The sequence below is a fragment of the Salvelinus fontinalis genome, chromosome 6 (genome assembly GCF_029448725.1).
Source record: "Salvelinus fontinalis isolate EN_2023a chromosome 6, ASM2944872v1, whole genome shotgun sequence".
In the NCBI taxonomy this organism is placed as follows: domain Eukaryota; kingdom Metazoa; phylum Chordata; class Actinopteri; order Salmoniformes; family Salmonidae; genus Salvelinus; species Salvelinus fontinalis.
Window position 1 is genome coordinate 35330462 of NC_074670.1, and position 72089 is coordinate 35402550.

General features: G+C 44.8%; 1 protein-coding gene and 1 pseudogene across 2 annotated transcripts; one reads left to right on the forward strand and one right to left on the reverse strand.

The window, feature by feature from the left end:
• Positions 1 to 12450: 12450 nt before the first annotated feature.
• On the reverse strand, positions 12451 to 17947 carry LOC129857762 (prostaglandin reductase 3-like; annotated as a pseudogene).
• LOC129857761 (teashirt homolog 1-like) lies at positions 16335 to 51290 on the forward strand. Of its 2 annotated transcripts, none has more exons than XM_055926304.1 (3): positions 16335 to 16715; positions 18464 to 19035; positions 46509 to 51290. In XM_055926304.1, exons 2-3 carry the CDS (start codon positions 18996 to 18998, stop codon positions 49985 to 49987), a joined length of 3519 nt encoding a protein of 1172 aa, XP_055782279.1. In that variant the 5' UTR covers positions 16335 to 16715; positions 18464 to 18995; the 3' UTR covers positions 49988 to 51290. The 2 variants fall into 2 exon arrangements, with proteins under 2 accessions (XP_055782279.1, XP_055782278.1); XM_055926303.1 differs by lacking the exon at positions 16335 to 16715 and adding an exon at positions 18083 to 18306.
• The last annotated feature ends 20799 nt before the right edge of the window (positions 51291 to 72089 follow it).

A 72089-nucleotide genomic window follows, 5' to 3' on the forward strand; every position in this document is an offset into this window, starting at 1 on the left:
GTGTGCCGCCAAGTGTGTGTGGGCGTGCAGTTCTGCGTGGTTGTGTGCGTGTGTGTCCCGAGTGCTCCTGTTGTCAGTAGTGATTTCTGAAGGGTTGTCTGTGTTCCTCGGCCATGATGAGACCGTCTCTCTCTGACATGATCTGTTCTGTTAAGGTCAAGCCCCACAGAATGTCAGAGATGATGACACGCACTCACAGCCTTTATCTAATCCTTCCATTTTCCTTTTTCCTTCTCTGTCTCCCCTCTCTCCCTCCCCCCCTCAGTCACTCACATAAACCCCATGAACACACACATCCACCCTCCCCAAGTGTCATGGGTCTTGTGTCTGTGTGCCTGTGTATGTCTGTGTGTCTGTATTTCTGTCTTGTCTGTCGCTGTGTGTATAACCTATGTAGGGAATCATCCTCATTCAGGGTACCATTTTGTAAGGAAGTTTCCTATCTGTAAAAACATTTTTACAAATGAAATGTTTGATGATAATATGGCCTTAAAGAGATAGTTCACAAAAAAAAAAAAAAAAATTACATATCGTTTTACTTACCCCGTAAGCAGTCTATGGACAAGGTATGGCAGCAATCCAAGCATTGGTTAAGTTTCCCTGGCACTTTCCTAGCAGTTTTCAAATGCTAACATTTTAGGATTTATGGCACAAATCACATAAAAATCCTGGTTCCGATATTAGCATTTTAAGCACATCATGTTCAAATCATATATATGAATCTTTTGAGCTACACAATCAATTTGAGATACTTTTGGATTATTTGGACATTGATGCACGAAGAATGTTAGTATCGGTGCCAGGATTTGGGATTTGTGCCACAATTTTTTATATTTTTTATTTAACATTTATTTAACCAGGTAGGCAAGTTGAGAACAAGTTTACAACTGCGACCTGGCCAAGATAAAGCAAAGCAGTGCGACAAAAAACAACAACACAGAGTTACACATGGGATAAACAAACGTACAGTCAATAACACAATAGAAAAATCTGTATACATTATGTGCAAATGAATAAATAGGCAATAAATTATGGCAATAAATAGGCCATAGTGGCGAAGTAATTACAATTTAGCAATTAACACTGGAGTGATAGATGTGCAGATGAGGATGTGCAAGTAGAAATACTGGTGTGCAAAAGAGCAGAAAAAGCTGATGCTTAAAGTTAGTGAGGGAGAAATATGTCTCCAACTTCAGTGATTTTTGCAATTCGTTCCAGTCATTGGCAGCAGAGAATCGGAAGGTTCTTTGTAAATGACATTGCTAAAGTCAAGGATTGGTAGGATAGTCAGTTTTCCGGGGGTATGTTTGGCAGCATGAGTGAAGGAGGCTTTGTTTGCGGAATAGGAAGCCGATTCTAGATTTAATTTTGGATTGGAGATGCTTAATATGAGTTTGGAAGGAGAGTTTACAGTCTAGCCAGACACCTAGGTATTTATAGTGGTCCACATATTCTAAGTCAGAACCGTTCAGAGTAGTGATGCTAGTTGGGTGGGCGGGTGCGGGCAGCGATCGGTTGAAGAGCATGCTTTTCGTTTTACTAGCAATTAAGAGCAGTTGGAGGCCACAGGAGGAGTGTTGTATGGCATTGAAGCACATTTGGAGGTTTGTTAACACAGTGTCCAAAGAAGGGCCAGATGTATACAGAATGGTGTCGTCTGCGTAGAGGTGGATCAAAAAAAATCACCCTCAGCAAGAGCGACATCGTTGATGTATACAGAGAAAAGAGTCGGCCCGAGAATTGAACCCTGTGGCAACCCCCTAGAGCCTGCCAGAGGTCCGGACAACAGGGCCTCCGATTTGACACACTGCACTCTATCTGAGAAGTAGTTAGTGAACCAGGCGAGGCAGTCATTTGAGAGACCAAGGCTGTTGAGTCTGCCGATAAGAATACGGTGATTGACAGAGTCGAAAGCCTTGACCAGGTCGATGAAGACGCCTGCACAGTACTGTCTTTTATCGATGGCGGTTATGATATCGTTTAGGACCTTGAGCGTGGCTGTGGTGCACCCATGACCAGCTCGGAAACCGGATTGCGTAGCGGAGAAGGTACGGTGGGATTCGAAATGGTCGGTGATCTGTTTGTTCACTTGGCTTTCGAAAGACTTTAGAAAGGCAGGGCAGGATGGATATACGTAGGTCTGTAACAGTTTGGGTATAGAGTGTCTCCCCATTTGAAGAGGGGGATGACCACGGCCACTTTCCAATCTTTAGGAATCTCAGACGATACGAAAGTGAGGTTGAACAGACTAGTAATAGGGGTTGCAACAATGGCGGCGGATAATTATAGGAACAAAGGGTCCAGATTGTCTAGCCTATCTGATTTGGAGGGATCCAGATTTTTCAGGTCTATCAGAACATCAGCTGTCTGGATTTGGTTGAAGGGGAAGCGGGGAGGGGGGGGCTTGGGGCAGTTGCTGCGGGGGTGCAGAGCTGTTGGTCGGGGTTGGGGTAGCCAAGTGGAAAGCATGGCCAGCCGTAGAGAAATGCGTGTTGAAATTCTCGATTATCGTGGATTTATCGTTGGTGACAGTGTTTCCTAGCCTCAGTGCAGTGGGCACAAATGCTAAAATGTTAGCATTTGGAAACAGTGCCAAAGCATGGATTACTGTCATACCTTGTCCATAGACTGCTTACAGGTTAAAGAAACCAATGTGTAATTTGGGTAAACTATCCTTTTAAGATAGTGGGAGACACGTTTTGGAGGGAACTACTATAGGTGAAGTCATAGTCAATTTAATTTAGAGGAATTCAGATCATTGTGATCGCTATCTTTGTAAATTAATTAATTGACAAAGAAGCAGTGTATTTTTGTTTCCTTTTCACCTTTTCACAGACGGTATAGGGGATCTTTGAAAGTGAATGTACTTCTGTTATTTCTAAATGGAATCAAATTTATTCAATTAAGCTGCCATAAGAAATAATGTTATTTACACTTCATGAGATTACCTGGACTTAATTTCCAGTTTTTTTATTTTTATAATTGACAAACAGCATGTGCGTTGTTAACTAAGCCTTTTATTATGCGCACAGTTGAACATGTCATCAGCTAATCTTTGAGTTTTTTTCCCTCCTACGCTTCTCTTTTATTCTCACTGTCTCCGTAGTCAAGCCTTATTGAATTAGTACTTCTCTGCAGCTCAAACGACAAACCTTTTCAATCAAGCCTTCTGGATGATGGCGAAGTTTCGTCGACATTTGTTGATATCTTGTCCAACAACATATCCTACACACTTCATGAAAGAAATCCTCTGTTTGGAATATTTTACCTGTTTCTTTTGCTAATAAAGCTAAACGATGCTTGCCTTAAGATGCAAGAAGTCTTCCCTCGTATCTATTCGAGCTGCCATTTTCCTCTCACTTCTGACTTGGGCACAGTTTAGCGGGAAAATAACAAAGAAGATGGAGAGATAGTAAGGAACGGAGGAAAATATAAAGAAGAGCAACACTTGACGGTAACTGGTTGAGATTAGCGCCTTAGGGGTACAGCAGTGGCTGTGATTCGGATACGGCGCCCCCAGCTAAACGCTGAAGGCCGCCTTGCCTAGAGGAACCCACGTTCACCCACAGGCAGTCAAAGATTGTTTTCTTTCTTACCAGAGCTTCCCTCCTTCCTCTCTCCCCCTTTCCCTTCCTCTCTCTCCTCCCCACAGACACCTGTCATATCCAATGTCAAAACTCCAGAGAAAGGAAAAGACAACGCAAAGAATAAACAAAGGAAACATGCTTTTTAAGACAGCACCCTGCATACAGATCTGTGATGGATCGGCCTATATTTTATATCATCAGCTCTAACCCAATGCATACCCAATACAAACACACTGCTCAGGTGCATGTCCCAGCTTTCTCAATGTAGCTTTTATTAATGGGGCTCCAGAGTGGCACAGCGGTCTAAAGCACTCCATCTCAGTGCTAGAGGTGTCACTACAGACCCTGGTTTGATTCCAGGCTGTATCAAAACCGCCCGTGATTGGGAGTCCCATAGGGCGGAACACAATTGGCCCAGTGTCGTCCGGATTAGGGTTTGGCCGGGGTAGGCCGTCATTGTAAATAAGAATTTGATCTTGAACTGACTTGCCTAGTTAAATAAAGGTTAAAATGGAGACCAATAATGATGGTTTAAAATGATATCACCCTGGATTCTATGCACTTCTTTTCACTTTCTCTCTCTCTCTTTCTATCTCTCTCCATCCCTCTCTTTCTCTCTCTCTCTCTCTCTCTCTCTCTCTCTTTCAGTCTCTTATCTCTTTCTCTATTTCACTCACACTCTTTCTCTCTCTTTCTCTCTCTCTTTCTTTTTCTCTCTCTCTCTCTTGTCAGGCCATCGCTAACTGATACTGCAGTCGTACTTTGTCAGAACAATTGCAGGTACACAAACAAAAGGAATGATTCAAATGTATTCATGATTTTTTAATAGTGAATCTGTTCTCTAGTTGAAGTTGGACCACTGGTTTTGACGTGATTGGACGTTTGGACGACCCTTGTGTTAGCCCTGGAGGTGGTGTCGTAGCCAATGGGGGGCAGAGGACAGCACAGAGAGTAATGCCTGTTACATGCCATCAGGTTCAAAATAAACATTTCATCCTTTTCCCCCTTGTTTCACCTGTTATGTTTTTCTCCATTTTAATTCCTTTTATTTGTTTGTTTGTTTGTCGACCTTGCCATGTCAGGTGACCTTCCTGCATCCACAACCGACAAAAAAGAAAACCCTGACATTTCTGTTGGTCCTTGAGAGAAAAAAAAGCAGAACAAATGCCCTCAGATACATTTACTCAGAAATAAGTGTGCCTTGAACGCCCGTGCCTGTCCAGGTCCTCGGCCACCATTGCCAAAGAAGTGTCAGCAGTGTCGTGACAACTTCAGCGACTGCAGTGTGAGATGTGACCCCTGGCCGGAGAGGGGGGGGCTTTGTCCCCCCAACCACCCTGGATTCTGACAGATGTCATATACCTCCTCCGTGGGCGCCTTCTGTTTCCTGCTCACCTTTCTCCATCCTGCAGCGTTAGGTCTCCTGTCGTCGCCGCGTCAAAGCCTCTCCCAGCACTCGCGCGCACGCGCGCACACACACATACACACACGTCCCTGCTCAGGTGCTGCAGACACTTAGAGCTACACAAATTAGGGATGGGATGGAAAAACAATAATGACGAATTCATTTGCCTTGGGTTACAATGACGAGGAAGTCCTTAGGAAAGGGAGGAAAGGCGGGCCTTCGCTGCAGTTCTAGTTCAATTGTTTGCTGTAATAGAGTCCATATTTGTCTCTTTTGTCTCATGCTCTGTGTGAATCTCTCTAGAGGCAAGGCTGGCTCACCATGCTCGCTCAAGTCTGTTACTCAAAATCTCTGTCTAGGAGAGATGATTATGCTCTTATAGTATTTGTTAAAGGATTCCTTTCTGAGGGAGATTGCCTGGTATTTAAGCATACCTCTCGTACTACCAAGTGCTTGTTCTGATATTGTTCAATATCCTTGTATCCTTGACAGTGACGCCACTCCTTGACAGACTTGAAGGACTCCCACAGAAGGAGATTCTGTCGTGTTACATTGTGTTACACTATTGCCTGAGTACGTCAATGGCCTACCACACGAATAACAGACATAACAAACCATAACACCTCATGGAATTAGATCTCCATAAGCATTTTGCCTGGCTGCCCCGTAGGGGATTGTGTATCACTGAACCAAATAGACTCTTGGATGGAATATGTACTCTCAATCGGATCATAGGCGGAGATATCGTTCACTTCTCACTCCAGAACCACACACTTCTGTGAAAACAGAGGGATTCTGTGAGTAATCCATCGATCAAAGTGACGGCATGGTGGAGTGATGGATATTGTAATTTCCGCGTTATACACAGGTGCAGGGTCGATGGATGGATGACGACTAACGGACGAGACTGTTTCCACCGAACAGTAAGCTCACATCTTTGTCCACAGCTTGGCTCCGGTATGGCGAAGGAGACGAAGAAGACGAGGAGCAAACAAAAAATAAGAACAAGAACAGTAACAAGAAGAAGACAGCTGGTAGCCTATAGAGCGCTTTTTATTGGATGTCGCCGTGCTTTGCATGCTACCTTCTTCAATACCTCATGTAAGAAAGTTGAGACAATATGTGAGTCCTGAGGTGATGTAGATGTTGTTAACACAACGATGTCTTCTCTCTTCTGGGACCTACAACAAGTAGTCATTTCTCGACAACCCTCAGCATCACTGCCTCGCCTCATTTTCACACAATCTGTTTGTTTCTCACATTCTGTCATTGCTATCACCTCCATAATTATCCCTTTGTTTTTACTTCACTTCAAACTTCTTTCACCACGATTTACCACAAATCACCATCCACTTCAGGCAACACTTTAGGGCCCAGTTTCCTGGAGCTTGATTAAACAAAAACAATTTAAAACATCCAGATCATAATGACCGTGTGTTGTCTCAATTCTGCCCCCCCCCCCATTGGTTCCTCATTTGTTTTAAAAGGATCAGGGAGGGAATATCTAAAGAAATTCTGAGCTAGCGTTTGATGCTAGCAGCTTTTGCTCCTGCAGTAGCTATCATGACTGCTTGTCCCAGTTTTAAAAAATTAAAACCTGGTGGTTTTCTGTGCGTTCTTAAATCTGTGCGTTCTTTTCTTTGTCTGTGCGTTCTTAAACATCTCCCTCCGTCCTCTCACAGTGCCTTCACTCCCCCGACATACTGTAGCTCATGTTAAACGGTTTCACTGTACTAATTGGCTGATGTCAACGCTGACATGATGGTAAACAAACTGAAACAAACGCAAGCTCGCTAAACTGATGAGAGGAGAGAGAAAAAACAACGAAAAAGAAGAGATGAAAAGAAAAAGAAAATCTGTTTTGAACGTTCTGCTTTTCTAAATGTAGCTAGCCTACCTGATTCATTGAGTAGGGAGAGACATCATTTCTTCTATATGACTTCATCGTTGATGGAACCAAGAGAAGGGGTTCCATTGCATTTATGATACAGGCAACACAGTACTTCTCTTATGCTTCCAGTCCACCTATTCACCATTGACATTGACCATATAGTTATCATGTGGGGGTTGAATATTTGTTTTTCCATAACGTCAAACACTTTAGCATAAAACCTCTCTTCCTCCCTGTCCTTCTCACTTCATCTCTCGCTCTCTCGTTCTCCATCCCTCCCTCCCTGTCGGAGCTTGTCCCCCTGGCCATCTGTCATACCGTGTTTATGGTCCCTTTTGCTTTTGTGTCCTGATGACCACTGTCACCGGGAGGTTCCCATTACCGATGCGCCCTGATGAACGATGTCGCCCAGATGCCTCGCTGCTGACACCCCAGTGTCCTTGGCTTCAGTGGCGTTTGGCGGGTAAAGAATGGGGACAGGGGGGACCTGGTGTTTGAGCTAACTGAGGACCTGTCCGTCATTCATAGGGGTGGGATGGACTGGGTGTTTTCGATCTTTACGTCTGCAGTGGAGAGACACTGACCGATGAAATTGTGACGCTGTCATCCATCCACTGTATGAGTACTTACTGCCCTTGACTTTCACCTGTACGCATGACATCAGACACAGTGATCGTAGGCTAGCCTTTCCGGACGGTACAGGTTGCACTGTGTTGTTACCTGGCTCAGGTTTGCTACTTTGCATATTGCCACCAACATCAGATACATTTGGATATGTTTGTTTTCTCTACTACTCATATCATATGACCAATATGCATTTGACTGGTGTGTGGTATTGAAATGCAATCTGAACAGTACTTAATACATATATAGTACGTTTATAGGCACCTGGATGTTTTTCATTCACATTTGAGATAAAATGGGAGGAATAAAGACATTGATTTGGAACGGGAAATAACATGCGGGAGGAATCAATACATGCATTTATAGTATACCATCACAGGAACATTCGGCCTGTACAAAATGAAACCTCATTTAATCAGTCAGGCCTCCCTTTCCTTTTGGCACCCTCCCCTCCTCTCTCTCGCTCTCTTTTTCTCTCGAACTCTGTGGATGTCTTCACTGGGCAGTGGAGCCGCTGATGAATTCTTAAGCAGATCACACTGATAATTGTATTTCATGACCGTCAGCTGTGCGAAGGCTGTCCTGGAAGGAGGGTGACTGCCAGCGCACTGGGGATCTATTTGTGTCGTCGCCGTGTCTCCCTGTTACATCCCCCCCACTGTAAAACCCCAATCACCAGGGATGTGCTTACTGTCTTCAGCCTCGAATTACTCAATCAGGAGGACACATTTATTGATGACACCTTTATTACAATTAATCAGGGGAACTTGATTAAGAAAGTTATTCCTCCTCCTTAGTGAGACTTGAGTGGCGCGGCCGCATATTCTAATTTATGCCCTACTGAGTCCTTGTGACCCTGACAGACAGACAGACAGACAGACAGACAGACAGATTGCCAGCAGTACTGTCGCATGCACACACACAAACTGCTAGCCTACACTCTTCGAAAACAAGGTGCTATCTAGAACCTAAAAGGATTCTTTGGCTGTCCCAATAGGAGAGCCCTTTGAAGAACCCTATTGGGTTCCATGTAAAACCCTTTCCCAGAGGGTTCTTCATGGAACCCAAAATAGTTCTACCTGGAACCAAAAATGGTTCTCCTATGGGGACAGCCTAGGGAAACCGTTTATTTGTAAAAGTGAACCATAAAAAATTTGAGAAGTACAAAATAATGACATTAGTATGGAAAATGCTCGCAAGAGAAACCTTGAGAAATGTAATAATGTGTCCCTGAACAAAGGGGGGAGGGGGGGGGGGGTAAAATTACAAGTAACAGTTAGTATCTGGTGTGGCAACCAGCTGCATTAAGTACTGCAGTACTTAATGTACATCTCCTCCTCATGGACTTCACCAGATTTGCCAGTTCTTGCTGTGAGATGTTGCCCCACTCTTCCACCAAGGCACCTGCAAGTTCCCGGACATTTCTGGGGGGAATGGCCCTAGCCCTCACCCTCCGATCCAACAGGTCCCAGACGTGCTCAATGGGATTGAGATCCGGGCTTTTCGCTGGCCATGGCAGAACACTGACATTCCTGTCTTGCAGGAAATCACGCACAGAACAAGCAGTATGGCTGGTGGCATTGTCATGCTGGAGGGTCATGTCAGGATGAGCCTGCAGGAAGGGTATCACATGAGGGAGGAGGATCTTCCCCGTAACGCACAGCGTTGAGATTGCCTGCAATGACAACAAGCTCAGTACGATGATGCTGTGGCACACTGCCCCAGACCATGACGGACCCTCCTCCTCCAAATCGATCCTGCTCCAGAGTACAAGCCTCAGTGTAATGCTCATTCCGTCGACGATAAACGCAAATCCGACCATCACCCCTGGTGAGACAACCGCGACTCGTCAGTGAAGAGCACTTTTTGCCAGTCCTGTCTGGTCCAGCGACGATGGGTTTGTGTCCATAGGCGACGTGATGTCTGGTGAAGTGAGGATCTGCCTTCCAACAGGCCTACAAGCCCTCAGTCCAGCCTCTCTCAGCCTATTGCGGACAGTCAGCACTGATAGAGGGATTGTGCATTCCTGGTGTAACTCAGGCAGTTGTTGTTGCCATCCTGTACCTGTCCCGCAGGTGTAATGTTCAGATGTACCGATGCTGTGCAGGTGTTGTTACACGTGGTCTGCCACTGCGAGGATGATCAGCTGTCCGTCCTGTCTCCCTGTAGCGCTGTCTTAGGTGTCTCACTGTACAGCACAGGTGTCAAACTCATTCCACGGGGGGCCGAGTGTCTGCGGGTTTTCGCTCCTCCCTTGTACTTGATTGATGAATTAACATCACTAATTAGTTAGGAACTCCCCACACCTGGTTGTCTAGGGCTTTATTGAAAGGAAAAACCAAAAACCTGCAGACACTAGGCCCTCCGTGGAATGAGTTTGACACCCCTGCTGTACAGACATTGCAATTTATTGCCATGGCCACATCTGCAGTCCTCATGCCTCCTTGCAGCATGCCTAAGACACGTTCACACAGATGAGGAGGGACCCTGGACATCTTTCTTTTGGTGTTTTTCAGTCAGTAGAAAGGCCTCTTTAGTGTCCTAAGTTTTCATAACTGTGACCTTAATTGCCTACCGTCTGTAAGCTGTTAGTGTCTTAACGACCGTTCCACAGGTGCATGTTCATTAATTGTTAACGGTTCATTGAACAAGCATGGGAAACAGTGTTTAAAACCTTTACAATGAAGATCTGTGAAGTTATTTGGATTTTTACGAATTACTTTTGAAAGACAGGGTCCTGAAAAAGGGACGTTTCTTTTTTTGCTCAGTTTATTTCTATGCAATACAACATGAGTAAAAGTAACATATTATTATATATATTTTTTTTAAATATCGGAAAGTCACCTGTTTTTACCTTAACTTATAGTGTTTGGGTGTGTATCGACTAATTAGTTCAGTGGGTTTTTGTAACAGGGGGAGGAGTGATGGTGGTTGAGGGGTCTGAGTGACTCTTAGTAACTGAGAGTGGACCTGAGCCATGACAGAGTCAGTCACTAAGGCACCAGGTTATACCAAACCACATCGTCAGAATGATGTCTATGTTAGGTGTGCCAGTATAGGAACATGGATGGCAGAGCCTAAAGTTACACTGAGGTTGATTGAATATATAGAGTACCCAGCTGATCAAATTGATTTGATGGATTACAACACTGGCTTTTCACTAAACTGTTGACAGTATTTTCAATGTATTAATTTAATCAACAATTATATGGTTCAATTGAATTGAAAGCAAAGCTGTAAAAGGTCACAGATCCCATTTTGGGTGTGTATCTGAAATGCACAAAGCACAGACCTCTGGCAAACCAAGTATCACAACTATTCATGACATGCACTTTTGGACATTTATTTTAGATTTGAACTTTTCTCACATAATTGTTGTGGTTGTTTCACGTTTACCATAGTATAATTTTTCCAATCTTACGTTTAGGGTTTAAGGGCTATACGCAGGTTAAAGGTGGATGTAATATACTGCATCTCAAAAAACATAACTATAGTCTAAGCAATAAAAAATAAAAATAAAAATATTCTCAAACTACGTTGAGAAACACTACACTTTCCCAAAACATGTTTGTCACTCCACCAACATTTGTCATATACCTCAGAAGGTGACTACAACAGGTATGGGTCTATATGATTTGTTAAGAGCCCGCTAACAGCTACAAGCCAATTAAATAAAATGAGTTGTTTTCTCCAGGTTGTCCTGTGCTTTTAATTGGACTGTGAATGCGCACTAATCATGGCTGCTTACAGGTGGGCCCCGGAGGACCAGAGTGAGGCCTCGGTTGGTAATTGAAGACAGATACACATTGACAGTCCGTACCTCTATCCAGAGTGTGCGCGCAATAGTACTCAAGCATGGTAAATTCAAGTGAACATTTGTATCACCTCTCTCACCTTTGTGTGACGAGCGTGTGAGAGCATGCTCTTGCATTAGAATGACGGCGTGAAGGATACATTTTATGAGCGGTAAGAGCATCGGCCTTAACAATAGCTTTCAGGCTGCTCACATTCATTCATGCTGCACAGTGGCACTGTTATCAAACACTTACAATGATGGGTGCAGAGACGGATCATTTGATTTATAGATTTAACACAGGGGGTAGAAATCAAAGAGGACCTTAATATAAAAATACTAAAGATAGTAAGAACCAATCTACAAAAATACACTGTGTGCATTACACAGACCACTTCTCTCTTGGAACAAATATGGGTGTGTGTATGTGTGTGTGTGTGTGTGTGTGTGTGTGTGTGTGTGTGTGTGTGTGTGTGTGTGTGTGTGTGTGTGTGAGACACACTGGTGCAGGTTCAAATGGCTTCAGGCTGGTGGGTATGTTTCTGATTTCCTGAGCTGCCTGCCTGGCGAAGGTAGCGGCTTTGCATGCTGGGGTCACACCTGTAACGCATTTCACACTGAGATCTTTTTGGAGTGGCCACCTGGAGGAGGATATTGCATGTTCACAGTGCATGAACACACAGACGTCCCTCCCAGGTGTTTGTTTTTGTGTTCCTAGGCTTGATGCATAACGTATTGTCTTAGAGATGTTTTAATGACCTTTTCTCACTTCTTAAAAAAAGGCCACAGAATAACACCCCCACATTAACTTGTAAATAGTTTTAGAATTAATATGCAAAATGTAAGATAAGGCATTTCTCCATGACGATTGTATCTCACCTAGTATCCCATCTACCCTCACCTCTAATATAGGCGACAACAAGATATTTAGCTTAAAAGGGTTCGATATTTAAATGAGAAAAAATTGAAATTAGTGAATTGGTTTAAGGGAATCCAAAACATCAAGTGGAACCTTATCCTCACGGTAACAAAAAAGAAAGAAAAAAGAAAGAAAAATGTAGGCCTACCTCAGAGCACATTCCACAATACATTCAATACAAGTGGGTTTCTGCTTGTTGTGGGAAAAACAAATGGTATTTTCAACCCCAAGTTCTGGTTAGCTGGACTAATTTTTTATTATGGGCAGCTTGGGGCCTGTGAATGGAAAGATGAATGATATGAACACTGTTTCTGTCAGCCATTAACATGCTATAAAATACCAAGCACACCTGATGCTGCATTCAGTTCTGACAAGTATATACAGATTTGACTAAAACAAAACACAATAAAATGTGATTCTAAAATCAAGAATGTAAGATAAATAATGTAACCTAGCTATGAGTGTTAATTACACATGTGTTATTACTCCTCAAAATTAGCCATTTTAAAACCTACTGTACATCTACAAGACATTGAGAAATGTACAATATTTTCAGTTGATTTAAGATAATTGATTAATTATATGAATGGGTAATCTGTTTATGTAGTGTGTGTGTGTGTGTGTGTGTGTGTGTAACTAAACGGGTCAATTGCTCCGGGCATGCTTAGGCCTATATTCCAAAAGTATGACAGAGGTTTAATAAACTGGTAACACTAAATGTGATCATTATGCGATATTGTCCTCAGCTGTGTAAACAGAGGGACAAGTGCAGCTGATATGCTGGTACATTGTCTGGAGTGCAGTAATCATGCGTAAGCTGTGGACAGTCAATGCAGCCACAGGTCTAGTTACTGTAAACACAAATGTTAATATGATTACATTTTAGTTTGCTCTAGTCTTGAGCACAGAGCAATTAAAAAAGTGAGTGTGTGTGTGTGAGAGCACGAGAATGAGGGAGGCATTTGGTCTAGAGGGGTACAGCATTACTTTCTTGAGATAACCTTTGTTGTTAGCACCAGCAATCTTCACTCTACAAGTATTATCCCCATTTATTGGGACTTTGTATTGAATAAAGTAAAGCTAATCATTAAAACATTAAACGAGGAACTGTCTCTAACAGAACAACATTTTAGTAATATCTACATTTATTCAGGTGAAATAAACTGTTCAAAAATATATTAAATTCAGAGTACTGTAGATTGTCACAGTTCGGGTAATTTGCCTTCAACATATATACTTACATTGTTCATTTCAATGTACATACATATATTAGATGATGTATTTTCATTGTTCCTTTCATTGTACATACATACATTGTACATACATTTGATTCGAGAATTGAGAATTCCAGTGCATTCACATTAAGGCAAATCACAGTTTGCTGTCCAGCGAGGGTGGAGTCACCTCAACCACCACCTTTCCCACGTTGTTCCCAGCATACATGTAGTCCACAGCCCTAAAGACGGAGTCCAGTCCCACGAAACGGCCCTCGGGAGCCATGTCGCCACAGTCCACTTCACACACCAGCTTCCCTTTATCAAACATCTGCATCATGCTTCCCATCGCCTCCTTGTAGTCAGACAGGAAGTGAGGTAGGAAGAACCCCCTCACGCTAGCTGACTTCTGGAGCAGCTTCATGGGGAGAGTCCCTCCTTTAACAGTTGGGACCCCTGATGCCGTTTGGTACCCTGAGATGAATCCGATCACGATCAGCCTACCCTTATTGGCCAGATTGTTGACCGCCATATCGAAAATTCTGCCACCTATGGACTCGTAGACTACGTCCAAGCCTTGCGGGTACTCTTTGCGCAGCGTGGTGCTCAGGTCCTCGGACGTGTAGTTGATGGGCCTGTCGCAGCCAATGGTCTTTAAGAAGCCAGCCTTCTCGTTGGAGGAGCAGGGGCCCACAACGTGGCAAACTGCACAGCAAACCGTCCCGTGCCAACGGCAGCGGCCGTCACCAGCACCGTCTCACCCTTTCACCAGGTTGCCAAGCCGCTTCATGGCGATATAGGCCGTGGCACCACTTAACAGCAGGGTGAGGAACTCTGGCTTCACCGCGGGTACGGGTACGGTCTTGATCATGGTTATCACCGTGTACTCCGCAAAGGCCCCATCGGCAAAGTAGGCCACGGTGTCGCCAACGGTGTAGCGGGCGCTGGCACTCAGGCCGGGTCCGACCACCTCGCCAATGCCCTCGAACCCGGCGTCAAACGGTGGCTTCACCATAGGGTCGTAGCGGCCTGCTGACTAGTTGATGTCCGAGGCATTGATTCCAACAAATCTGCATGGAATGGAACAGAGAAGGAAAGATATACGTGAATGACAGTTCAGAATGAGTAACAATTGTTACATAGCATTAAAATCAATTAACGTCGGTATAGGATACTTTAGTGATGTTCTTCCGTCGGAATTTTGATAATAACATGATAATGTAGTCGGAATTTTGATTATAACATGATAATAGCTCATGTTATAATAACATAAGAGCACTTCGGAATGCCTACAGTCATGTCTGCGAAGGTCAAGATTCCACTTCCATTCTCTAGGAAATATCTGCGACATCCTTTGTGAAGGAAACATTGGTTGGTTTTGGCAATGATTCCATTTTGTCTTGGAAAAAACACCCACCGTACACTGACAGGACGAGGTTGGTATCACAAAACACATTGCATGATGTCATGAGTCATTGTCTTGAGAGACACACAAGAACAAACTGCACTTTTAAATCTTGTACATTTCTTTGCCACGACATGAAAAAAATACTACTGTTTTCATCTCAGCTGATGACATGGAGAGAGAAAAAAATCCTTGTGTGAAAGAAATGTATAAATAAATAATTTTCTATCCTCCAGAAGAATCTTTGTTGCGACTCATCATTGTGCATGTCACATTTGCATTTTTAGCACTTAAATGTAACAGCTTGGTTTAGTTACAAATAAATATCTCCAATTAAATATAGGAAAACATCTAGGTTTGACTATACTTTCCGAATTGCTTTTGCAGCCCTTCTGAATTATTCCCTACCAGTAAAGATTTGAACCTGAATCTCTCATAATGGACCAACAGCACTGAAACACCATGCATTAAAGAAGAGCAAGTTCAAAGGTCAAAACTAAAATGAAATGGGCTGATATTCTGAAAGATGCTTGATTTAAAAATGTGCAACTTTGAATGCACAATAATCTCGGTCACTGAAACATGATAATAATGCATATCTCAATTTAAACTCAAAACTAGTCTAACAAATTCGGGTTAATAATGCATAAAAGAAGGCTATATGTGCAATTACAGTAGGCTGTTGTGCAACTGTATTCCCACCTCAGAGAATTGAACCAAGCAGGCCTTATACAATACAAGGCCGACATAGGCCTAAATGCGGCATCACAGATATTTCTGCTAATTCCGAGCTCTGCATTGAGACCAGAGAATTGGCCTTTCTGATGTAGTTATTAACAAATAAATAATAAGCCATATCAAGAAATGTGCCTTAATAACTAGGCCCTTTAATTTTTTTTTTCTTCAGTTGAAGGTTCTTGAGGCCTAGTTGTTAGCAGCAGGACCACAGCTGATGAATTGCTAAATGTTGTAATTTTCCAGGCCAACTCATATGATGGATATTCATTACAAACAACAAAGAATTGTTTAAAAAGTATAAGGGCATAGTCCTACATTAAAATATAGAACAATACGTGATTCCGTACAGTTTCGGGAAGGAAGAGAGGGCAAAGTACATAACCTACCTCAGCATCAACAGTTCTTTCCTTTTCCCAAGATGAGAGAGAGGCTATTTCTCCATGGCAAATTGTATTTATAATTCAATGTTCCACATTTTCAAATTATAAATGTCCTACAAGACAATACATTAATTCTAATTCTCTAAACTACGCATACAAAATTACGTACACAAAACAAACCTGTGAAAAAGTTTTAGGCTACATATGACAATTTCTGTAAATGTTAAAAGCTATTTGATCTTTAGATCATGCTACTATGTCCTTGGTCTCACCCATAATGCAAGACCCTGCCTTTATTTTACTGATCAACTACGCTCTAAAAGGCTACACCAGCATTTTAATATCTCTGACTTCAATTGTAGTAAATAACCGGTTAGATTAAGTAGCCTTCATTCCTCTGTTACAATAACCTGTTAATGTAATCAACATTTGTAAATATCTTGCTTTGAATCAGACAGATTGAGTCTTACGCATTGGTTTTATGCAGCGGAAAATGATGATCCTGCCGCAGCCCCCAAATGCCATGCAAAGCTGTTTCTCCATCTCCTCATCTATTCGTGCGAGTCTATCCCCCCAATGACTTTCTGTTTGCAGGTTCGTGACGTAAGGAGACAGGACAGAGCGAGATGCCGAGATGGATTGATAGACAAATGTAGGGGCGGAACTTGGAAATATTTCTCACGTATTTTGCTCGCTCCTGAAATGGTCGCAAGTAAGCTACTAATTTCGATGGGGATGAATAAGGCTATTCTAACCGAGGTAAGAGACCCTTTCATAACTTGAAAACAATACCAAATAGTTTATCAAAGATATTGGCTCCAAAATGTGCCAAATATTGGAATAGTCTATCCATAGGGTATAGGCTACGCATCCGCGGAAAATGGGAACCTTCTGTATCCAATTTCTAACCAAAACTTACCGATTTCTGACAAGCAAGTCCCCGTCGCCAGGTGTCGGGACTGGAACAGTTTGCAAGGCAACGGCGTCTCTGAAATTCTGGCTAAGCTTCGTTACGACCAGCTTTTTCATGGAGCTCGGTATCGAGGAACCTTTAAAATCCATGAAGTGCGTGGAGTATGACAAATCTATAATGAAGCGGCGCGATACGAAATTAACTCTAGAAAGTGCATCGGTTCCTCTGCACCCCCCGCCGATTACCCAAAACACCCTCTTACCGTTTCTCAATAAGAAAGAGGTGGACATTGCACCAGGGAGGGATTATGTGACAAAGTTCACGGGCACTGGCTGTGCATTGATATCAATATGCTTATCGTTAGCCTATGCTAGGCTTTCTTCACGTAGCAGGGTAGGCCACGCCAATGCAATGATGCATTGCAATTAAAACAATATTACCAGCGCAGTTTTGTCGCATAAGATCGACACGCAATAACGTGCTTTTGGAATGTTTGCTTTGACGATAACTAGGCTATAGCACGGCGCAACCTTGTAGCAGCTGTCACTGTAGCGGCTTGTATTCTTTGGAGTCCCTCCCCTTCCTGGACATGACACACTTCCTAGTAAAGGTGAAACAAATCAATCCTAGTCTCAAACATATCCTCAACGATTGTACACAAAAGCCAAAGAATTGCCAATACAGCTAGTGCCAACCACAACCATTCAAGGTATTAACAAGCACCGTTAAAAGGCTATTATCTGCTGAATATATTTTCTCCTCAAGCATGCGTAAATTATGGTGCTCTCACATTAGGAAACTTCAGCCCGAATGTTCCAAAAATATGCAAGCCCAAAGCATTGCCATGTTGGGTTTGACATAGGATAGCATATGTCTTGCAAAATAAAGTTGGTGTAAGTTTATTTCATATGATGATGATGATTAGCTAATTGTAGTAATATAGCCTAGCCTAGTAACAGTTTTGTAAAATTGACTAATTGCCCTAATAACATTCCGCATGAAGTTTATGGATCAATATTTCAAAGCAACATTTTGATATTAGCCTACTGATGCAAGCATTCCTTTGTCAGTCATTTCAATTTTAATCAGAGGAAAAACAAGACAATTAAGAAGATTGACAGCTGGGTTCGACTGTCAGGGTGACGCTTGTAGCGCGAGGGGAGGAGTAAAAATGAAGCAGGAAAAGCCACTCGATGCGTCTGTCTATCAGTTGAGACTGTCTGAAACGCTTCTCGATTCCCTGCGTTTCATTTTTTTTCCGGAGGAGCTGACGAGACCTCGGTTCACTCCCTGGAGTTTACAGAAGAAAAATTCTCTCCGCGAGGGTGGATGCCTGCACCTTGTTTGTTTCTCTTTAGTCGCAGGCTCCGCACCACATCAACCACCTGCACATTCCTTGATCGGCGGCTGATAATAATTATTTTCACGACTAGAAATGTAAGTAGAATCACTAACTTACCACCCCGGCTCAAACTAGAGAGGGGAGAAAAGTATCCGCTGACGGCGAGGCTTGATCCGACTAGGTGGCGTGGTGACGGACTGACATTAACCATCTAATGCCTGTCTATTTTCTCTCAATTCTGCTTTGTTTCAGATCTGAGCTTGAAGCGCAGCCTTCCACGGAAATACATTTCAAAGGTGTTCGCTCACACTGGACTTATTTGTTTACCATCAGAGTTTATTTATTTTGGCGTGAAGGCGATACAAAGTAGCCCCAACACCGCCATATAGCCCCCTATGGCAGTAGGGGAGTGACTGAAACTTGGCTTCGATGTCTGCCTCTTTTTCTGACACACAGAGATGAGGAAAGATGATCTTTGATAGACATGTTATGAGCTGGCGAAATTCGTGCATCGTTTTGATATCACAGAAACCCTTTTTTTCGTTTGTCCTTTATCTTCAGTCATTTGTTTCTATTCGTAGGCCTAAAGGACATATTTAGTTACATTGTGGCCGTTTCAGGTTGTCTGTCATAAGCCCACAATTACAAAAGAAACAAACCATTCTAATAGAAAAACTGTTGACAGTTATTTCCGGAAAAAAAAGCTTCGGGATGGTTTTTCTCCACTGACAGACTTATTGTTTTGATTCCTGCATGAAAAGTACCGTGGAACGTGACGGTCACTATGCCGAGGAGAAAGCAGCAAGAGCCCAGGCGATCAGCAGGTAAGCACGAGCGCACACATACATTCATTTTCACCGCCTCTTACTAAATGGAGATAAAATGTTGGACTTTTTATTTTTAATTCACTAAATGTTTTATTTTTTCCCTTTTACGTTTATCCTGTTATGCATATGTAATAGCCTAAAAATAAGTTTTACCTTCAACACGTCATCATTAGTTGACCATTATTATTGTCTATTTTGCCATATGATTTCAGTAAACCACGGTACATTTGTAGTGACACGATAGGCCTAATGTGTTAACTTGCCAGAAAAGTCGACTACTTAGGTAGCTAGATAAACGAAACGTTAGAGATAGAGTTTCTATTGGGGTTCATTGCAGTGTTAAAGAGCGAGTAATAATGAATAATTGACTTCGAAAGAGGGGGAGAAAAAACTGGCCAGAGCCGGTTTTCTTTCTTTTCGGTTTTATTAGAGGATTGCCATCATTGATTTGATGCGTGATTGATCACCTGTCATGTGGCAGCCTTTGATCTATTCATCCCTGATAAACATCAATACATCTCTCCATGGAGACACGCATGCTCCTTACGGATTTAGCCACTCGAAGGACAACCCCCCTGTTGTCTTAAAAAAAGGGAAGGAAAAAAGTTTTTAAAAGGAGGGAAATCCTTATCTCTTTATTGTTTTCCAGAAAAAATACTAGAGGAAAGAAAGGAAATGGAAGAGGGAGGGGGTGGAAGTGTTTTGAGGATCACAGAAAGGACTAAATCCTAATTAATTAGGGCACCTGAACTAGCCTACCAACAGTAGCCCCCCTGGTCTGGGTTAAAGACACGGAGGTTTACACTTCTTATTGAAATGCATACCCTCCTCTCATCCTACAGAACACTTTACCAACGCAGTCCATGTCTACATCCACAGGACTGTAGTATTTACTATCTAACAATCACTGATAAACCAGATGTGGAAACACAAGGTTGAGGTCTAGTGATTTGGATTTCAACTCTCATCTCTTTTTCAAGCCGCTTTAAACAAATGTAAATGAGTGACAGGGATTTCCACCTCTGTGCTAATGAGGCGCAGCCTTTGAAGTTAGGCACTAACAAGTGGAGTGAACAAAAGACAGTTGTAGAATTTTAAAGAGTTTCTGAAATATGAGGTGTAAAGCGGACCGAACAGGAGGGCCGGGCAGCGAAGACTTTGAACTCGGCAGGTTTATCATTTTAAATAGGCGCCAAATGACGGGGAGTCAGTCTGGATTGACTGGGAAGAGTATTCAACTCGTACTCTCCACAGTTCATACTCTTCTGACACACAGTGTTGAATAGCCGTCTTATGCTTTATTCTCACTGTTGAGTAGCATCTGATTCGTCTCTTGTCTTGTATCACATTTTTAAAAAGCTGGGTAGCAGGCTGTAGGATCACATATAGACTGTTCCCAACAGATCAGATCTTACATGAAAACATGCCATCACCTTGACCCCTCAACATGGTCCTATTGATCTGCTTGCCTGTCATTGACCAGCTTATACATGATGGCCTTTAATGGTCAATCACAACTTGGCAGACGGGAGTGTTTCCATTCTTTCATGATCATGAAAATTTGTTGGAAACAACAGCACCCTCCAAAACTCCCCTTTAACACAAATACAGACACACTCTCAACTAAAGCACGTTGGTCCAGTGTTTCAATGCTAGCTAGTAGCTACTGAACCATGCCTGGTACTCTGTAGCCTCTAAGGAAATAGAGAGGGAGAGTCGAGGTAGTATCGCCATGGTAGTACCATGGTAATAGAGGTTTAGAGAATGAGCACTCGAGCGACCATCGGGAAAAGAGGTTGTTGTGAGTTATATTTTCACTGAGAGGGTTGACGCCGGGTTCAACCAAAACAAATGTGGAACCCCAGAGGTACAGGATTGGACCTTTTAGAGGAGGGCTGAACGGAGCACCACGAGGAGACATATCTGGACAAATTGTATTTGTATTTATTTTTCACTAGTGTTGTGGGGGGGGGGGGGGGTTAGAATAGAGCGACATTTAATATAGTGCCTTTTACTTTCTGTGTGGGTTTGTTTGTGTGTGTGTGAGAACTTTTAACGGTTATAAATGGGCCCTAGCCATTGCAAAAGGCCTTTCCCTGATATAGAGTATACATAGTGTCATGGGAAAACCATAATATCTACTTCTCTTATTTCAGATATCCTGTCATTTAAGGCTAAGATGAGCTACGGTTTATATCCTACAGAGTATTTCAGGCAGTTGGTAAGAGTGTGTGTACGTGTAACTTTATTTCAGGTCTCATTTTGTCCTTGACTATCAGTTTCAGTCGATGGTGATGAGGACAGGAGCGATGTAAAAACAAAAAAAATAGAGAGAGAAGAGTGACGTTGTCTTTCATTAAATTGGAGGGTTGTGTGTCTCAGCCAGTCAGAGCTAGTAGTCTGGGGAGAAAAACATCTCTTTCCCAGGGATAGAGGCTTCTTCATTATCTGAGAGAAAAGGTAAGGTTGCTTCTCTGGGCTTCATTAGAGAAGACCCCTAATTATCTGTAAACCTGATGGATTTGTGACAGGCCCTAACGATTAATGCTGACAAATTCAGTAAGGTGTCAAGTCCGCAGCTGCCTTGATGTAATCAAGTTGATATTATACAGTCCCCATAGCCCCTAGTGCAGTATCAACTCAATTTGCTGGTGCAGGTGACAAATGGACGTTGCTACCTGACCAATCATGTCGGAGGACACAATGCCTCTTAATGACCTCCCTAATCCTCTGCCTTTAACGACGTAATAAAGGCCAGACGCACCGAACCAACATCGGCTGCGTCGTCACATGTAGGTTACACTCCTGCATCAAATGGCGGTGCAATGTTTATGTTTCCCTTTATATATTATAATAACCGTCATACTCCTGTAATTGTCTTTCTTAATATCCCATATGATCGTTTCTGTGCGTAAGAAGAAAATGATAGTTTCGAGGGTTTGTAAAAGGTTTATAATGTGGGAAATGTAGCTAAGTATTCCAGAACATGTTTTGGGGGGCCTATTTTTGTACAAAATTTGGTCAGTGTAAAATTAAATGATAATAATACCTTAATATGTTTATGCAACATAATTCTAGTATGCAAAGTATAGCTTTTATTTGCTAGGCGTTTTAATTTGATGGTACATTTTGTAAACGTTTTGAAGCAGCACAGTGAGGGAGACACACACACACACACACACACACACACACACACACACAACACCTTTTCACGTCTTCATGTCTAAACCACGTATAGCCCTAGTCTTAATGTGTGGAAAATGTATCTCTCCCGCTCTTGTGTTTAGGGGGCATTCTAGAAACCTGGTAAAAAAAAATCTCCCAGTATTTTTGGAGTGGGTTAAGAAGCCCAGTGCCCTGGGATTAATGGTTTAGCATGCCCGGGGTAGCTAAGATTACACAACGACCTTTGTGCTCTAACTTGACGATGCTGTTACGTGATATTCTGCCCTCGAAATAATCAGCATGCCGAGATTTATGTGGCCCACTCTTAAATCAACGGCCTGAGGAGGACCGTCTTACACAAGGTGTATTTTTCCATTTTATTTCCCTGTAGTTGTCTGCCAAAAATATATTTTGGGAGTAATCTGAAAATGATATTAATCTGGAAGCCGGAGAACATAAAGATTTTGTTTTTGGAGGTGCGTGCAAATGTAGTGGACAATTTAGTCAAGGTCAAGGAAATGTTAAGCGACGACGTTTCGCTCGCTTTCTCTGAAGTCGACGGAGACATCAACGTTTGTCGTCATTAGAATTGTGTGTTTTCGTGCACATCTAACATTTCTAAGGAAATGTGAATTTGACATTTGTGAGTGCAAAGATATGCCTCTTAATAGAAACATGTGTGTGCTGTTGTGTGTGTTTTGGTGGAATAAATGCGGATACCAAGAGTAGTTATCGTAGCACTCTAGTGTCTCCCTTCTGTTGGGCCCTGCGTTTAGAGTATGTGAGAGGGCAGTACATTGACACTCTGTTTACCATATTAGTAACACAAGGACTCCAAGCTAACTAGGACACACACGTGTCACATACTTATCACTAATGTACAGTGATATACAGTAGCGGGGTTTTCTGTGCTCTGTGTGTGTGTGTGTGTGTGTGTGTGTGTGTAACAGTTCCCCGAGTGTGTGTTTGGCGGTCAGGCTCTCTTCTCTCTGCTTCACTAGAGGTTACTTTAATTGGAGCGCCTGTGTCGTTAGCAGGTGGCATCGATTTCTTTCGTCGATAGCCAGTTTTGCTCTTCTGCCACCCTCTGAAACTAATAGTTAAATTTGCATCTGGGAATTGAGCCAGTCAAAGGTCAAACATGCTCTGCTCTCTTTTTTTATTGCCTTCAGTCGCACAACCTCTACTGCCGTAGCTGGAGTTGTGTGTGTGTGTGTTTAGTAGTGACAACTATATTTCAGATATAAGGCATATGAGAGTAGTAGACTTTGGGAATATATTTTGTAAGTGTTTTAAGCCGTACAACCATACATATATTTTTGTATGCGTTCAGTACTGTACGTGTGAAGCTAAGGATACATTTCATATCATGTTTACGCTCATCTTGTCTTTTTCTTTCTCATTCGTTCACTAAGCTGCCCTCAGGGCACGAAGCTACCATCAGAAGAGTGTCGCCCTCTCTGTACTGTAGACACAGACACACACTGTGGCACGGTGGGAGGTCATAATGGGGGTGGCTTAGTATGATGGGAAATCATATCATTAAAGCAGCCAGATGTGCTTTGTCGCTCGGGAGCAAAATGTCTCTCGGAGTGGGGTTGTGGGACAGAAAAGAAAAACAACGTCAAACACAGAGAAGGCAACCCTCTGGGATTGGATTCACTAGTCCAGTCCTCTCTGTTTGCTTTGTCACCGTTATTATAGTTTTTACTTAATTTTTTTTTTTTTTACATGAAAGTATTTTAGTAATGTTATTTGTATGGCATTTTTAATTGGATTAAGAACAAGAGTAAATGCAGCACAGTAACTGTACTAATAAATATTTAAATTAATTTGTGTTTCTTTTGATGTCAAAGTCACGTTTTGCTTCATATGTTATTCCGTAGATAGTATTTAATGCTGAGTAGGCTTATTGTTTTCCGTAGAGTAGTTACAGCGGGTTTAGGTGGTTTAACAGCAAATTATTGTAAAATTGTTTGCCGCTTTATTCGGTTCATCATTTTGAGAGAAGTCCAATAACATGAAAATATTTTTTTGAAATCCAAAATGTAGTTAAGTAAAGTATTCTATTTCCAGTGAGTACATTTGTTCTCTTGATCAGTGGTAGTGTTCCTCCTCGAGAGGCTTGGCAGTGCTATGGGAAGTCTGTACCAGTCAAATTGAACATGTTTCTGCCATCAATAAAAGATGAGCAATTACAGAATATTTTGTCTAATAAGTATTTGAATTTCTCGGCGCAGAAAAACATGTAGCTTACCCACTCATTACATCAGTTAGCAGGGGACGAGCACGGAGAACGAGAGGCAAGTGCTTTGATGCCAACAAACAAACAGACAAACGAGATGGGCCCACCACAGAGGAGCCGATCCCTACCCAGGGACACCCTCGCGCTCATCCTCCTCCTCCCTCTTTCTGTTTCTCTCACGTCCATCTTATCTCTCTCCCCCTATCTTTATTTCCCCCTCCCTCTTTCTAACATGCATCCCTCACACTCCCTCCTATCTTACTTGCTCAAATCCCGCTCTCTCATTGTGTCTTCTACTCTTTTCCCAACATTGTTAGTCAAAGCTCCCCGTAACCTCTGAATAGGAACGTGTGTGTTTTGATGGAATCAATGCTGATACCAAGGGTAGTCGTCGTAGCACTCTAGTGTCTCCCTTCTGTTGGGCCTTGCATTTAGAGTATGTGAGAGGGCAGTACATTGAGGGAAGTACTCAAACCTCCCTCACCCTTAAGATAGCCTTTTTGTTTTTTGACCTAAAAAAAATAACTTTTTAAAACAAAGCAGTATGTAGATTGGCGGCGAAACGCAGGGGAGCGAAATAACGAAAGAAAAGGGAGTGAGGAGGAGAGGAAAGAAGGAGAGGGGGTAGCTACTAGCTAGGCAGGCAGCAACAGGGCTGGTTGGGGGGCAGTTCCACAGGACGGGTATTAAAGCTGACAGAGGAACGGGACGATGGACAAATTCTCCTGCAGCAGCTGTGACTGCCGCCATTATCCTGACAGGTGTCAATTAAGAATTACTGCTGGGTGGAGTGGGCCAGGGCGACCCCTCCTCTCTCGCCCAGCTGTCGGCGTGTGAAAGAAATAACACTTTACCCGTGTCACTTTGGTTAGCCCCCCTAGCAGTAGACCCCGAAAACAAGGGGCGCCGTCGAGCGCGCCAATCGATAAAGTGCTGTATTAGTAATTATTGCGCCCTTCGGTCCGTGGAGGGCTTTGGCGCCCGAGGGGTGATGTTAGCCAGAGATTAGGACTTCCCATGATCCTCCTCTACACCAGGCCTCACCGAGGTAGTTGAAGAGGTGTGTGTTGAGGGATGTGTGTCGAGCCGGGTGGCCTCTATCGTGTGTAGAGTACCTGTGGGACCAAAATCAGACTGGCAAACCTTCCCTCTGACAGAGCGGCCAAACCTCCTCACCATCTATTTCATTGCCCCCCCCCCCCCCCCCTCTCCCGCTCTACTCCTCTCTCTATTTCAGGACAGGCTAATCTCACAGTCGCACACATTGTAAAGTGGCTAGCTCTGTTCAATGAGTGGGAAAATGAACACTTGTCATTGGCAGTCGTGAAGGCTTATTTCCTCCCTAAATGATGCTTTAACTCACATCTAACACACACACCCCACTGCTCGTCCCAATCCATTTCACTTTGGTTGGCCCGTGTGTGTATATACATTTTTAAAAAAGAAAGTAAAAGAAACAGATTTTCTCCCAACTGTTGGCAGGAGTTTATAGTGTGAGTGTACAGTAGTTGGATGTTTGAAAGACAGGGAGGCAGGAAGTCATTCTGAGACCCATACTGCTTCCACCTCATCATTACTGAGGGCGTTGCTTTGAGTTGTAGGAAATTATGTCATTGGCATGACTGGTAAAGTGCCCTCTTCACTGACTATGCTCAGCTCTTGTAGTAGGGGTTGCAGAGAAGTGTGTTGTTTGTCATTGGGATAGTTTAGCTGGAGGTGTGTGTGTGTGTGTGTGTGTGTGTGTGTGTGTGTGCGCACGTGCGTGTGTGCACGCCTGTGTGTGTGTGCATGTGTGTGAGAGTAGAACATAGACGAAAGTGGGAGTTGAACAGTATGACTGTAGGTGTGTGAATGTCATTTTGTATTGTACCACATCTACTACATTCTGAATGATTGTTTTTCCAACGGAAGTATATTTGATCACATCACAGTCTCACACACTTTTGTTGAGAGAGCGAGTATGTATCACATACATATGACATAGTATTATCAAACCAGTTAAACACCTAGTATGGGATATAGAATCTTAATATTCTAAAACCATTTATAAACAGCCTTCATGGACTAGACAATCTGTGACAGAAGAGAAGTAGTCGAGGAGGGCTGAGACAACTCTGGGAATATTCAGTTATGGAGATTTACATGCTCACGTGGGAGTTGTTTCTTTGGAAATTCCTCCCTAGAAATCATTCGCCATAAAAAAAATTACTGGGAAAGAGACGATACTATCAGTGTTATTTTTCCATTCGGTTGTATTTGCATATCTCGTTGTTTTAAATAAGGCTTCCCTCCAAGTGAAATGCTAGCTTTTTATAGCCTCTGTGCTTCACCTTTTCCTACTCAGGCCTTCCCCTTTCTCTCTCTCTCTCTCTCTTTCTCTCTCTTTCTGTCTCCTCTCTCCCTCCATTTCTCACACTGGCCCCAGACTGCTCCAAGCTATTATCAAACTTGCGTTTTATTCCATATTCCATCCCCATGCAAATCGGATGTGCTCTCTCTTATCACCCCCCCCCCCCCCCCCCCCCCCCCCCCCCCCCCAACGGTTGTGTGTAATCAAAGTAAACGGCAGAGCTAAAGCTAAAGGGAAGCGGCGCTTCGCGCCTAGATGGATGGAGGGATTAAATATTAACCGGATGCGGCTGACTTAAGGCAGTGTTTTACATAGCGGCTCCCGTTGCGGCGGTCCGCCGTGCATTGATCCCCTCGCCCGACGCCTTTTACGCATTTGGCAGCCGAGTCACATTTTTTTTTATCATCTTTTCCAGCGGCCAGCCTAGGCAGGGGGGTGCGAGGTACAACCCCCTGCTCTTAAAGGGGTTGGTGAGATGGATGATAGCAATTTGAAATGTTGTTTGTGTGTGTGATCATGGAGATTGTTTTATTATTACCACAGTATAACCACTGGGATGATTAATTGAGGCAAACACACAGCGTACGGAGGCTCAGGGAGCAGAGGTACCGGGAACCACAGAAATATAATTACTAGACGGGACGAAGCCCCTCAAACTAAGGCACTTTGACTCAAATCAGTCTATTTCAATCGCTAGGACTTTCAGCAACGCTGGGCCAATTATGTGTATTTAGGTGTTCTGTTTAGCCTCCCATGATCAACCATGGAGTCCGACACTGTGGACTGTGTCGTTTCGCGACCTGCCCCTGTACGGTCGCTTATATACGCACTCTGAACTGGGCGACTAGCATACACTGGCCTTTCTGTTTCATTTTTTTCTCTATTTCCTTTCCCCACCACTTCCTCCTCTGTAATTAAAAGTGAACCCCCCCCCCAAAAAAAAAAAACGAAACAAAAACAAAATGTTAACAATGGCCTCAGTGTGTCTGTAACCGCAACACACTGGGCGTATGAATGACGTTATGCTAGCTAAAGGCAACAGTGTTTGTGGGGTCGGTCAGTGTTGGTGCCTCGTGGGAAAAACGGCCGATATGCGGCGGGTCACACGAGCATGCTATGCTGTTAGCAGGGCTGCTACGGGTGTGTGGGGTCAGTCTCAGAGGCGTGTTGCTCAGGAATTGTGTTTATGTGTGCTTAGGCATTGTTTGTTTCTCTCTCTCCCTCTGTGTGTGTCTCGCTCTCTGTGTGTGTGCACGCGCCTGTGTGTGTGTGTGTGAAGGCCCTCGGGTATTTATAAATGCAGTGTCGGTCCTGTGGTGGAGCGTTGCAGTCCCCTAGTCACTGAAGGAGGAGGTCAAACATGGCAAGGGGCTCATCACTCAGCCCTAATGATGCCTTGTTTTCCCGCCCCTCTCCCTGCTATCACCCAGCCAGAGTGCACATCTGACGGGGTCAACCGTGGGTCACGACCCCCAAGGTGGCCGCCCAGGCCTTCTCACTCTTGTTTTTGTTTGCTCTCTCTCTCTCTCTCTCTCTCTGTCTCTCTGTGTCTCTCTCTCTGTCTGTGTGTGCACTTTAGATAGAGAATATCCCTCCCCCTCAGTCAAAGTAGCTGGTCCCCATAGCAACACATTGTTAACTCTTTTAATGTTGTAGTGGTTCAGTGGACCAATAATGTGTGGAATCCGTGTTGATGAATACCCTGTGTTGGTGCCTGTAATCTGGTCCTCTCCTATTCCTCATTCCTGACATTTCTGACAGACACTAACTGATCTCTTATCAGTCACGTCTCACTCTACCTCATCATTCAGGAAGGATGTCGAAGGATCCCTCTGCATTATCTGTCTTTTTTTTCAGTCAGCCACATGGTTGGATGATATGTACTGAACTACTGATCCTGAATCAGTCAATATTTTAAGTTTATTCCCACCCACTTTGTTTTTCTGTACTGGCTTTTGGTCACATGACGATTGCGAGGTGACACTCAAACATTTCCTCTGTCACAGCTGATTCAAACTATGGGGTTTGTTGGCTGTCAAATCTCCTGAGAACTGATCACAGGTCAGCCGATAGAGAAGGAGGTAGGTAGGGAAGGAGGGAGGGAGAGAGAGTTGCCTCACATACTGCTGTGTGGGCGGCGTACGCAGTTGAAGGGTCAGTGTGGTGCTGTGATAGGCTAATCTCACAGGAAGGGAGGGTCGGCCATGTCTCACAGAGCTCTTAATTGGCAGTGCTCGATTTCTCTACGAAATGTCATCTCATCCTTTCCCCCCCCCCCCAAAATATTTTGGAGTGTGATCGTCAAACAGATACACAGAGCTTTTAGTTGTTGCATGCGGTGTATATTCACTCTGTGGGATCGTGTTTATCCCAGCGTTGTTGTTTTCATGGATAGATGCAATACAGATGACCCAGTAGGGAGACAGTCATCCTGAATAACCGGAATGTGCTCAGGCCCCGCTATGTTCAGACTTTGTTTACTTCCTCACCGTCATAAATCTTCGATTCACCTCAGACGCTGCAGTGCCCTTCCTCGAGTTACTAGATTAGTACATCATTATAAGCTGTGTCATTGTGTGAGTGAGAACCAAACCAGGCCCCAACCTAGCTGTCTCTGAGCATGCCTGTGTCAGGGAAAGAGAGAAGGGAGAAGACTAGGGGGGTGGGGGGGAAGAGGGAAAGAAAAGGAGGAGGCTAAAGAACCTAAATCCTCATAAAAAAAAAAGAACATGCACTCGGCCCAGGACAAGAGAGAGGTGGAGAGAGGGAGAGAGAGAGAGAGAGAGGAGGGAAAAAAGTTGATTTCCTTTTTCAGCAGAGCCATACATCACAGGGCCTCCCAGCTGCAGTGTCACGGGCTGACAGAATGACATGTGTCATTTATCAAAGGGGCCAGGCCGGGGCCTTGGGAAACGTGCACCACAAAGCCTGAGAGAGTTCATTCCAACGCTCAACCCCCCCCCCCCATCCCCCTCTACGTCTCCACTCCGCCCCCGCCGTTCTCTCTCTTTCCTCACCCCTTCGCTCTCCTCGCTTCGCCTGGTGCCAAAAAAAAGGCCCTGTAATGTTTTCTGTCTTCCCAACACCAACGCTGCACTACACACACACACACACACACACACACACACACACACACACACACACACACACACACACACACACACACACACACACAGGGGCCCTGCCTGTACTCAGCTGTTGTGTGTGTGTGTGTCTCACTGTAACTCCTCAGGGGGTTGTTGCTGTTGTTGTTCAAGGTTTAAAGTACTGTTACTAGTGCTAAGCATAGTTTGGCCCTGCCTGCCCCCCTTCCTCCCACACCATTCTTCGCTGTAGTCACTAACACACTAGTAACTACTTATGTTACTACCGGGTTTTCTGTCTCTTGTTCTGGTCTACAACATCGTCTCCCAGTATCTCGTTTTGGTATGTGTTTGTTTACGTCCGTGTGTGTTTCTGTGCGTCCGCGTGTTTACGTCTGTGTGTGTGTGCTTGCGTGTGTCACTCGTTACCTGCTGTTGCCAGAGTTGTTTGAGTGATTATCTCCTACCCAGGCTGTCATCCCCCAGTGAGGTCCCTGGGGTTAGCAGCACTACCAAACACCCCCTTCTACCCCCACCGGCCACCCCAACAGGGTTAGAACACCATCACCAGGCGCCTCCAGAATCAATAAACACACTCACCTTGGTGTGGCAGGGAAGCAGGGACACGGAGCACCAGACAGGGCTTAGGTGTCTGCTCTCTCTTTCTCTCTCTCTCTCCTTCTCTCGCTTTCTCTCTCTCTCCTTCTCTCTCTCTCCTCTCTCTCTTTCTCTGTTATTTATGTATATCTCTCTCTTTGCGTCTGTATCTCTCTCTCTCTCCTTCTCTCTCTCTCTTTCTCTCTCCTCTCTCTCTCTCTCTGTTATTTATGTTTCTCTCTCTCTCTCTTTGCGTCTGTATCTCTCTCTCTCTCTCTCTCTCTGTTACTTATGTATCTCTCTCGCTTTGCATCTGTATCTCTCTCTCTCTCTTTCTTTCTCATTCCCTCTATTGTAGAGACAGATTGGGGTGTGTGGGAGGGCCCCTGTCAAAATGCTGCACTATATCACAGCGCTACTTTGGTTCTCTCTGATGCTTTGTTAGTGCAACTTAAGCTATAGCAGATAGTGTTTACAGTGGGGCTAGTACTGCATCTGGCCTTGTGGAGTCACAACCCTCTCTCGTGAGCGACGCTATAGAAGTGTATGGCGACAGGAAGCATATGCTAGGCCGGTTATGTGACAAACTCTTCGCGTAAACGGACGCAAATGCCTTTAAACCTGCGACTGTTCCTCGTCGTCCAAGTTCTCGCACTCGTTTGGTGTAATTTTCAGGGCTTTGCCGGTGGCATTGTCTAATCTGTGAAACCCTCCGAAAAGAATCCGAAAGCCCAGTTTATGATTCATTGAAGTGTTTGCTCTCACACCGTGGCAAAGCGTGATCACAACCTCAGTCGGGCGCACCTTTTGCGTAAATGTAACTTGTGTACCTTTTTAATTTTTGGGTAAGAAAGGGAAAGCGATTTTGACTGGGGCGGCAGCAGAAGCAGCGGCTGGGTGGTAGGTGCGTAGTGTTCTCTGGCGCTGGAAGAGGAAGGAGGAGAACAACTGAAAAGGCTGTGTGGACATCTCCGTTTAATAATTTAGTTCAGACCCAGAGCAGCATTAGGTGGCTAACAGACAGACAGAGAGAAACAATAAAAAGAGGGAGAGAGAGAGAGAGAGGGGGAGGGAGGCAGCTAGATAGAACAAGGAAGAAACTGGTGGGAGGGGAGAGAAGAAGAGTGAGAGATTCTTTGCTTTTGTCCGTCCGTTAATAGACGTGCTACATCGTTAAGGGGGAATATTCGCCGTGGTGTGGCTGAGTGACGACCCCTCCGACAGGTCAGAGATAGTTCACTCTTGTGAAGGGGGAGAAAAAAATCGAGACAGTTATATATCGGGATATTATTTTTGACAATATATCGTATCGTTTTGACAATATCGCAATATTATTTTTGCACTAGTTGGCTGTACAGTACCTGCACCAAAACACCGTTATTTTTTCCTTCATAGCTTGTTCTCCATCTTTTATCTCCACGACTGCTCAAAACGTTCTCATGGCTCTCTTTTGTACCTCTGCAGCAGACATATGTGAGCAATATGTTTGGAACATCCAATTGCAATATAATCTAATTATCGAATCGCAATACATATAGAATTGTGAGAGTCGCAATACATATCGTATTGGCACCTAAGTGTCGTGATAATATTGCATCGTGAAGTCCCTGGCAATTCCCGATCCTAGTTCACTCCACCACCCCCAATGCATCTTCAACCCCCCCCCCCCCCCCCCCCCTCCCTGTGTGTACACTGCACAACCACTGAGGTAGAAAGGAAGGAGTCAGTGTCTTGTCTTTGGTCTTCCTCATACTGTGGCCATATTGCCATCTAGAATGTTCCTGGCCTGCAACTCAAAGACTGAGAACAAGAGAGGAAAAAAGGAGAGAGAGAGAGAAGAGAGAAGGACACGGTTTTGACTAAGTGAGCTCTGCGTCTCTGCGGCGTGACTACGTTAACGGCTGCTTTGCTTCTCTCCCCCTCGCTCTCTTTTTTTATTTAGTCTCTCTCTCTTTGTCTCTCTCTCTCGCCCCGTGTCTCGGCGGTGGCGGCAGGAACAGCCCTTTTCATTTGTCTTCATAAGCCTAATTTATCTTCCCAGCCAGATGTGAGCTGACAGACATCACTCAGTGGCCCGCCTCCACTGGGCCCCGCCGTCCCCCCGCCTTAGTCCCCCGCCAGGAGGTCAGGAAAACAGTCACGTCTTCCCTCGGCTCCCCCTCCCCTCCACTCCCCTGGAGCCCCCCCCCCCCCCCCCACCCCCCCCCCACCATCAGCATTACAGAAGATGGATGTGTCTTTAAAGCAGAGATTGATTGTGGATATCAGAGTTATGGCGCCATTTATCACGGCCAATATTATTTAGACGAGAGGGATTGAGCGTGGAGGTGTAACTCGGAGCCCTCCTGGGTAGTAAGGGGGGGGGGACAATGTGCGAGGAAGTTGAATAGATTAGAGACAAGCACGTGTCTCAGTTGCTCTGCGCCTTGGTGAGCGAGTTTGTGTGTGTATGTTCTAGTGTGTTTATGTATGTGTGTTTATGAGGCTGTATTTCAGCCTGTGTGTACTTGCAATGCGTTCGTTTGTTTCCATCTAGCTGTGTGTGTGTGTGTGTGTGTGTGTGTATGTGTGTGTGTGTGTGTGTGTGTGTGTGTGTGTGTGTGTGTGTGTGTGTGTGTGTGTGTGTGTGTTTCCGGGCGGTTGTTGTCTCCTCCTTTAGATGTGTCTCCATTGATCCCCGGCGATGTGATCCTCCTTCGGAGTCTTTTCTCATCGGACGTTTGATTTATGGCTTCATTAGGATCCGTGTGCTGTCTCCCCCTTTTTTCCCTTTGTCTGTTTCCTCTCTCCCAGGTCACTCCTCTATGGAAGAGCCAAACCAAAAACCACTCTCTGTGGGGGAGACCGACAGAAAGAGACTCGTCAACTAAATCAAGCACCCCGACTCTTTTTTGTTGTTGTTGACGCCGTTAACTTTACTCCACTCCCAAATGTTTTTGGGACGTATTTTCTTGTTATACGTAGGTTGGTTTTCTCATGCTTTTCTGCCTTGTGCCCTGAAAGTACCTACCCCCGCCAGAGTTGCACCCCGGCATACCCCCCTCTAAGTCCCTCTCGGGTAAAAGCCTTCTTTGTGTGTGTGTGTGTCGTCTTTTATGGTTCTTGCCTTCTCTCTGGAGGAAGAGGAGGGATGCACTCCACCCGACATTCAAATGCATGCGGTCATGTGACCAACAGTGCAGGACAAACGCCACAGGGTATAAACCGTGGCACTGAAAAGGAAGTGTGCGTGTGCATGTGTGTGTGTGTGTGTTTGTTTGCTCTTGTGCACGTGAGTTTGTGTGTGTTAGTGTATCTGTGTTAACCTCCACTTTTTGTGTACAGAACATTGGAAACACCTGCTCTTTCCATGAAATAGTGAACCCAGGTGGAAGTTATGATTCCTGATTGATGTCACTTGTTACATCCACTTCAGTCAGTGTCGATGAAGGCGAGGAGCCAGTCAAAGAAGGATTTTTAAGCCTCGAGACATGGATTGTGTATGTGTGCCATTCGGAGGGTGAATGGGCAAAATAAAAGATTTAAGTGCCTTTGAACGGGGTACGGTAGTAGGTGCCAGGCGCACCGGTTTGAGTGTATCAAGAACTGCAACGCTGCTGGGTTTTTCACGCTCAACAGTTTCCCGTGTGTATTTAAATGGTCCACCACTCAAAGGACATCCAGCCAACTTGACACCACTGTGGGAAACATTGGAGTCAACATGGGCCAGCATCCCTGTGGAACGCTTCCGGCACCTTGTGGAGTCCGTGCCCCGATTAACTGAGGCTGTTCTGAGGGCAAAAAGGGGGTGCAACTCAATATTAGGAATGTGTCCCTAATGTTTTATACACTCAGTGTACAGCTTACATTTTCTATTAAACATTCCATTTTCACTCCTCTCCTATAGCCAGTCCATCTTCTTTCCTTCACTAAGAAGGCAATCTAAGTGTGTTCTTTCTCCTGTTTGAAATCCTCGCCATTATCAGAAGTCAAGTCATGCAGAAATGTAAAAATAGGCAAGGTAATCACACTTTTGTGCGGCTGCTTTTGTCGTCAGCGCGTGATGGAAATGGGTCCAAATATGAGACTAAAAGCTGCCGGTGACTGACGCTGTTAGCCAGATATGCCATAAACTTGACTATCTCCTATTGCGGATTAACTCCAATTATACCGGGAGGGAGAGGCAGCCTTGATTCCTGCCTCGCCTGTTCGTAGATGGGCATTTGAGGCACTCTTAAGTTGACAGTCATCTGTCTCTGCTTAGTTCACGGAGACAGGTCGTGTGACAGCAGATGCCCGCTTGAGAATTGTGTGTGTGTGTGTGTGTGTGTGTGTGTGTGTGTGTGTGTGTGTGTGTGTGTGTGTGTGTGTGTGTGTGAGTGAAAGAGAGAGTTATTAAATGACAGAAAGCATGTGTGTTTCAAAGTGATTGTGTGTGATTGACTGTTTCTAGATAACTGCCAAGGAGTGACCAGTTTGAACCTCTGTGTCTTTCTGCTGGTGATATTGTTAACTTGTGTAAATCTTATATGATGGGCAACAAGGAAATAACTACAGAATGATGTTATCAAGCTTTCCTGTGAGTCAGTTCAGGTGAAGTCGGTTGGCGATGGCCTGTGTCCGAAATGGCACCCTATTCCCTATAAAGTAGTGCACTATGTAGGGAATATTGTGCCATTTGGGACACGTACTCGGATAAGGTAGAACAGGAAGAGATCGAGCAGGTGCTGAATTTGCATTAGCAGGGTCCTGTTCATTAGGGCACTCAACAGACATTGTTTTGCAACAGTAAGTGAAAATGAGCCTTTCTTATTGGAAAAGTCAAGGTAGTCCCTCCCTGTTTCAGTCTGTTTGCTTCCAGTTGATGCCTTATAAACAAGACCCAGGTGCTGAATTTTAATATTACAATGCCGTTACAGTGGGATTCAAACGCTAGGATTTCTCTTTTATCTGTATCCTCCCCTTTCTTTAAAAAAAAAACGAACAACACCACCAAGTTGATCGATTTTAAATAGAGGTCCACCATATTTACCTAATGATTATAATCTCTGCTTTAAAGAGTTTCTCAGGTACTTTTGTATACTTTTTGGCCAGTAGTTCTGAAAGCCGAAAGTGTCCCCCAAAAATGGTCTACTATGTCACATACTGTATGTGCAGATATGTGCACCACGTCATTGCTCTCTCTCTCTCTCTCTCGCTCTGCTGTGTGTGCATCTTGCTAGCTGTCACTCAAAGGGCGAGGGGCTGAAGCTCATTGGCTGAAACTCAAATTGCTAGGGTGCTGGTCCACGTGGGGGAAAATGTAGGTGAAATCTTGTAGGTACATCTTCCCGTAAACAGTCACTTTCAAACTAGGGATTTTGTGGCTAATTGAGGTAAGACTAGATTATGCAAGTACTGCATGAACTAGAGGTCGACCGATTATGATTTTTCTACGCCGATACCGATTATTGGAGGTTTTATTGTATTTTTTTTTTTTATTATATATATATATATTTGTAATAATGACAATTACAACAATACTGAATTAACGCTTTTATTTTAGCTTAATATAATACATAAATAACATCTATTTAGTCTCAAATAAACAATGAAACATGTTCAATTTGGTTTAAATAATGCAAAAACAGTGTTGGAGAAGAAAGTAAAAGTGCAATATGTGCCATGTAAAAAAAGCTAACGTTTAAGTTCCTTGCTCAGAACATGAGAACATATGAAAGCTGGTGGTTCCTTTTAACATGAGTCTTCAATATTCCCAGTTAAAAAGTTTTAGGTTGTAGTTATTATAGGACTATTTGTCTCTATACCATTTTGTATTTCATATACCTTTGACTATTGGATGTACTTATAGGCACTATAGTATTGCCAGCCTAATCTCGGGAGTTGATAGGCTTGTAGTCATAAACAGCGCTGTGCTTCAAGCATTGGGAAGAGCTGCTGGCAAACGCAGGAAAGTGCTGTTTGAATGAATGCTTACGAGCCTGCTGCTGCCTACCACCGCTCAGACAGACTGCTCTATCAAATATCAAATCATAGACTGCATTTTAACATAATAATCACACAGAAATACGAGCCTTAGGTAATTAATATGGTCAAATCCGGAATGGTCAAATTTCGAAAACAAAACGTTTATTTTTTCAGTGAAATATAGAACCGTTCTGTATTTTATCGAACGGGTGGCAACCCTAAGTATAAATATGCTGTTACATTGCACAACCTTCAATGTTATGTCATAATTTTGTAAAATTCTGGCAAAATAATGATGGTCTTTGTTAGGAAGAAATGGTCTTCACACAGATCGCAACGAGCCAGGCGGCCCAAACTGCTGCATATACCCTGACTCCGAATGCGCTTTTGTTAAATCATCACCCGTTTGGCGAAGTAGACTGTGATTCACCGCATTGATTATATGCAACGCAGGACAAGCTAGTTACACTAGTAATATCATCAACCATGTGTAGTGCAATGTAATCGGCCATAATCGGCGTCCAAAAATGCCAATTACCGATTTGTTATGAAAACTTGAAATCGGCCCTACTTAAATCGGCCATGCCGATCGGTCAACCTCTAGTATGAACTACACATTGAGAAATCCAGCCCAAAGCAAGAAGCAAGAAATTTAAAAAAGATTTACTACTCGCCAAAGTTCTGGAGCATGTCTTTAAGTGTTTGTACTTTCAAGTTAATACACCCAAGTCAGAGAGGGACTTTCTTATCCGATATCCACTCCTCTGGAATGTTGGAGCTACAACATGCAAATAGAGCCTGTTTTGAACTCACTACTTCCAACGCAGAGCCGGAGTGATTTGCGACGGTGACATGTCCTTTTAATGTTATGCAGTAAAAGTTGGAGGGGATTTATCAGCGAGACCCCTGTTTCCCTCGCGCTGAACGCTCTCCTGGGGTCACATGATGGCAGGTAGTTACAGCCTCGCCGCAGTTATTTACCGTCACCACACTTTTGATTTATGGCCTGCACCCCACCCCCCTCCTACTCCTCTCTCTCTCTCTCTCTCTCTCGCTCTCTCTTTCTCTCCTACTCATCACACTCCTCTTCGTTTTTCTTTCCCTTTTGTCTTCACTCTCTTCTCTCCCCCCCCCCCCCCCGTAATAATTGCATTTTGGAACGTACACATGACATTAAATTGTTGGTTCAGTCCAACCTGCAGCGGTGGAGTAGAGGTTAGAGCGGGTTACTCAGTAACAACGTATTTTGCTCACTAGTGCTCAGTGTGACACAGTTACACAGTAGTTTTGTGGCTGGGACTGTGGGCTCTTATTGTGTTACCCCCCCCCCCCTGCACATATGTTTCCCCATGAATGACCGTAGGCCTACATGTCCAACCCTGTCACTATGTTGATGGATTACATCTCTCAAACAGAGACAGAAAGCGAGGGAGGGAGAGAAAAAGAGAGGGAGAGAAAAAGAAAGGGAGAGATTGAGCAATGGAGAGAGAGAGAGAGAGGAAGTAGACGGGTGGTGTAGATGTAGTGAAGGACATGGCAGCTTTAACGCCGGCCAAAAAGACTGTGCTGAACACCTGTTCCTGTCACCATCGCCCCTTCAACTTCCCCATTACCTGTCAATCTATCACACTCAGAACCAGATCAAATATCTGGAACGGGGAGGGGGGGGAGAGGAAGGGATGCAGTGGGAGAGAGGGAGGGAGAAGAGTGGAGAGGGAGGAGTGAAGTAGGAGGGAGAGAGAAGGGACAGTTTGTACGACTAGTAAAAAAGGCTGAACCTTTTTAGTGAGTAAACTGTGCTTTGTGTAGTTCTACGTGAAATATTTAGCTTTTTTTAAACTTGTTTTGGACTTTTGGTCACCATTTCTCCTCAATCCCGTTGTGTGTCTTTTTTTGTTTTCTCAATGTTCTGGGCTGCTCTGTCTGGCCTTTGATTGGCGCCTCTGTGTATTGAGGTGAATCTCTGACAGACAAGCGCCTCTGCAGGGAGGCGGGGAATGGGGTGTCGGATTACAGCGACAAGGCTGCTGCCTCTGTGTTCCTGCCTGTGCGCGTGTGTGTGTTCCTGTGTTTTGGTGTGTGTGTTTGAGTCAAGGGTGGAGGAGGGGGGGATCTGAGCTCATCAAGGTGCATTAGTGCATGCATGACCAGTTCCACCCCTCCTTTATTATCCTTTCTCTCTCTCTCTCTCTCTCTCTCTCTCTCTCTCTCTCTCTCTCTCTCTCTCTCTCTCTCTCTCTCTCTCTCTCTCTCTCTCTCTCTCGCTCTCTCTCTCTCTCGCGCGCTCTCTCTCGCTCTCTCTCTCTCTCGCTCTCCCCTTTAGTGCCTGAGCTCTTGTGATTTACGGTAATTATCCATCGTTGGGGTCATCTATCAGGCTCGCCGTTGCTAGGCAATGGAGACAGCTGCGGCTGGCTGGGCCGTTTTCTGGGCCGCACTGTTGTCTTGTCGAGGTGGAGGGGGAGGGGGGGGGGGGGCGTGCTCAGGTGAAGTTGGGCTTGCTGGATCGTCAGGCTGGGCCTGACACAGAGATTTAAAGTTACAGGTTCCTTTATAGCGAGAGAGAGAGAGGAAGGGGTATTGATGTTGAAAGGGGGGGGGCAGGTGGAATTCGAGGGAAGTGTTCGAGGGGGGGGGGCAGCTTAAAAAGCACAGGTGACGTGTGTGTGGTGGGGTGGGGTGTGTGTGTGTGTGGGGGGGGGGGGTACGTTTTATAAAAGGGATTTATTTGGGCAGATGGACATTTGGGGCCTTGCGAGAGAGCGGATGTTTTAGGGGCCGTGAAAATTAGGGCGGAGGGAGAGAGAAAGGATTTTATAACTGTCGGCAGGTGCGACTCGGAGCCTTATGGCCGTTCGGGCCTGTGAGTTGTGTTAGCCCTCAACCCCAATGTTATTTCAATGGCACTCACTATGCTAATAGGAAGGTACATAGACTGGGCTAACTGTGGCTGGACCGTTGAACTTTTCACAAAGTGGCAACTACATCATGCCAGTGTTGTTGTTAGTTTGACACATAGATGCAGTCCCTTTACCCAAAACAGCACATACATACACACACAACCCTGCCCTCACCACCCTTCCCTTTACCCAGAACTAATTACAAGCGGTTAGTGTTTGTCATCACGTTGTGGGGTGGGAGATTAAGAACACTTCTCTGTTCTATTTGTAATCAGTTGTTTGTTAATTAGCTAACCTGTTGTAAGTGGCCTTAAGGGCCGCTGTGTAATTAGCTAAGCTGCTGGAAGCGGCGAGTGTGTGTTGACATTGACCTGAAGCGTCCACTCGACCGTCCCAGCCACTGTCATGTCTGTCCCCCTGACGTCCGTTGTCATGGTCACCCTGGACAAGGAGGCGGCCCCCAATCAATTATTATACCCTCAGCCCATTGTGTTTGTTCAGGGAACACACACACATAATGCACACACTGGCGGGTAATACATATACACACACACACACACACACACACACACACACTAACACGCCACACCTCTGGTACCTGTACCCACTACCTCACCAGCCTACTACTTTCCAAGCATTCCTGGAGAAGTACCAAAAAAAATACAAAACACCCACACACACACACACACCCCCATTCTTTTGAACATTACATTTTCATATAAAACAGCATCCCACCTAAATGAGCAGCATCTGTGTTGGAGCGGTTTTTAACTCGTCACTTCAAAGGCACTTGTTTACTCTCCTGCCTCCTGACATTGTCTCTGGTAATTAAACGGACGCGTTGAAATTTATGGTTTAATTATACAGGGCTTGTTATGCAAAGGAGACGACGGGGATGAGCTGATATGCCCAATAAAAATAAATACATTCCATATTGTTTTATTGAACCTCTGTGTGTGTGTGTGTGTGTGCATCGCTTTAGTTCAGCTACTCAGGTCGGACTGTGTGCGTGTGTGTGTGTGTGTGTGTGTGTGTGTGTGTGTGTGTGTGTGTGTGTGTGTGTGTGTGTGTGTGTGTGTTTGCATGCACGTCTATGCGTGCATTAGCCCACATGTTTTGCCCCTCTCCTAACAAGCTAGTAGCATGCTCAGTGTGTGTGTGGGTGAGAATGAAAATGTTTTAAAAAAGCGAGATGAATTGCGATCGATCCCTGCTGGTTCTCTCTATTGATCCCGCAGCGCGTTCCAGCCCAGCTCTACTACACCAAGTGCAACGCAGCCTCTCAAAACATCCACTCGTCTTTACACCCCCCCCCCCCCCCCCCCCTCTTTACAATCAGACAGCAGAACCAACAAACATGTTGCTAAATAAATATCTGGGTGTGTGGGTTAGTGTACAAGAATGCATGGTGCAGAAATGATGTCTGTGTGTGTGTCTGTGTGTGGTGCTTCCGTTTTATTTATAGAGCCAGGTCTATTAATATCCGACTCAAAGATAATTTCAGAGAAACAAGCCAAGAGCACGCACGCACACGCACACACAACCTACCTCTTGTATCTACACACACATACCGTACATGTACACCTCACACCTCCCCTTCAATATGTCTAAACCTTCACACAGAACAGTGCTACCAGTCTGCCAGGCTGTAGTTTTCTTCTCCGTGTCCTCTAGATTTGTCATGTACGAGCTGTTACGGCCCAACACGGTTGCCCATCGTACTCTCACATTTTGAATCTGACGAATAATAATTGTGTTTCGCGCTGTAGTGAAGTCACTAAGATGTGGTACTACTGTGTGAATGCGGAAGGGAACAGGGAGAAATCCGGAAGAAATTCCGCTGACATGACTCCATCGCCTCACTCGTCACCCTTGGCTAACACTTAAGCTAACAAAAATATTAAAGGTTACGAGACGACATTACAGTAACTGTAACTATTCCTTGCGAGTTGTGTATAGATCAGCTGTCAACCCCCCCCGCCAACTTTGTGGACACACACAATTGATACCCATTCAAAATCCTATTTTCATTAACCCCTAACCGTAGCCCTAACCTTAACCTCAAAACCCTAACTCCTAAACCTAACCTTTAACCCCTAACACTAATTCTAACCCAACCCTAAATCCCTTACAAATTGCCTTTTTCCTTGTGGGGACTGGCAAAATGTCCCCAGTTGGTTTGTTTACTGTTCTTGTGAGGACTTGTGGTCGCCACAAGTATTGTTAAACATGTCCACACACACACACGCTCTGGCTCTGTCTACAGGAATAGTGTGTGTGGCCACCCCTCCACTCTGCCCCGGTCGGAGGTTTTCTCAAATGAGTGGAGATAAATCGGTACGGTGAGCTGGAATGGCGCAGCAGTTATTTAAGGCTCTGTAGGTGCTTGGGCCATATGTTGTGTTCTTCCACTCGGGAGGGGCTGACGTCGGTGGTTGGACCAGTGTGGAGGACGAGCGAGAGAGAGAGAGAGAGAGAGAAAAGCAGGGGAGGGAGGATAGGGTAGGAAAAGGAAAGGAGGTGGAAAGAGGTGGGGGTGGCAGTGGAGGGGAATTATTTGAGGACCTACATCACTCACATCTCCAGACTAGATATCAGGACTTAGGGAGACGATGCAAGGGAAACAAATCATGTATTACAGAAATGGATAATTGTCCTATATATTTAGATTTCTCTATATCTTACGAATACTTTTTACCTCTTCATTTAGGTCAAATGGTCCGTCCGGTGGTGCTAAACCCCAGACACTTACAGTAGATATCTGTTTTTTTCTTACACATCTATAGTGCATGTAGCCTACTCTATACGGTCCTGTAAACAACCAACTGTATCATGGAGAGTGGGGAGTGCAGGGTGCCAGGCCCAGATTCCGGTCTGCTGTTGTGTACCTCTGTGTCTACAAAAAGGTGCTATCTAGAACCTAAAAATGTTATTCGGCTGTCCCCAAAGGAGAACACTTTGAAGAACCTTTTTGGTCTCAGGAAGAACCCTTTTGATTCCATGTAGAACCCTATTGGGTTTCATATGGAACCTTTTCCCCGGAGGATTCTACATGTTACCCAGAATAGTTCTACCTGGAACCAAAAATAGTTATCCTATGGGGACAGCCGAAGAACCTATTTGGAACCCTTTTTTCTGAGAGTTTACCGTCAGGGGACGGAGGGGAGGGGAGGGCCTCGATGGGCAGACCGACATGCAGGCAGGCCACTGCTCTCTCACGTTAGCCGCTCCAGAGGAATCCACAACCCAGCATGCTCTCTGTCTGCTCTCCATCTCTCTGACACGGCGGGCCGGCCAGCAGACATTACCATAATTGGGTTTTCTACATGACGGGACAGAATAAATAATAATGTCATTTTATTTACAACCCCCCTCCCCTCTTGTCCCGGTCCGAGGAGCTATCACCCCCCACCCTTCCTCATCACCCCCTTCACATACACTCATCCCTCTCTCTCTCTCTGGCTGGCGCGAGCCGTCTCGTCGGGCTGCCACGGCGCGAAGGTCAAGCGATGGCTTTTTGATCAGGTCCTGTCCAAAGCCATCAGGGCTGAGAGGACTGTAATGGAGGAGCGGGGTGACAAACAGAATGTAGGGGAAGGAATAAGACTGCCAGTTTCCCATTAGAGCGTGGGCTAAATGGCCACTGGCCCCCACCTCCCTCCCAGCTCCCCATACCCCGACTAGCCCACTCCAACACCAGCCTAAATCACATGAGTGAAGGGGGCCAGGATTGGACATTAGTGGTGCAAATGACTGCGGTGATTGCACCCCTCTTCCCAAAATCACATCAGATAAATAGAGAGATGTGTGTAAGGAAATAGGAGGGGTGTTGGGGACGGGTAACCGACTGGTCTCATCCCCCGTTCTCTCTCTCCCTCTCGTTTCATCGCCTTTCTGCTTTTCTTATCTGTTTTGTTTGGGTTTGACCACGGCCAAATGGTGAGGCATCGCCAGCCTGACGGAGAGATGAATTCATTTAACAACTAGCAGATTTCGGAAAGACAACAAAAACACAAAATGGAAGGGCCAGACCAAGATGCAAAAGTTTGAGAAGAAATGATATGACGCTGAGCCTACTCTCTGCTAAATCGCTGATACTCATGTGATTACATTTCATTTGTTATCGTTCCCCAAATCAAATGAAACAGACGTGTGTGTGTGTGTGTGTGTGTGTGTGTGTGTGTGTGTTACACCTCCAGCCCTAACATTATGTTGAGACTGTACAGAATGAAAAGGAACACAGTCATCCCAGACCAATGAATCATAACACCGTCTAGACCCCTGTGTCTCTCTGTCTGTCTGTCTGTCTACTCTCCAACAAGACTATACACATCTGAAACCCCCTAACGTGAGACGAAGCTAGGCTTTACTTTGTTTGGTAAACGGTTAAAGCTTCCCTGTTACATGTCCACAGACGTGCAGTCGACATGTTACTGATAGTGTCCTTTGTTGCACATAATATAGATGGACTGTCTACTAACCACTTTTTTTTCTCAAAACAATGTAGATCGTCCGTGGTGTTGATAACGTTTAGTGTGTGTGGTGCCCGGAAATGGCGTGGCGTTTAGTGTGTGTGTTTTGCGGTGACATGGCGTGGCTTGATCCCGGCCGTTTGTGACAGCGCAGGACTCGGACACATCCTGGCCGCGCCACCACCTGTCCCTTTGACGGCGAGGCGTCCCGGAGCAGAAGTGACAGGCGCCTTTACGCCCGTGCAGATGGCCCCGCTCACAGCCATCACCCGCTCGGCAAGCTAAACCACCGGGGACAGCACGCCAAACCCCTCCCCTCGCTCCCGTCTCCCCTCATATGCGTGTCTAGTTCTAGGACACATTGAGGAGGCGGGATTCGGTCACCAGTCGGATTTTGAGTCGTTGTGTTCGATCGGGTTTCATGAATGGCTGAACAGATTCTGCTGTCCTATTTCTGTTTAGTTGTCTTTTTTGGGGGGGGGGCGTTGTCATCTGCTTGCAATTTAATCACAGCGTCAAAAGATATAGATTTTATGTTTCTCAATTCTCTACCTAGGCATAATTTTTAGATGTTTCATCATAAGATCCCCATATTTATGGTTTCTGAAGCCTTCCACTTTTCAACCTGTGATTTTTACAGATGTTTTAAGCCGTTCTTTTGTCTGCAGGCTTTGATTTCCCTCTCTTTGTTGTTTCCATGACAACACGAGGGGATAAGCATTGATTGACAGTTACCGTCAAAGGGTTTCCTTCACGTCCTGTCGTTCACCATTCCCTGCCCCTCCCCTCCCTGCCTCGGCCTGTATTTTGCCATTCACTCACAGATATTTTTCCTTCGTTCCATTCCCCCTTTCATTCCGTAGATTTGCGGGGCAGCCAAAACGCCGTTTTTGACACCGGTGTTGTGGACATAGTTATTCACATGGGTTCACTGGAACTGATCAGAGACTAGTGACGACTGAATAGCCATTTTACTGTATGATTTCATAGTCCTCTTTCTTTTCGAGCACAGGTTGGCCGTTGGTGAGGGGAAGGCTGGCATAATAACGGGGAAACGTCTTACAGTTAGAGTTTGTACAGTACATAGCTAATGCTAATCTGCTGTGTTAGGGATTTTCAGAGTTTTAGGAACTGTCTCAGCTTCTGTCTGTCAGTGGGATTGAAACACAGCCAGGTTCTCCTGTGCTGCGCTCGTTTCCCTCCAAATCCTGTCAGGAATCAAGAGAATGTGCAGAATACAGTATGTGGCTCGTTTTGGAGAGAAGGGCCTATCAGTCATAGACAGAAAATACAAACCTATAGACAACGGTAGAGCCTTTATGTTCGAAAGCTACCGTGTTAAAAACGTACATGTATGAGAACATGCGAATGGCACACACCAATGCAGGCACACACACAAACACACACACACACACACACACTTCCGTATGCAGCTGCTCGCCTTTTTTCCCTCCCGTCTCCTTTCAGGCAGCAGTAAATGGTGCCAGTGTACATATATCAGGTATTATGTCCACTTAGATTATGATATGACAGGTTAGCGTGCTGTTTGAAGCTGAGCGCACATCTGTTTCATCAGGAGAGACTGATGCTGGCATCTAGGACACACGTCTCACCATGGAGGAAGGAGATAAAGGGAGAACTGAGGGGGCCGTCTTTCCTGTCTCCACCTCTTTTTACTCTGTCCCCCCCCCCCCCCCCCCCCACCCCCACCCACCTCTCCCTGGCTTTATTGCTCAGCAGCTCTCTCCTACGCTCTACTTGCTCACAGACACGCTCACAATATTTCCCATATTCCTTCCCTTGCTCTCTCCCTCCCTTGCTGTCTCTCTCTCTCTCTCTCGTACCTGTTACATTATGCTGTCTATCCTGTACATTCTTTAGTTTCATCCCCTGTGTTTCTGACGATAAGTTGTTTACACGCTGTTTCTGTCGTGGAAAAGAATACAGAACGCAATGTATAGTATGACTCATTTCCACTTCCGCCTCTCAATAAGCTGTCTAACGTAACAGAGACGGTCAAGGAGTGTCACGCCCCTGTTTGACGTTGTAGAGACGGCCTGACAGTACCGTCTGGTATTTCATATCATTTTATTTGTTAACTCCGTGAGAGTGGCCTTTGACACACGAGTGTGGGTGAAGGAGACGCTGCAACATCCCAGAATGCTTGTTTTGTTTCCCTCCCTCCTGATCGGTTGCGTAAGCTCACCATGTGAATGACTAAATAAAGTGAAGTTCAGTGTGTGTGTGTGTGTGTGTGTGTGTGTGTGTGTGTGTGTGTGTGTGTGTGTGTGTGTGTGTGTGTGTGTGTGTGTGTGTGTGTGTGTGTGTGTTTGTGTGTGTGTGTGGGAATGATTGGGTGTAGAGATAAGACATGGGGGAGAAGGAAAGGAGGAGAGTCAAGCAGTTGGCTAACAAGGCCAAGCAGTTAGCGATATCCTAGGGAGCAGGACGCATGGGCAATGAAATAGCGAGTTAAGAAAGAAACTGTCAACACTTTGTCTTTTTTTTTCTCTATGAAACTAGATTTCTTCCCCACTGACACTCAGACGTACACGTGCGCGCGCGCACACACACACAGATAAAAGCCGATATTTCCTGCCACAGATTATTCATCGCTATGTTTTGTCAGTGGTCCTGTTAGTGCATTGTAAATCTTTTATTTCACTTTGCTGACCTCCTTTTTCCCTTTTCTCTTTTCGCTCTCTCTTCCAGCGTACTCACCAGAGGACGAGTTTAAGGCAGGAGCAGTCGACGAGGAACACCTGCAGGATGACGGGCTGTCACTGAACGGGGAGGACACCGCGTACCTTGGCAACGAGGAAGAGGATGGAGGCCTGCCGCCCAGCTACCGGGCCTCTCCACTCAGTAACGGCACCAACCCAGACGCCGGCTACGGCTCCCCGCTCAGCGATGCCAGCGACCGTCTCACAGACTTCAAGAGCACCTCCTCCAGGGATGGCCATGAGAAGGAGGAAGCCCCCCTCCCCTCTGGACCGAACAATGGTCTCTCCCTGAGGGACAGCCTGGCTCAGATGAAAGCTGTCTATGCAAACCTGATCTCAGATGCCTCCTGGTCCAGCATTGCCATGGACATCATGAAAGCCACGCCTGCTACTGCTGGCGCCATCCCCACCGCCACCAGCCCCACCACTACCACCACACACAACAACAACCACAGTGAGAACAGCAATGCTAGCAGCCACCACCACAATGGGAGAAGAAGTACTGCCACCGCCAACCACCAAACAAGCAGTGGCAGCTCTAACGGCACCGCGGCTACCTCCATCAGTAGCAACAGTGGCACCAGCAGTGGCGGTGGTGGTGCTAGTAACGGTGGGGCTGTGGCCTATGACTGGCACCAGGCAGCCTTGGCTAAGACCTTCCAGCATACCCCTTACCAACTGCTGCCTGAGCCCAGCCTGTTCAGCACGGTGCAGCTCTACCGCCAGAACAACAAGCTCTATGGCTCAGTCTTCACCGGCGCCAGCAAGTTCCGCTGCAAAGACTGCAGCGGCGCCTACGACACGCTGGTGGGGCTCACGGTCCACATGAACGAGTCGGGCCACTACCGTGACGACAACAAGGACAAGGAGGAAGAGCGGGGCAAGCGCTGGTCCAAGCCCCGCAAGCGCTCCCTGATGGAGATGGAGGGCAAAGAGGATGCTCAGAAGGTGCTCAAGTGTATGTACTGCGGCCACTCCTTCGAGTCTCTGCAGGACCTGAGCGTCCACATGATCAAGACCAAGCATTACCAGAAAGTGCCCCTCAAAGAACCAGTGCCAGCCCTGGCCACTAAACTGATGTCCTCTGCCAAAAAAAGAGCCCTCCAGGATGCCCTGGTATCCCCATGCTCCCCAGACTCTGTCCATGGTAGCGGTGGCCACATGCACCAAGGGGACGTTGGGAAAGACCCCAAGTCCACGACAAACCCCTATGTCACACCCAACAACCGCTACGGCTATCAGAACGGTGCCAGCTACACTTGGCAGTTTGAGGCTCGCAAGGCCCAGATCCTGAAGTGTATGGAGTGCGGGAGCTCCCACGATACACTGCAGCAGCTGACTGCCCACATGATGGTCACAGGCCACTTCCTTAAGGTCACCAACTCCGCCTCAAAAAAGGGCAAGCAGCTAGTGTTTGACCCAGTGGTGGAGGAGAAGATCCAATCCATCCCTCTGCCACCCACCACCACCAGGCTTCCCGTCCCCAGCGTCAAATCTCAGCCTGTCTCCCCTGCACTCTCCTGCGGCTCTGACGAAAAGAGAGAACCGGAAGACGAGAGGATGGAGGCAAGTGAACCCGGGGAGAAAATGATCAAAGAGGAGAAGGAAGAGCCAGGTGAGAAGACTGAGGTGAACGCTGGGTCGTATAAGTATCTGACAGAGGAGGACCTGGAGGAGGCTCCTAAAGGAGGTTTGGACATCCTCAAGTCCCTGGAGAACACTGTGTCCAGTGCCATCAGCAAGGCCCAGACGGGCACGCCCCAGTGGGGTGGTGGCTACCCCAGCATCCACGCTGCTTACCAGCTCCAGGGCCACATGAAGCATGCAGCACTGCACTCCTCAGTCCAGAGTGTGCAGATCCAGCCGGTGTTCAACAGCGGGCTCCGCGGCCTGGTGACCCAGGACTCAGGCTCAGTGAGCCACTCCCCCAGGAGCCCCGCATCTCCGCCCTCTCTCAGGAGCAATGTTACTGCCATGGAAGAGCTGGTGGAGAAGGTCACAAGGAAAGCTGTTGCTGCTGCTGTGAAGAAAGAGAAAGAGGAGAAGATGGTCAGCTTGGACCGCCACAGGCATCCATCCTCCATCAAGTCACCGTCTCCTGTACTGAAAGAGCAGAGGGACCACCAATCAGCGCCCAATGACCTCACTGTCGGGAAGCCCCTCGTGAGGAACAGCAGCCCTGGAAATTTAGAGTCGGAGCTGGTCTGCAAAAAGGAGCCCAAAGAGAGCCTGGTAGACAACCACCACAGCCATTCAAAGAACGGCCCAGAGACTCGCCAGTCACCCATCACCAACGGCACCAACAGCTTGGGCATCATCACCGATCACTCACCAGAGAGGCCTTTCATCAACCCCCTCAGCGCACTTCAGTCAATCATGAACAACCACCTGGGCAAGGCCTCCAAGCCCATCAGCCCTGCTGGCGACCCGCTGGCCATGCTCTACAAGATCAGCAACAGCGTGATGGAGAAACCGGCCTTCAACCAGACTCAAGCCAAGCAAGCCGAGCCCATCAACCGCTACTATCAGTACGAGAACAACGACCAGCCTATGGACCTGAGGAAGTCCAAAAACAGCAACAGCAACAACAGCAACAGCAACAGCAACAGCAACAGCAACAGCAGCACTGTCATCAACAGCAACAGCAGCATAAATGGTAACAAACCCATAATGTCAAGCCTGTCTCTGTCTGACATTTCTTCTCCTCTGAGAGAGAATGCTTTGATGGACATCTCAGACATGGTAAAGAACCTTACAGGCAGGCTGACACCCAAGTCCTCCGCCCCGTCATCCATCTCAGAGAAGTCGGACGCAGACGGCAGTGCGTTCGAGGATGCTCTGGAGGACCTCTCCCCGGTCCAGAAGAGGAAAGGGCGGCAGTCCAACTGGAACCCCCAGCACCTCCTCATCCTCCAGGCTCAGTTCTGCTCTAGCCTGCGGGAGACCGCGGAGGGCCGCTACGCCATGACGGACCTCGGCCCCCAAGAGCGGGTTCACATCTGCAAGTTCACAGGCCTCTCCATGACCACCATCTCTCACTGGCTGGCCAACGTCAAGTACCAGCTCCGGCGGACTGGCGGGACCAAGTTCCTGAAGAACATGGACTCCTGCCAGCCTGTGTTCCTCTGCGGTGACTGTGCCTCGCAGTTCAGGACTGCGTCCGCCTACATCGGCCACCTGGAGTCTCACCTGGGCTTCAGCTTGAAGGACCTGTCCAAGCTGTCCAATGAGCACCTACGGGAGCAGCAGGCTGCCTCCAAGGTGATCACAGACAAAATGACTTTTGGCAGCACCCTGGCATCCCTGACCGCACCAGACGACGACACTGGCTCAGTTTACCAGTGCAGGCTTTGCAATCGGACATTCGTCAGCAAGCACGCGGTCAAACTGCACCTCAGCAAGACCCATGGCAAGTCACCAGAAGATCACCTGGTGTTCGTCACTGCTCTTGAGAAACTGGAGAAGTAGTAGAGAGGTCTGGAGCTGAGGGAAGAGACAGATGAACAGACAGAAAGACGGCTGTGTAACTGACCAGAATTTCATTGCACTAAGATAACATTGTTCACCGTTACTGCACTGGGCCGAACTGAGCCACCAGAAATCAGTCTTATTTTTTGTTGTGATACTGCCTGACTGGACCATGTCTTATTCGATTTTTTTTTTGTTGCCAAGCTTTTTTTTAACACTTATTTTGTAATGTATTTATATGCTATTTGTCTGATCTGTGCATGTATTTTAGTGAACCAAGGTTAAACACAAGTTTTTTTTTTATCTTTTCATGACAAAAAAAACGACTACTGTTTCAATGGTGAATAAAGTGGTGACCCGAAAATGAATTAGGGGGAAAAGAAAACTGTACAATACTTGATATGAAGAAGGTGAAAGTTCATTGTTCACACTAAAAGAATGGAAGAACCCCTTGAAAGACTGAAGTAGCACCTTATAGACGTTTAACATTTTATTTGTAAAGAGAACATGTTTTAAGATATTCTGCATTTGTCAAAATCTGTTTTAATTTGAAAGATAAATTATTTTCTTCTCTCGGTTCTTGTCACACTGCAACATCTTTGATAAAGAATGGCCTGCTCAGAAATCTGTCAGTGTATTACAAAAATAAACAGATCATGTAAACATTCAGAGTAATTGAAATGCTGCTTCCGGTTACATATCAATCAGTGAAAATGAATGGCCGTACAGTATGCAAGTTTGCTCAAAACACTTTTTTTTTTATGTGAAGTATCACTTATAGTAATTTTCCAATTGTATGGTTTGTTACAAGCTCCTTTTTTAAAATGTTGCCGCTTTGAATTCAACCATTAAAAGAACAGTCCTTTACATGTAAATGACTCACAGTGAAATGTCATACTCCATAAGACATATCTTGCCATTTGCAATAGCTCAACATTCTTTGTACTTAAAGGTGTGTGCATTCTTTAACTTTTATATCATCATTTTATATTTAAAAAATAAAAATAAAAAAATAAAATGTGTATATAGATATATACTGTAGATCCACAAAAATGTCATTTTTTAAGAAATAAGAATTTAGCTTCTTTGGCTTGGTTTACAGAAATGATTTTAATTATACTTGCATCCAATTTGATGCATGATATGGTGTGAAAATGAATTAAGCGATGCACAATGACTATACATTTCAATGTTTTATCAATGATATTGTAAAAAAAAATATTTCTAGCACCGATTAGTTTGTTTCATTTAGTTTATTTCTCAATTGTAAAATAAATCTTAACGCAGTTCTTGTTAACAGTCATGGATTTGTGATTGTGTGTTTGTTTTCGCATGGAAGTACACAGACGCAGTGAAAAGACTGGGGCTAACTTCGATAATTCTCTGTGGTTACTATTTTCCGGTGAAGAAAATAAATAACACACTTATAGGTGCTCAGATGAAATACTGTAACTAAATACTCACCTTGCGCAACATTCTGTGTTTACAAGGTTATATAAGGTGCAACATTATATTGTAACATATTACATAAAATGATAGATTACATGTAGGGTACACACAAAAGAACGTTAGCTTTCCTTCTTCATTGATACACATCAAGATGTAAAAAAAAAAAAAAAAAGAAGATAAAAGTCTATAAAAAAAACTAGTGTCATACTGATGACTGCGAATCATCATATAATGATGATGATGAGGGTGATGATAAGCCGTAAGGGTGTTTATTGTGCTGTGAGCCCCATGCTAGGCTTGTGACTGGCCTTTGGAGTGTCTGCACTGAAAGAATCAGTGTTGTCTTCATGATGGGAATGAATGCGCTTGTGCCTGTCTTCCTGGAAACGAGTCAGAAGGGTGTCTGTTCCATTTGATCCTAACTGCTGACGGTCGACACTGAGCAACTCAATAAATAACACAATTAACATGTCACGCAATGAGTATTTTGGACTGAAACGATACTATTATATGAGGTTCTCTTGATAATGTCACACAGCCAACTTTTACACGAGTTAATACAAATAGATCAGGGACAGAAAGATTTAATCATAGTATTCACACACTGGTTGAATCAACGTTGTCTCCATGTCATTTCAATGAAACGTGCCCAGTGGGAGGTGACCTTTGTTTGACCTTTGCAGTAGTTTAACAGTCTCCATAAGATACGTTCCTCTAGCAGCTGTAGAGAAATGGCACCATCAACAATTTGATCTCTCATCTCTCCCTCGGGTTTCAGATTTCAGACTGGGCACTAACTAGACTTTGTATCAGCAGAGGAGCACAACAGTGTAATGACTTGCAGTCCTCATTCTCAAAACGTGTTGTATTGGCAGAGTGTGCTGTGCCTATCACTGTCACACACACACACACACAAACACATTAGTAAGTAGAGTCTTTGTGAGAATTATACACATTTTTGATCCAGCTGCACCTTAGTATGTGCTACATGGATTCGGTGACAAAGGAAACACAGAGAGTGAAGATTAACCGGAATGAGGATGCACTTTTCCTGGAAGGGGAGTTGGGTTATAAAACAAACAGAGCAGATAAACAAGGAACACTTTGAGGAGATACTGTTCAGTGCACACACAAAATAAAAAAGGGAAAAACCTTGTAGGTTTGTCGGTTTAATACCCTACAGCTAAACCTGTCATTTTGCTCTGCCGTCAGATCGCTGTCTGTTGAGCAGATAGAGGCTCTCTCCCTGCTTTGTTAGAGATCAGCACACTGTTTCCTGTACGTATTCTATGTAAATTACATGCCATAATCGCAGTTCAGGACACAATGCTGGTTCCCGTGGTGCAAACGGAAACCGACGGTAGATAAACACTGTCTGGGCAGATTTGCATAGCTTTTGTGTTTTGGGCCGCGCAGAAACGTGCGCCCTGAGGATTCGTAGGGATTTCCTCGAGGTTTTGTATTAGTAAATGCCGACTTCCTCCCAGGGATCGGACCATTATGTACAGGAGCAGCAGACAGAGGTGGGTGTGGAGGAGGGGCACAGACAGAATAACTAAATATTACCTGGGCTTGTAACAGTATGTGGAGGTGAACATATCAACTTATCTGCCGCTCCTACTGTAACAAAATATGAAAGAACAATCGCTACAAATAATAACCTACTGTAGCCTACAGTATAGGGAAATGTTCCCTAGATGTGAAGGTGTATGTAACATTAGTCACTCCTAAGCTCTATCAGATCTCAATAGTTCAAATGGTTGAGGAAGTGTGTGTGTTGCCATGTTTTCATTTCCTGTATGACTTTGCATCTGATCCCTCACAGGAGCATTAAATCCCCTTCAAGGTGTATTAGAAAACTAAGCTCTGCCTCTGGGTTTGTACTCTGCACATTGCACACACACACACGCACACGCACACGCACACACACACACACACACACACACACACACACACACACACACACACACACACACACACACACACACACACACACACACACACACCTCTATGCCTAAGTAGGATAAGAAAACAAGTGCCTTTTTGGTCCATGTGTTTATGGACTGTCTTACCTGTGAATATGTTACGGTTACCGGCAGGCAGAAAGATCAGAGTTACTCCCCCTTAAACAAAGACAAGCGGCAGCAGAGGACCCCACCACCGGGCGATTAAAGCCTTGAACTCTGTGTGCTCCAATGTACGATTTAATACCCCCCCAAAAATACCACAAATCCAGCATAACAATGCCTGACAGTATCAGCACAACAAAACCAACACAGACAAAATGCAACTTTGTATCACATCTGAAACGAACACGGGACAATCTGTTTGTCTCCTGATATGAGCAGCTATTGTCGACGTTGTATTTGGAAGTTATCCACGTGTGTTTGCGTAATGTGAAAGATGGCTGAACAATGCGGTTTCCTTTTCTCATTCCACTGTCAAATTTTACATTGATCTGACATTTGCTTCACCTGCTTCAGTTTGAATAGAGCGCACCACAAATAGTTTGCTCAAGATTACTCTGTAATTTCACTCTCTTAAGTTTCCACGTAGAGCCCGTGTTTTCTGTGCTGCTGATCAGTCTGCTGTATCATTGATTCACCCTGAACAGTCTCCCTGGAGTTTCATGGTGTTGTAACTCAATGGAGTCCGTCATGTTGCAGTCACACTGCTTCCTTCAGCTGGATGTAATTGATATCTGCAGGTTGCCACTGAGGCGCCCTTGTAAAATGCCATATTAGTGTCAGAAACAGTGCAGTTGTTTTAGATGGCCGGCCAGGGGCCTTTTATCAAAGCAAGGTTATGTTGGCGTCGGAGGGAGATGTGACAAAGTTGTCTTTGCGGGATGATGGTGGCTGACAAATGCAGCTATAACGGATGTTGGAGATAATCTTTGTCTGCCATGTCTTTAGTTATGATCTCTTAGCCTGCCTGGATGAGGACGAGGTGTGTATCGCCAAGCCCCTTCATCCATCACATGCCCAGACAAAATGCTGAAGATGAAATGTTTCTCCATCTTGGGGATGAGGGATGTGGTTTTATTAAACATCCTCCCCTCTAAAATCTCTCCATACTGCCCGACCGCAGGTTACTTTCTCCTAAGAAGGAGAGTTGTTGTGTTGTTTTTTTCTCAAGAACGTACAAGCACATTTTGGATCCATGTTCAAACGCACAGTGCATCTATAGCAGAACACTAAATGATCGACCGCTCAAATACGTTTGATCATTTTCTTGTCTTAGACCACCTTTTTGCAACACTTGAAATACAAAATGTCATCAGCGAGTACAAAATTCACTGTCACGTGTTTGTTTCGCAAAATATTTACACATTGTTTTCATCAGAAGAGAAATGGATGCAATCGTGTTAACTTTTTCTGGCAATCAGTAAATACTAACTGCAGAAAATTCTAAATCGCCCCATCAGTGGTTGGTACCATTTACTAAGATGAGGGAGGGGGATTTTTTTTGGAATGAGCATGGCCTTATTCCTAGTACAGCATATTCCATTCACCCAGTTCAATGTAACATCGATAGGTTTAGGCTACTACATGACACTCAAATTTCCACCGTACCCATCATGAGGTTCCTACAACCTAGACTATGAATGAAAGTTTACAAAGTAGATGCAAAGGTCGAGAGAAATTTGAGTAATCAAGGTGACAGACATTGACTTGTTCAGTACCGCCTTGCACACTCTTGCCTGCATCTAGCAAGCTGATCTAGGGTGTAATCATTAGCCCAACTGTTGCAAACGAGAGTTACTATTGGACAAATTCAGGTACACTATAAGGTACCAGTCAAAAGTTTGGACACACCAACTCATTCCAGGGTTTTTCTTTATTTTGACTATTTTCTACATTGTAGAATAATGTAACTAAATACATCAAAACTATACAATAACACATATGGAAAGTAGTAACCATAAAAGTGTTAAACAAATCAAAATATATTTTTGAATATAGATTCTTCAAAGTAGCCACCCTTTGCCTTGATGACAGCTTTGCACACTCTTGGCATTCTCTCAACCAGCTTCACCTGGAATGCTTTTCCAAAAGTCTTGAAGGAGTTCCCACATATGGTGAGCACTTGTTGGCTGCTTTTCCTTCACTCTGCGGTCCAACTCATCCCAAACCATCTCAATTGGGTTGAGGTCGGGTGATTGTGGAGGCCAGGTCATTTGATGCAGCATTCCATCACTCTTCTTCTTGGTCAAATTACACAGCCTGGAGGTGTGTTGGGTCATTGTCCTGCTGAAAAACAAATGATAGTCCCACTAAGCGCAAACCAGACGGGATAGCATATCGCTGCAGAATGCTGTGGTAGCCATGCTGGTTAAGTGTGCCTTGGATTCTAAATAAATCACAGTGTCACCAACAAAGCACCCCCACTCCATCACGCCTCCTCCTCCATGCTTCATGGTGAGAACCACAAATGCAGAGATCATCCGTTCATCTACTCTGCGTCTCACAAAGACAGGGCGGAACCAAAAATCTCAAATTTGGACTCCACTGGTCTAATGTCCATTGCTTGTGTATCTTGGCCCAAGCAAGTCTCTTCTTCTTATTGGTGTCATTTAGTAGTGGTTTCTTTGCAGCAATTCGACCATTAATGCCTGATTCATGCTGTCTCCTCTGAACGTTTGATGTTGAGATGTGTCTGTTACTTGAACTCTGTGAAGCATTTATTTGGGCTGTAGTTTCTGGTAAATCTGATGAACTTAATATCCTCTGCAGCAGAGGTAACGCTGGGTCTTCCTTTTTTGTGGTGGTCCTCATGAGAGCCAGTTTCATCATTGTGCTTGATGGTTTTTGCGACTGCACTTGAAGAAACGTTCAAAGTTATTGAAATTTTCCGAATTGACTGACCTTCATGTCTTAAAGTAATGATGGACTGTCATTTCTCTTTGCTTATTTTAGCTGTTTTTGCCATAATATGGACTTGGTCTTTTACCAAATAGGGCTATCTTCTGTATACCATCCCTACCTTGTTCACAACAAAACTGATTGGCTCAAATGCATTTAGAAAGAAAGAAATTACACAAATTAACTTTTAACATGGCACACCTGTTAATTGAAATGCATTCCAGGTGACTACCTCATGAAGCTAGTTGAGAGAATGCCAAGAGTGTGCAAAATTGTCATCAAGACAAAGGGCGGATAAACACATTTTTTTGTATTTTCACCCCTTTTTATCTCCCCAATTTCATGGTATCCAATTGATAGTAGTTACAGCCTTGTCTCATCGCTGCAACTCCCTACGGACTTGGGAGAGGCGAAGGTCGAGAGCCATGTGTCCTCCGAAACACAACCCAACCAAGCCGCACTGCTTCTTGACACAATGCCCATCCAACCCGGAAGCCAGCCGCACCAATGTGTCGGAGGAAACACCGTACACCTGGCGCCGCCCCATGGGCCTCCCGGTTGCGGCCGGCTACGACAGAGCCTGGACTCGAACCCAGAATCTCTAGTGGCACAGCTAGCACTGTGATGCAGTGCCTTAGACCACTCCGTAAAGGGTGGCTACTTTGAAGAATCTCAAATCTAAAATATATTTTGATTTGTTTAACACTTTTTTGGTTACTACAGGATTCCATATGTGTTATTTCATAGTTTTGATGTTTTCACTATTATTCTACAATGTAGAAAATAGTAAAAATAATGGAAAACCCTTGAATGAGTAGCTGTGTCCAAACTTTTGTCTGCTACTGTATATACAAATGTATGTGGGCACCCCTTCAAATTAGTGGATTCAGCTATTTCAGCCACACCCGTTGCTGACAGGTGTTTAAAATTGAGCACACAGCCATGCAATCTCCACAGACAAACATTGGCAGTGGAATAGCCTTACTGAAGAGATCAGTGACTTTCAACATGGCACTGTCATAGGATGCCACTCTTCCAGCAAGTCAGTTGGTTAAATTTCTGCCCTGCTGGAGCTGCCCCGGTCAACTGTAAATGCTGTTGTGAAGTAGAAAGTCTAGGAGCAACAATGGCTCAGCTGCGAAGTGGTAGGCCACACAAGTTAACAGAATGGTGAAGAGCGTAGCACGTAAAAATCGTCTGTCCTCGGTTGCAACACTCACTACCGAGTTCCAAACTGTCTCTGGAAGCAACGTCAGCACAAGAACTGTTCGTCGGGAGCTTCATGAAATGTGTTTCCATGGCCGAGCAGCCGTACACAAGCCTAAGGTCACCATGCGCAATGCCAAGTGTCGGCTGGAGGGGTGTAAGGCTCGCTGCCATTGGACTCTGGAGTAGTGGAAACGCGTTCTCTGGAGTGATGAATCATGCTTCACCATCTGGAAGTCCAACAGACAAATCTGGGTTTGGCGGATGCCAGGAGAATTGTACCTTTACCAATGCATAGTGCCAACTGTAAAGTTTGGTGAATGAGGAATAATGGTCTGGGGGTGTTTTTCATGGTTTGGGCTAGGCCCCTTAGTTCCAGTGAATGGAAATATTAATGCTACAGCATGCAATAACATTCTAGACAATTCTGTGCATCCAGCTTTGTTGCAACACTTTGGGGAAGGGCCATTCCTGTTTCAGTATGACAATGCCCCTGTGCACAAAGCGAAGTTCATACAGAAATGGTTTGTCGAGATCAGTGTGGAATAACTTGACTGGCCGGCACAGAGACCTGACCTCCACCCCATCGAACTCCTAATCGCCCAACATCAGTGCCCGACCTCACTAATGCTTTTGTGGCTGAATGGAAGCAAGTCCCCCCAGCAATGTTCCAACATCTAGTGAAAAGCCTTCCCCGAAGAGTGGAGGCTGTTGTAGCAGCAAACGGGAGACCAACTCCATATTGATGTCCACAATTTTGGAATGAGATGTTTGACAAGCAGATGTCCACATACTTTTGGTCGTGTATTGTATGTTTATCCCCGTTTCGTTCCGTTTCCTTCCATTTTAAGAAATATTTTTCAACAGTATCGGCGGAAGGAATACTCTCCTGATCACACGCAAACACAGTTCCCTTTCATAGCAACCACATACAAACAGCATGATCCTTTTGGCCATTATATAATTAATTGTCGCATCTACGCGGTCTCCATCTCTCACCTTTTCCATTCACTTGTGGACTTCCGTGCACAGTGCATCAGCATTCTGTTACCAGGCAAAAGAAAAACGTTCCATGCCAAACCTTCATATCATAACCGCTAACCGCTACACACAGCCTACATCGTTGTCACCATATTAGCTAACGTCTTAGTCAACATAGCTACTAGAACCAATCATGCACCACAGTCAATAAGCAATTTAGCAGTTATACTGGCGTGCCTCGGTGGCAATAAATTAATAAAACCAAAAGCTTACCTTGACTTTGAAGTGTTGGATAGCCATAGCCAGCTAAATAACATAGCATCCCTTTCTGTTTTACCCAGGTGTTTGAGTAGGCTAAACTAGCTAGCTGCATTCGCTAGCTAAGTATGTGAAAGTGAAAGTGGAAATAAAAATACAATGAAATATATCTCTCTCTTTCTCTCTCTCTCCCACTTCTCCTTCCTTTTTAAATAAATATTTTTTTTCAAAACTTTCTCTTTGAGTCAACTACTCACCACATGTTATGCACTGCTAGATAGCCGTAGCTCATGCTTTCAGTACTAGATTAATTCTCTAATCCTTTGATTGGGTGGACAATATGTCAGTTCATGCTGCAAGAGCTCTGATAGGTTGGAGGACATCCTCTGGAAGTTATCATAATTACTGTTGAAGTTTGTGGAAGGTGGAGAGAACCACGAGCCTTCTAGGTTTTGTATTGAAGTCAATGTACCCAGAGGAGGACGGAAAGTAGCTGTTCTCAGGCTATACCATGGTGCTACCCTACAGAGAACTGTTGAGGCAACTGTAGACCTTTGCAAAACTGTGTGTTTTAATTAATTATTTGATGACGTGAATACATTTAGAATAGTTTTATCTAAAAATTATAACTTTATTAATGTTTAACTATTTTTATTTTTCGGAAATTCATTGAGGATGGTCCTCCTCTGAGCATCCTCCACTAGTGTCATACTATGTACAATATATGGAACGATCTAGGCAATAGGGACTGTCTAATTGTTATGCTTTTTCACAATTTTGTAGAAATGCAGAGATGCCGTGTTAATTTCATCAACAAAAATAGTGACTCAAATATTCGTCAAACACCTATTTTTCAGTGGCAACTGAGGAGACTACAACTGACTAAATAATAGACCCAGAAAAAACTATAACTAAACGAAAATGATTTTTAATTTTAGTTGACTAAAACGAGAAGAGACAAAATTATCTCACTAACCACGTTTCCATTAACACGTTTTATGAGTAAAGTCATACCCTATATACACTGCTCAAAAAAATAAAGGGAACACTTAAACAACACAATGTAACTCCAAGTCAATCACACTTCTCTGAAATCAAACTGTCCACTTAGGAAGCAACACTGATTGACAATAAATTTCACATGCTGTTGTGCAAATGGAATAGACAAAAGGTGGAAATTATAGGCAATTAGCAAGACACCCCCCAAAACAGGAGTGATTCTGCAGGTGGTGACCACAGACCACTTCTCAGTTCCTATGCTTCCTGGCTGATGTTTTGGTCACTTTTGAATGCTGGCGGTGCTCTCACTCTAGTGGTAGCATGAGACGGAGTCTACAACCCACACAAGTGGCTCAGGTAGTGCAGCTCATCCAGGATGGCACATCAATGCGAACTGTGGCAAAAAGGTTTGCTGTGTCTGTCAGCGTAGTGTCCAGAGCATGCAGGCGCTACCAGGAGACAGGCCAGTACATCAGGAGACGTGGAGGAGGCCGTAGGAGGGCAACAACCCAGCAGCAGGACCGCTACCTCCGCCTTTGTGCAAGGAGGTGCACTGCCAGCGCCCTGCAAAATGACCTCCAGCAGGCCACAAATGTGCATGTGTCTCCTCAAACGGTCAGAAACAGACTCCATGAGGGTGGTATGAGGGCCCGACGTCCACAGGTGGGGGTTGTGCTTACAGCCCAACACCGTGCAGGAACACCAAGATTGGCAAATTCGCCACTGGCGCCCTGTGCTCTTCACAGATGAAAGCAGGTTCACACTGAGCACATGTGACAGATGTGACAGAGTCTGTAGACGCCGTGGAGAACGTTCTGCTGCCTGCAACATCCTCCAGCATGACCGGTTTGGCGATGGGTCAGTCATGGTGTGGGGTGGCATTTCTTTGTGGGGCCGCACAGCCCTCCATGTGCTCGCCAGAGGTAGCCTGACTGCCATTAGGTACCGAGATGAGATCCTCAGACCCCTTGTGAGACCATATGCTGACACATGCACATTTGTGGCCTGCTGGAGGTCATTTTGCAGGGCTCTGGCAGTGCACCTCCTTGCACTAAGGCGGAGGTAGCGGTCCTGCTGCTGGGTTGTTGCCCTCCTACGGCCTCCTCCACGTCTCCTGATGTACTGGCCTGTCTCCTGGTAGCGCCTGCATGCTCTGGACACTACGCTGACAGACACAGCAAACCTTTTTGCCACAGCTCGCATTGATGTGCCATCCTGGATGAGCTGCACTACCTGAGCCACTTGTGTGGGTTGTAGACTCCGTCTCATGCTACCACTAGAGTGAGAGCACCGCCAGCATTCAAAAGTGACCAGAACATCAGCCAGGAAGCATAGGAACTGAGAAGTGGTCTGTGGTCACCACCTGCAGAATCACTCCTTTATTGGGGGTGTCTTGCTAATTGCCTATAATTTCCACCTTTTGTCTATTCCATTTGCACAACAGCATGTGAAATTTATTGTCAATCAGTGTTGCTTCCTAAGTGGACAGTTTGATTTCACAGAAGTGTGATTGACTTGGAGTTACATTGTGTTGTTTAAGTGTTCCCTTTATTTTTTTGAGCAGTGTATATATATATATATATCATGACAGCTGTGATAGAAACAGGTAGTTTCGGTACAATTGTATAAATGCCGACAGATACTGTAATTTGTTCATTCAACATGGTGGGATATTTTTCTGTGGGTAAAATGAATAGGTATGATATGGTGTGTGGACTCGAAAACCATGCAGTTTATTAGGCTATCGATGGTTTAACTTCACAGGGAGGTTTAAGTGCATGGTGATATTGATACTCCATTCCAATAAATATCGAGGTTCTTATTCTGGTGACATGATGATCGATGCCTGACTGCGGTTTGACAAATACACATTTTCTCAATACTTATCCATAATTATCTCATCGTGTGGACTAGCCTACCAGCACAGCCTACCCGTACTGTATCTGCCAGCTATTGGCTAGAGCGCACGTGCCAAGATCAATACATTAAAAAAAAATACATTTTGTGTGCACTATGTTATCACACAGTTTTTTTTCATCAGCAACAAGTCCGTTAGGTGGGAAAACACCACTGGTTGGAAAATTTGCATATTTTATGTATTCGGATTGTAGAATATTCGCATGGAACTCTGTTGCCAATTGGATGGAAACCTCGCTTGTGACTAAAATCTGACTAGTAAATGGACTGGACAAGAGTTTTTGGAGAGTGGAGAGATTGAGAGCTTTTCAGTGATAAGCACAATTAATATGAGCAGTACAAATGCACAGCGGAGTTGTATTCAGCAGTGGGAAGGACTCGCCACACCCGTCACACACAGCCTGCATTAGCTGGTGAGCTGCGGGGAGGAAGGCTCCGCTCCAACTCCGATTATACACATTGCACAGGGGACTCTCTTTCTTCCCTGTAGCTAACCAGTCACCACCAGCCTTCTACAGTAGTGAACTACCCATTGCCTGGATAAGAAACAACAGCTGCTTGACGAAATAAAAACAACACCAGCATTGAGTGTAATAGTAAAACAACAGTCTAGCTCTGTTATTCTCTCTCTTGAGTATGTATATAAGGTAGGCTGTCTTTGAATGTGTCGTCTCCCTCCCACTTTTCCCAATGCATTTCATAGCCAGGTTGTAGCCAACGTAGTCAAGTCTCTCTCCTTTTTTTCAGAACAAAATGGCTTGATTCTAACCCTTAGTTCAAATGTGACCCATAACACCAGCGCTACATTTCTTTCTTTCTATGGCTAGCAACCTGGGATGCATTCAGCAGGATGCAACGTTTTGGAATGTTCAGATACAAATATGCTAGGTAGAACCAACATGCCTCTCTGACATGTTGAATAAGGAATAACGTTGGATCTATTCATTGGAATTTATATCAGCAACGTTTGAGAACGTTTTGCAATTGAATGTGGCCTTTGTAACATTACCAGTAGCCTACATGCAAACATTTGGTGGCACAGAAAAAATGGAAAAGGGATAGCAAACAATTTATTGATTAAATTCCTCTTGCAACTACACTATATCTGACTAAGTGAAGAACTTTATTTTGAGTTAATGTGGACCCATTGACTCAGACTTGGGCACTTGGACCAGGACTTGAGCACTGGGACTCGGACTTCAGCCATAGGGACTCGTGACTTGACTCGGACTTGAGCCAGGGGACTTGGGACTCGATTCGGACTGGAGGTTTAGTGACTCGACTACATCACTGGGCGAAACAGTCATTAGCTCCCGCTCAAAGTCATTAGCCCCTGTTCTGCAGCATCTCTGGAACTTTGATAACAATGGCAATGACACGACCGAGTGACGGAGGTGGAACCTCTACTACTTTTACATTTTGTAGAGAATAGGGTATTGTGCAGAAAAATGTGTTGGTAGGACAAAGCTATGTATGTTTGTAAGTCAGGGATTTCTGTTTACTATTGGTTAATGAGGCATTACAAATGTGATGTGACTAAAATGTGACTAAAATGAAAGGGCATTTAGTTTACTAAAATCATTATTCAAAAATCATTATTCAAATGACAAAAATGTGATTAAGAGCTAATTATATTTGAGTCAAAATGTCACGTTCGTCGTAACGAGGAGACCAAGGCGCAGCGTGATTTGAATACATTCTTCTTTATTTAACGAAGAACACGAAGAACACTAAACAAACTAACAAACTAACAAAACGAACGTGAAGCTAATACAACGAGTGCTGACATGCAACTACCATAGACAACACAAAACACGCATACCCACCCTCGTCACACCCTGACCAAAATAATACAGGAAACATACACTGCTCAAAAAAATAAAGGGAACACTAAAATAACACATCCTAGATCTGAATGAATGAACTATTCTTGTTAAATACTTTTTTCTTGACATAGTTGAATGTGCTGACAACAAAATCACACAAAAATTATCAATGGAAATCAAATTTATTAACCCATGGAGGTCTGGATTTGGAGTCACACTCAAAATTAAAGTGGAAAACCACACTACAGAATAATCCAACTTTGATGTAATGTCCCTAAAACAAGTCAAAATGAGGCTCAGTAGTGTGTGTGGCCTCCACGTGCCTGTATGACCTCCCTACAATGCCTGGGCATGCTCCTGATGAGGTGGTGGATGGTCTCCAGAGGGATCTCCTCCCAGACCTGGACTAAAGCATCCGCCAACTCCTGGACAGTCTGGTGAAACGTGGCGTTGGTGGATGGAGCGAGACATGATGTCCCAGATGTGCTCAATTGGATTCAGGTCTGGGGAACGGGCGGGCCAGTCCATAGCATCAATGCCTTCCTCTTGCAGGAACTGCTGACACACTCCAGCCAGATGAGGTCTAGCATTGTCTTGCATTAGGAGGAACCCAGGGCCAACCGCACCAGCATATGGTCTCACAAGAGGTCTGAGGATCTCATCTCGGTACCTAATGGCAGTCAGGCTACCTCTGGCGAGCACATGGAGGGCTGTGCGGCCCCCCAAAGAAATGCCACCCCACACCATGACTGACCCATCGCCAAACCGGTCATGCTGGAGGATGTTGCAGGCAGCAGAACGTTCTCCACGGCGTCTCCAGACTCTGTCACGTCTGTCACATGTGCTCAGTGTGAACCTGCTTTCATCTGTGAAGAGCACAGGGTGCCAGTGGCGAATTTGCCAATCTTGGTGTTCTCTGGCAAATGCCAAACGTCCTGCACGGTGTTGGGCTGTAAGCACAACCCCCACCTGTGGACGTCGGGCCCTCATACCACCCTCATGGAGTCTGTTTCTGACCAATTGAGCAGACACATGCACATTTGTGGCCTGCTGGAGGTCATTTTGCAGGGCTCTGGCAGTGCTCCTCCTGCTCCTCCTTGCACAAAGGCGGAGGTAGCGGTCCTGCTGCTGGGTTGTTGCCCTCCTACGGCCTCCTCCACGTCTCCTGATGTACTGGCCTGTCTCCTGGTAGCGCCTCCATGCTCTTGACACTACGCTGACAGACACAGCAAACCTTCTTGCCACAGCTTGCATTGATGTGCCATCCTGGATGAGCTGCACTACCTGAGCCACTTGTGTGGGTTGTAGACTCCGTCTCATGCTACCACTAGAGTGAAAGCACCGCCAGCATTCAAAAGTGACCAAAACATCAGCCAGGAAGCATAGGAACTGAGAAGTGGTCTGTGGTCACCACCTGCAGAACCACTCCTTTATTGGGGGTGTCTTGCTAATTGCCTATAATTTCCACCTGTTGTCTATTCCATTTGCACAACAGCATGTGAAATTTATTGTCAATCAGTGTTGCTTCCTAAGTGGACAGTTTGATTTCACAGAAGTGTGATTGACTTGGAGTTACATTGTGTTGTTTAAGTGTTCCCTTTATTTCTTTGAGCAGTGTATATAACTAAGGTCAGGGCATGACACAAAATCACTAGACTAAATCTAAAAAGAGATGCAGCGAATAATGTTAGGTTACTTCTAAGTAGGTTACTGGTTACTCCAAAACAGTAAATTGTTTTTTGGTTACTCCAAACAGTAAATTATCTCAAACATTGTGACCTTTCATTATAGAGCCATGATCTACTGCAACTACCTTTCTGTTTTTTAATTTTTTAATTTCACCTTTATTTAACCAGGTAGGCCAGTTGAGAACAAGTTGTCATTTACAACTGCGACCTGGTCAAGATAAAGCAAAGCAGTGCGACAAAAACAACAACACAGAGTTACACATGGGATAAACAAACGTACAGTCAATAACACAATAGAAAAATCTGTATACAGTGTGTGCAAATGAAGTAAGGAGGTAAGGCAATAAATAGGTCAATAGTGACGTGGTAATTACAATTTAGCAATTTACACTGGAGTGATAGATTTGCAGAAGATGAATGTGCAAGTAGAAAAACTGGTGTGCAAAAGAGCAGAATAACAAAAACAAATATGGGGATGGGGAAGGTAGTTGGTTGGATGGGCTATTTACAGATGGGCTGTGTACAGCTGCAGCAGCGGTAAGCTGCTCTGACAGTTGACGCTTAAAGTTAGTGAGTGAGACATAAGTCTCCAACTTCAGTGATTTTTGCAATTCATTCCCGTCATTGGCAGGAGAGAACTGGAAGGAAAGGCGGCCAAATAAGTGTTGGCTTTGGGGATGACCAGTGAAATATACCTGCTGGAGCGCGTGCTACAGGTGGGTGTTGCTATGGTGACCAGTGAGCTGAGATAAGGCGGAGCTTTACCTAGCAAAGACTTATAGATGACCTGGAGCCAGTGAGTTTGGCGACAAATATGTAGCGAGGACCAGCCAACGAAAGCATACAGGTCGCAGTGGTGGGTAGTATATGGGGCTTTGGTGACAAAACGGATGGCACTGTGATAGACTGCATCCAATTTGCTGAGTAGAGTGTTGGAGGCTATTTTGTAAATGACATTGCCAGTCAAGTCAAGGATCAGTAGGATAGTCTGTTTTACGAGGGTATGTTTGGCAGCATGAGTGAAGGAGGCTTTGTTTGCGAAATAGGAAGCCGATTCTAGATTTAACTTTGGATTGGAGATGCTTAATGTGAGTCTGGAAGGAGAGTGTACAGTCTAGCCAGACACCTAGGTATTTATAGTTGTCCACGTATTCTAAGTCAGAACCGTCCAGAGTAATGATGCTAGTCGGGCGGGTGGGTGTGGGCAGTGGTCGGTTGAAGAGCATGCATTTAGTTTTACTAGCATTTAAGAGCAGTTGGAGGCCATGGAAGGAGTGTTGTTTGCTTAGACTCAAGAGATAAGTATGGTGGCATTAATATTTCTGCAGGCAGTTGTGTTCTTTTGATGACTGTTTTTGCAATTTTGACGGTATAACATCGTTTTTATTCATTAATTTATGTTTTGAGATGCATATAAAATGCATTTACTGTTTTGCAAAAGGCCACAGAGTTTTGTATCTTGTGGACTCTGAAAATCAAATCAAATCTTATTTGTCACATGCGCCGAATACAACAGATGTAGACCTTACATTGAAATGCTTACTTACAAGCCCTTAACCAACAATGCAGTGTTTACTTCTTATGGCTGGGGGCAGTATTGAGTAGCTTGGATGAATAAGGTGCCCAGAGGTGCCCAGAGTAAACGGCCTCCTACTCAGTCCCAGTTGCCAATATATGCATATTATTAGTATATTTGGATAGAAAACACTCTGTTTCTAAAACTGTTTGAATGATGTCTGTTAGTATAACAGAACTCATATGGCAGGCAAAAACCTGAGAAAAACCAGGAAGTGGGAAATCTGAGGTTGGTCGTTTTTCAACTCATTCCCTATTGAAGATACAGTGGGATATGGGTCATGTTGCACTTCCTAATCCTTCCACTAGATGTCAACAGTCTATAGAACCTTGTTTGATGCTTCTACTGTGAAGTGGGGCCAAATGAGAGGGGAATGAGTCAGAGGTCTGGCAGAATGCTTTGAGCTCGTGACGCTCGTTCACGTGAGAGCGAGCTCTGTTGCATTTGCTTTTCTGAAGACAAAGGAATTCTCCGGTTGGAACATTATTGAAGATTTATGTTAAAAAAATCCTAAAGATTGATTCTATACATCGTTTGACATGTTTCTACGGACTGTAATGGAACTTTTTGACATTTCGTCTGCTCCTAGTGAACGCACTTCGTGACTTTGGATTTGTTTACAAAACGCGCTAACAAAAGTAGCTATTTGTAAATGATGGACATTATCGAACAAAACAAACATTTATTGTGGAACTGGGATTCCTGGGAGTGCATTCTGGTGAAGATCATTAAAGGTAAGTGAATATTTATCATGTTATTTCTGACTTGTGTTGACTGCACAACATGGTGGATATCTTTTTGGCTGGTTTGGGCTCTGAGCGCCGTACTCAGATTATTGCATGGTTATGCTTTTTCCGTAAAGCTTTTTTGAAATCTGACACAGCGGTTGCATTAAGGAGAAGTGGATCTAAAATTCCATGTATAACACTTGTATCTTTGATCAACGTTTATTATGAGTATTTCTGGAAATTGATGTGGCTCTTTGCAAAATCACCGGATGTTTTTGGAACTACTGATATTTACGGATGTTTTGGGAGTTTTTGATATAAATATGAACTTTACCGAACAAAACATACATTTATTGTGTAACATGAAGTGCTATGAGTGTCATCTGATGAAGATCATCAAAGGTTAGTGATTCATTTTATCTCTTTTTCTGCTTTTTGTGACTCCTGTCTTTGGCTGGAATAATGGCTGTGTTTTTCTGTGACTTGTCGGTGACCTAACATAATCGTTTGTGGTGCTTTCGCTGTAAAGCCTTTTTGAAATCGGACACTGTGGTGGGATTAACAACAAGATTACCTTTAAAATTGTATAAAATACTTGTATGTTTGAGGAATTTTAATTCTGAGATTTCTGTTGTTTGAATTTGGCACCCTGCATTTTCACTGGCTGTTGTCATATTGATCCCGTTAACGGGATCTCAGCCATAAGAAGTTTAAGAAAATACCTAAAAAAGTAAGAAATAAAAGTAACAAATAATTAAAGAGCAGCAATAAAATAACAATAGCGAGGCTATAAACAGGGGGTACCGGTACAGAGTCAATGTACGGGGGCACGGGTTAGTCGAGGTAATTGAGGTAATATGTTCATGTAGATAGAGTTATTAAAGTGACTATGCAGAGATAATAACAGAGAGCAGCAGCAGCGTGGGGGGGGGGGGGGGGGCAATGCAAATAGTCTGGGTAGCCATTTGATGAGATGTTCAGTAGTCTTATGGCTTAGGGGTAGAAGCTGTTTCGAAGCCTCTTGGACCTAGACTTGGTGCTCCGGTACTGCTTGCCGTGCGGTAGCAGAGAGAATAGTCTATGACTCGGGTGGATGGAGTCTTGGACAATTTTTTGTGCTTTCCTCTGACACCGCCTGGTATAGAGGTCCTGGATGGCAGGAAGCTTAGCCTCGGTGATGTACTGGGCCGTACGCACTACACTCTGTAGTGCCTTGCGGTCGGAAGCCGAGCAGTTGTCATACAAGGCAGTGATGCAACCCATAAGGATGCTCTCGATGGTGCAGCTGTAGAACCTTTTGAGGATCTGAGGACCCATGCCAAATCTTTTCAGTCTCCTGAGGGGGAATAGGTTTTGTCGTGCCCTCTTCATGACTGTCTTGGTGTGCTTGGACCATGCTAGTTTTTTGGTGATGTGGATGCCAAGGGACTTGAAGCTCTCAACTTGCTCCACTACAGCCCCGTCGATGAGAATGGGGGCGTGCTCGGTCCTCCTTTTCCTGTAGTTCACAATCATATCCTTTGTCTTGATCACGTTGAGGGAGAGGTTGTTGTCCTTGCACCACATTGTCAGGTCTCTGACCTCCTCCCTATAGGCTGTCTCGTCATTGTTGGTGATCAGGCCTACCACTGTTGTGTCATCGGCAAACTTAATGATGGTGTTAGAGTTGTGCCTGGCCATGCAGTTATGAGTGAACAGGGAGTACGGGAGGGGACTGAGCACGCACCCCTGAGGGGCCCTCGTGTTGAGGATCAGCGTGGCGGATGTGTTGTTACCGACCCTTACCACCTGGGGGTTGGCCTGTCTGGAAGTCCAGGATCCAGTTGCAGAGGGAGGTGTTTTGTCCCGGGGTCCTTAGCTTAGTGATGAGCTTTGAGTGCACTATAATGTTGAACGCTGAGCTGTAGTCACTTAATAGCATTCTCACATAGGTGTTCCTTTTGTCCTGGTTTGAAAGGGCAGTGTGAAGTGCAATAGAGATTGCATCGTCTGGGGATCTGTTGGGGCGGTATGCAAATTGGAGTGGGTCTAGGGTTTCTGGGATAATGGTGTTGATGTGAGCCATGACCAGCCTTTCAAAGCACTTGATGGCTACAGAGGTGAGTGCTACGGGTCGGTAGGCATTTAGGCAGGTTCCTTAGTGTTCTTGGGCACAGGACTATGGTGGTCTGCTTGAAACATGTTGGTATAACAGACTCAGACAGGGAGAGGTTGAAAATGTCAGTGAAGACACTTGCCAGTTGGTCAGCGCATGATCCGAGTACACGTCCTGCTAATCCATCTGGACTGTTGAAAGGTCTTACTCACATCGGCTGCGGAGAGCTTGATCACACAGTCATCCGGAACAGCTGATGCTCTCATGCATGTTTCAGTGTCACTTGCCTCGAAGCGAGCATAGAAGTTATTTAGCTTGTCTGGTAGGCTTGTGTCACTGGGCAGCTCTCAGCTGTGCTTCCCTTTGTAGTCTGTAATAGTTTGCAAGCCCTGTCACATCCAATGAGCGTCGGAGCCATTGTAGTCATGTATTGACGCTTTGCCTGTTTGATGGTTCGTCGGAGGGCATAGCGGGATTTCTTATAAGCTTCCGGGTTAGAGTCCTGCACCTTGAAAGCGGCAGCTCTACACTTTAGCTCAGTGCAGATGTTGCCTGTAATCCAAGGCTTCTGGTTGGGGTACGTACGTACAGTCACTGTGGGGACGACGTCATCGATGCACTAATTCTTGAAGCCAGTGACTGATGTGATGTACTCCTCAATGCCATTGGAAGAATCCCGGAACATATTCCAGTCTGTGCTAGCAAAACAGTCTTGTAGTTTAGCACCTGCTTTATCTGACCACTTTTTTATTGACCGAGTCACTGGTGCTTCCTGCTTTAGTTTTTGCTTGTAAACAGGAATCAGGAGGATAGAATTTTGGTCAGATTTGCCAAATGGAGGGTGAGGAAGAGTTTTTTAAGCGTCTCTGTGTGTGGAGTAAAGGTGGTCCCGAGTTTTTTTTACATCTGGTTGCACATTTAACATGCTGATAGAAATGAGGTAAAACTGATTTAAGTTTCCCTGCATTAAGGTCCCCGGTGAGCGTTTGGATGAGTGTTTTCCTGTTTGCTTTAGGTGGTATACAGCCTATTGAGTGCGGTCTTAGTGCCAACTTTGGTTTGTGGTGGTATGTAGACAGCTAAGAAAAATACAGATGAAAACTCTATGGTGTGGTCTACAGTTTATCATGATATACTCTACCTCAGGCGAGCAAAACCTTGAGTCTTCCATAGATATCCTGCACCAACTGTTGTTTTCTAATATATATAGACCGCCACCCTTTGTCTTACCAGAGGCTGCTGTTCTATCCTGCCGATAGAGTGTTTAACCCGCCAGCTGTATGTTGTTAATGTCATCATTCAGCCATGACTCGGTGAAACATAAGATACTACAGTTTTTAATGTCCCGTTGTTTGGGTGCTTTTAGTTCGTCCCATTTATTTCCCAGCGATTGTACGTTGGCTAACAGTAGGGATTGCAAAGGCAGATTAGCCACTCATCGCCTGATTCTCACAAGGCTCCCCAATCTCCTTCCGCAAAATCTCTCTCTCTTTCTCCTCTCTCCAAACAATGCGACAAACAAACAAAATAGCACGGTTGGTTAAGAGCCAATAAAACAGCAGCCATCCCCTCTGGCGCAATCATACACAAATCAACAACATTGTTCCAAAAACTGCATGTACACGATTGACAAAAACTGTAATAGGTATTTCTTTCTTTCTTTAAATATAATTGTAATACAAGACAAAGATGTGTTTTCTTTTTCTTTTCAAATAATTTTCACCGTTTGATTTAGTTAAATGTGACCGACCGCATCAATTCGGATATATGTAGCAACATTTGAAATCGTTTTTTACATTGGATAAAAGTAGAGGCTCAGAGCTACAAAATGGTATATCATACACTGCAGTTGATGAACAATGGGAAAGTAATTCTGCTTTGGAAGTTGATAAACGTGTAACCCCACTTTTGATGAAATGGCCATTGAATGTTTTGTTACACCTACTGGATAGCTCTTCTTTGTTTACCCATATTCTGCATTGTTCACACCCTCTTAAGCCTTAGCCCCACCCATCTATTTAAGGATTCACATGTTCATGAAGTACAATAGATGGCCGTAATCACCCCCAGACACACCTAGCTAACTTGATGGGTCATGTAATCATTCTCTTACAAGTGGAGTCTTTTGTTTAGACATGCAGCTAGCTAGCAATGAACCATAATCCCAACCCATAGCTACAGTACAAACAGATTGTCATAGCTAGTCACCATGCAGAAAATGCTGGAGTATGAATCTGCAGGTAGCTAATGCTAACCAACTAGGTTCAATGTTAGATAGCTAGCTAACATTAGGCTATAACTAGCAATGCAAATGGATTTCTGAGATACGAATACTGTTGCTACACAGATCATACACGTAATGTTAGCTAGCAAATCAGCAACATTAGCTAGCGAGCCAGCAAGCTAACGTTTGCTAGTGTAACAGTATAACTTTAAACCGTCCCCTCGCCCCGACACGGGCGCGAACCAGGGACCCTCTGCACACATCATAAACTGACACCCACGAAGCGTCGT

Bases quoted from the DNA above. Each gene is read 5' to 3' on its own strand.
- LOC129857761 (XM_055926304.1), top strand. From the start codon at position 18,996: ATGCCGAGGAGAAAGCAGCAAGAGCCCAGGCGATCAGCAG. The intron at 19,036-46,508 runs GTAAGCACGAGC...TCTCTCTTCCAG, and splicing joins AGAGCCCAGGCGATCAGCAG to CGTACTCACCAGAGGACGAG.